Here is a 68,681-nt window from a genome sequence, read left to right as displayed (position 1 = left end):
GGATTCCGCCTTTCCTTTAAGACAGCAAGCTGGGGGCCAGAGGGAGAGGTGCCTCCCCAAAAGGCTGCCTAAGCTGGATCCGGAGCGTCCCCGGGGGGGGCCTGGGGACCCGGGGGGGGGGGGGGGGGGGGGGCGCGGGCGGGAGGCGAGCGCTGCAGCTCCACCTGCGACAGGAGATGTGGCGACGGCGCAACCCGGACCTGCGGACCCTGCAGCTACCTCCGCGCCGCAGCGCCAGCGCCTGGGCTCACACCCGCACCCGCACCCGCACCCGCACCCGCACCCGCACCCGCACCCGCACCCGCTGCGGACGCCGCCGCCCGGGGACTCCGGCAGCTCCCGGGCGGCTGCGAGCAAGGCGGGGCGGGGCGGATCGGGGGTGGGGTGGCGTGGCGTGGCGTGGCGGGGTGAGGGCAGACCCTCTCCCCAGCCCAGGGCACCCCACTAGCACAAATCCTCCCTGCAAACAGCCTGTGCGCGCGCTGCAAGGAAAGCGCGCCACAGGCTGCGGCGGCCCGGGGGTGGGGGTGGGGGTGGGGGTGGGGATGGGGGGATCCGGAACGCCGCCCGGCTGCGGGGCCTCACCCTGCACTTGCGTCCGTCCACAGTCTCCTCCTCGAAGCCTTCTCCGACCTTGAAGTTGATCTCGGTGGTGCGCACCGTGGTGGAAGTCTTGATGTAGAACTGATCCCCGTCCTGGCGGATCTCCACGTGCGGCTTGGACGCGGCCGCCACCGCCACTTTCCGCAGCATGGCGTTCACACCTGCGCGGGACCGGAGGGCCGCGCCGCGGGGCTCAGGTCCCAGGGCCGGCCCGGCACTCTCCAAACCCTCCGACCACAGACAGGGACCTCAGGACGGACCCACTCCTCCCCCGACCCTCGCCCGGATTTCCGAGATGAGACGCTGACGCTCGGGGTGGGGGTTGGGGTGGGGTAAGCGGCTTTTCCCGAGCAGCACGGTGAACTCGAGTCTCCCAGTGTAAAGGCCCTGACCCGTCCCGGACTCCGGCGAGAATCCCCCCTTGAGCGGCTCCAGCACGAGACGAGGCCGAACCGTCGGGGAAGGCGCCCAGCCTCCAGCGCTCGTCCGCGGGGCGCGCGGCTCCCGGGCTGCCCTCGCCGGAGCTCTCACGGGGTGGCCCTGGGACGCTCGCTCCCTTCGCCCTCGCCCTCGCCCTCGCCCTCGCCCCGGGGACTCCCCGCTGCCCGGGCCCGTCCCGGAGCCCACCCCCGCGGGTCCGGGGCGCCTCGGGGCCGCTCGCCCTCGCAGGCGCGCACCGACCGCGGCGGCTTACCCAGCGCCTTGAGGAGCTCGTCGAAATTCTCGCTGCTGCGCATCTTCCAGGTGCCGGCGAAGTTGGGCATGGCGCGGGCTGCGGACGGCTGCGGGCGGCTGCGGGCGGCGACGGCGCGGCGGGCTCGCTGCAGCTGCAGGGCGGAGACTGACGCTCTGCGCCCAGCCCGCGCGCCCGAAGTCCCGGGGAGGGCGCCCCCCGCCCCGCCCCCGCCCCGCCCCCTGCCCCGCCCCCGCCCCCCGCCGCCCTACCCGCTACCGAGCTCCCAGTCCGCGGGGCCTCGCGCCGCGGTCGGCACCCCGGTCTCGGTGCTGCGGCCCCGGAGCCCGCTCTCCTGCAGCCGGGGGTGGGCCCTGGGGGCGCGTCGGACGCTACAGCAGTGGCCCCGGAGCGGACAGTTGCCGCAGCGGGGCGGTGGGGAAGTGGGGGAAGCATTGCATCAGCCTCTGTACTTGTGTGCATGCTTGAGAGTAACTATGATACAAAGTTGAAATAAAGTGCGTGGTGGGGCCGTCTGGGTTGGGAGCCGCGCCCTCCCCACTCCCGGTCGTGCCTTCGGGGTGTGCGCAGCCGGTTTCCCACCGCTCCAGTGCGGGGTCCTATTCCGCAACCCCCCACCCCCACCCCCACCCCCACCCCCACCCCCACCCCACCCCCACACAACCCTGGCGCAGGACCAATGGGAGCGAGTGGCGGGAAAGGCCCAGCCCCGCGCGGCCCAGGCCCTGCGCGGAACCCGGGGTCCCGCGGGGTTGCTGGCCCTCACCGTCGTCGGCGTGCCCAGGGCAGGAGGCGGCTCAGGCCGCAGCGCCACCGGACTGCGGTCGCCAGGGCTGGACACGATGACCCCGGAGCCCTAGGCAGGAGCAGGCTGTTCTGCCCAGAAGTGTGGCTCTGCACAGTACAAAGGAAGTCCCCCTTCTCCCTTTGCTCCCAAATACACACCAACCGCGTCTAAGTCCCCGTGGCGTCTCCAGCCAGGGGCACAGACACTCCACCAGCCCTGTGAGCCTCCACGCCAGACGCCGAGGTTTCCTTCCGGTCTCTGTCCGCTGTTCCTTCGTGCCTGTGCCTCAGCCAGCCTGCACGACTCGGGGTTCTAGAAGCCGCCATGCCTCTGCCCCTGAACCCTGTCCCCGAAATGCCCTTCTCCTCTCCTCTCCTCTCCTCTCCTCTCCTCTCCTCTCCTCTCCTCTCCTCTCCTCTCCAGGTCACTAAAATCCATCCTCGTACTGTCTCTTTTGTGACATTCGCGTTCCCAATCAGATATGATGATTTTTCTCTCAACCCACAGGATCCTCGTTTGGCTTTGCTCTTGTTCGGGTTCGTCCCGCCATAAACTGAGCTCGTGCAGTGTAGTGACCGAGTGTTCGTTCATCAACCTGTCCTCTCTCGCTCAAGCTCAGCCAGGTGGGGCTCCATAAATAAGCATTGGTTGGAAGAGGGTGTAAGTGTTGTATAGCCCTGAGGAAGTGGGGAGGGGGCCCCCGGAGGGCTGCAGGAATCTGTGCTCACTCCCTGCTTGAACAGGCTCTGGACCTCTGGAGGTGTCTGGGGTTGGGCTCCTGCCCTGAGGCCCTGAGGCCCTGAGGCCCTGAGGCCCTGAGGCCCTGAGGAGCTGTCCTAGAAACCCACTGAGGGTAGGACAGGGGAGAGAGACCATCCCCGCTGGCAAGAGGTGTGGGCAGGGCTGGCCTTACCGGTGTGAGGCATGTGCAGTCACACAGGCCCCTGTCCTCAGGGGGGCTTGGTGGTTGGTTCAATGCTCTGCAATTGCCATCTTGAAATCCTTAATCATTTTTGGACAATGTGTCCTGCATTTTTATTTTGCAATGAGATCCGCCAATTACGTAGCTGATCCTGAGTGTGGGAGGCAGAGGATAGGCTTGCTACACACTCAAACTCGCTTCACAGAGTCTCTGCTGTCTCTACAGCGAGGGAGCAAAACGGGGGTGCCATCCAGCTAATGCAAGCCTCCACCCCCATCCGACACTGCTCCCCAGCAAGTTTTTTCAAATATGTTTTTAAAGTTTATTTGTTTTGAGAGAGAACGTGAGCAGTGGAGGGGCAGAGAGAGAAAAGAGAGAGAGAATCCCAAGCAGGCTCCATGCTGTCAACACGGAGCCTGATGTGGGGCTCAAACCCACAAGCTGTGAGATCGTGACCTGAGCCAAGATCAACAGTTGGACGCTCAACCGACTGAGCCACCCAGGTGCCCCTAGGCTTTTGCCATCTTAAGACCAGGGCTGGGGAGGGGCTGGGGAGGAGCTGGAGGGGCTGGAGGGCAGCAGAGTTGGGAGTCAGGACCATAGGGAAAGCCCCTGAGGATGAGCAAGGCTGTGGGTGAAGCGTGCACGTGACTGGCAGGTCTTGAAGCAGAGGCAGTGGGTAGGCAAAGGGGGAGAGGAGAAGAGGAGGGAGGAGGTCGTGGTAATAGAATGGAGGGATGGGGCGAGAGGGACCCCGTGAAGTCGTCCACCCTCCAGCTGGGGCTGCCGTGACGGGAAGACAGTGGTTGGTGCATTGTCCAGGCACCAAGGGTGGGAGCAGTGTCCAGGAATGGGGAGGGCACAGCCAGTTCGGCATTTCTGGGGGAAGTGGGCCTGGGTCCTTGTGAGCCTATGGTGCTTAGTCATGACGTTTGAAGGTGGCCCGGAAACACAAAAGGGGCTAGGGCTTCTTAGGAGCCCGAAATCTCATCAGGGGGCAAAGGGAGGGGAGGACAGCCTCCTGTCACTGGGCCTGGGGGACCCAGAGTGAAGAGGGCAGAGAAAACACTGCCACCGTGGTGCCTCTGTGGACCTAGCCTCAGGATCCATTGCACAGTCCCTGCTGGGTAGGGATCCAGCTCAGGCCTGGGCCTCAAACAGGTTGGCAGAATCGCCCTACCCCTCTGAGCCTTCCTGCCATCCCTCATTCCTTCTCCAATTTGACTCTTCTGTTCACCAACTCCTGCCAACCACCTTTCTGAGCTGGGAACTGGGCTTAGATCTGGGAGCAGTGACCACTGAAGGTCCAGATCCTGTCTCGAGGGTCCAAATGTTTAACCAGGGCGGGGGATCCTAAACCATTGTGATCACTGCTGATCGGGCTGCTGGCGCCCGAGAGGCAGGCAGTTGGCCTGACTTGGGTCAGGATGCAGAGCCCATCCAGAGGGGCGTGATCAGAAAGAACCACGTGTGTTGAGATGGGAGCTGTGAAACAGTGCCTGTATTTGGGGGACCACATGTCTTCCTGCGTGGCTGGAGTGCATAGCCTGAAGGGGGTTAGCAGGGGGTGACAGGAGGTGAGCAGAAGCACACGGGGCCACGAAGCAGTGTTCCCAGAGTGGAGGCCCGTGGAAGGGTTTTGAGCAGAGGTGAGCTGTGGTCCTGTTGTCCGTTTGCGAAGCTGCCCCAGCCTCAGTGTCGGGAACGCATGGGAGGGTAACACTGCCAGGGCGCCGGGGGGAAGTCCATGCCACAGCTCCCGGACCCCAGCACGCAGAGTGGAGGTGGGAGGGCACGATGGCAGATGTGCAAACCAACAGCCGGACGCAGGGAGACAGAGAGGACAACAGACAGTGGGGGCCAGGGTTTGGGGCCTGCGCATCCTGTGAGGTTGGAGAGCGTGTGCCCTGGGGCTGCTGGGGCTGCAGGGAGGCAGGCAGAGATGAAGACTGCCATTTAGGAGAATGAGGGAGCCCTTCAGGTGCTGATACACATCAGGAATCTCAGAGGGGCCCTCAGCGTGCGCATCTGGCTCTGGTGCTTGAAGCCCGCACCCGTGGAGCCTCCTCCAGAAGCCGCTTTGGTCGATTCCACAGCAGGTATTGTAAGAAGTGACTTGGTCAGATTGCGTCTTGCACCCGTCCCTCTGGCGGCCTGTAAGGAGGCTGGCGGAGAGCCCAGGCGCTGGCCTGTGAGGAGCTGGATGTAGGTCCAGGCAGAAGATAAATGGGCTGAGCTCGGGGAGGGCCGGGTCGAGCAGTGCCTAGACGGGAAATTGGGAGATCGGGAAATCGGCAGGGCCCCTCATGGCTCCCACAGGGGCAAGTCCATGAGCCCTCTGCGGACACCTCAGGGTCAGGCACCTTGGGATCCAGGGACCCCAGAGTCCAGGCCAAGGCGGCTGTCTTCAGCTGGCCGCTGTTGCCTCTGGGGTAAGGCCAATTCCTGGAGTTTCCTCCCCTGATGCAGATTTCTCAGAAGCAGGAGCTGGGGCCTGGGCCCTCTCTCCAAGACCCCTTTGTTCTCTGCCTTTGCAGACCCCTTGTTTCCAGCTCCCCCCAGGCCACTGACCTGCCTCCGTCCTGGCCTGTTTGCTGAGCTTTGCTACTTTTGCCTGGAGGCAGGCCAGAGCCCCAGCCTCCCAGGGGCCCGTTGGCCTGGCCCCATGCCCTCAGGCAGGCCGAATTCATGCCGGAAGAATGGGGGTCAGAGTTCAGTCCCTGAAAGCTGGGGACTCTGGAGAGGGTCCCGGTGGGGGTCTTCAGGACAGCTCTCTGTGGCGGGGAGGGGGGGGGGGCTGGGGACACTGCTGGGACAATCTGGGAGTTAGCAGAACAGGACAAAGAAGACCTGGATTGTGGGGCAAGGCCGGGGTAGGCGCCCACCCGCCCTTCTGGGCCAGCTTCTTCCAGGTTAACGGAGTGCAAGGGGCACTGGATGGCGGGCGTCACCAGGCCGGCGGCGGTCCTGGCGACCACGGAGTCCCACAGAGGAGCAAACACAAGTCCTTAACAGTTCTTGGCTTTTACTAAGTATCAGGCATGGGAGCAAGGGCTCCATGAATACTCACACATGCAGGTATGGGTTCATCCCTCCTACACCGCCGTCCCGTGAGTACTCACACGCGTACACGTGCATTCATTCATCCTATCCCGCTGTCCCGTGAGTGGCACTCAGTCATTGGTGAGGAGACTGCAGCACAGGAGGTCATCAGCTGGTTGGGACAGATCTGGGCAGTGAGCCCAGGAGGGCTGGCCCCAGATGTGAGCTCTTACCACCCCACTCTGCTGGCTCATCATGCACATGGAGGGGGCTTCTGGCCCCTGGCCAAGCGATGAAGTGGAGCGGGGCCCTCATCCCTGGCTGCCGGCCCCAGGCATCGGGCTTGTGGAGCTCTTCAGGACCTGGGATTTCTGACCTTTGAACCTACGGAGAACAACTCTGCTTAAAACCCGGAGCCGGAGGAAGGGGTGTGGCAGGTCCAACTCTGTCAACCTGGGCATTAGTCCCAGACTGCCGTGGAGAGCCCATTCCCTGTGGAGCAAGTCAAAGCACGGTGAGCCTCAGTGTCGTCCTCTGTGACGTGGAAACGAAAATCCCAGCCACGTCTGCCCTAAGAGGTAAAAGGAACTCCTGAAAACCAAGGGCGGTGCACCCCTCTCAGTCCTGGCTCGTCCACCAGCCCCCATTGGAGTTCTGGCTTGTCCTTGGAGCGATGGTTTCACTCATCCATCAAATATTTATGAAGCACCTACTTTGTCCAAGGGCCTGCAATTCTCAAACTAACCCAAGGGGGTTGTTATTACACCCACTTTATAGATTTGGAAACTGGGGGTTAGAGGTTAAGTGACTCGCTCAAGGTCAAAGAAGTCAGGGTATGAATCCATGATTGTCTCCATCCAGGGTCTGAGGCTCCTAAAAGCTGAGGGGTGAGGCTGGCCCCCAAATTCCATGAGGTGGAGGGGAAGAGAGAAGTCGAGTAGCAAGCCAGCCCCTAGTAAGAGGGACAGGCCCAGGGACAGAGGGACACGGGAGCGTCCACGTGATGCAGGAGCAGGAAGGAAGGACTGTGCCAGGGTCAGGCCGGGAGCCTTCAGGGAAGGGGACACCTAGGGAAGCTGGAGGGCTCTGAGTTTGCCGGGTGAACGTCTCAGACCGAGGCGGCAGCAAGAGCACAGCCTGGTGGCTTGAAAGGCAGGGAAAGGTAAGGGGATGTCCCGTAGGCTGCAGCAGGAGAGCAGGGGTCTGAGAGCTGGGAGCCAGCCTGAGGGTGTCACGGAGGAGCTGGGAAGGCTGCCTCTCCTGCTGGAGGACACCCTGTCAGGAACACCGCTGGGGACACCACCTGAGAGGGACACTGACTGCCTGTCGGGGACACCACTGAAGGACAAGCACTACACGCAGGTGTCGGGTGTCTACAGCGTGGTGTGGGGCCCACCGCGGTTGCTCACTCCTGTTCCTCCAGCCCTGAAGCGTGTTCGTGACATCAGAGCAGGGACCACGTCCCACTGGCCACTGATGCGACGGCTGATTTCCCCCTTTCTAAGATGTGCTTGGCCTTTGTTTCAGTGGTGTAGGTGTAGGTGTGTGCACGTGTGCATGTGTACGTGTGCGCGTCCCAGCCTTTACGTGCCCGTCCCTGGGTGTGTGTGGGTGTGAGCTTGGTCTCTGTTCTGTGTGCGACTCAGTGTCTCAGGCCACGTGTGTCTGCGTGTCTCCGACTTGGGGTCGCCAGCGGTCCTGGTTTGCCTGGGACCGAGGGGTTCCCGGGACCCGGGAGCTTCGGAGGTGAAGTGAGAAAGTCGTGGACAGACCGGGATGAACGGGTCACTGTGCTGTGGTCTGTCCGGATGCACTTGCTCCGTGACTGTGTTTTCTGCGCTTCGTATGCTGTGTTTCCCCAGCTGCAGACTGTGTGTGTCCACGGCGTGTCCCGATCTGTACTGTGGGCACCTGTGTGCTCTGGGGAGTTCTCTCTGCGTGGGCCATGTCTGCTCGGGTCCCCGAATTCTCCCTCCACCTGTGAGCCTGTGTCTGAGGGGGATGCTGCGCTCTGGGGTGGACGCTGGGCCCTTTCCAGGTGACCCTCCCGGCCATGTGTGTCCCTGCTGTGGGTCTGCTTGCCCCGCCGGCCCCTCCTGTGGCTCAGCTGCCTTCTCTCCAGCCCCAAAGCCCACTGATGCTTCTTCCCAGGCTAGGCCCCAGGCCTGAGCCACCGCCACAGTCAGTTTAGCGTCCCAGCCCCTGGTCCTGCAGGCGGTGGTGGGACCAGCCCTCTGAGCTCCTCGTGGCTGGTACAGTTTCCACCTCTTCTCTCAGCACCCTGCACCCTCCACGAGCCCCTCCTCTGTCTCCTTGCTTTCCAGGTACCCCTGTTTCTCCCCTACACCCCATGCCCTTACAACCCTCTTCCCCAGACCGTATTCTTTTAAAAATTTTTTAAATGTTTTCATTTATTTTTGAGAGACAGAGTGCGAGCAGCCAAGGGGCAGAGAGACAGGGAGACACAGAATCCGAAGCAGGCTCCAGGCTCTGAGCTGTCAGCACAGAGCCCGATGCGGGCTTGAACCCACAAACAGCAAGATCCTGACCTGGGCCAGAGTCAGACGTTCAACTGGCTGAGCCACCCAAGTGCCCCCCTCAGCCCCTATCCTTGAAGTCGTACCCCTCGTCTCCCGCTGGCACTTCCTTCCCTGTCCACCCAGGTGGAGTCCAGCATCCCTCCTCTGCCTCCCACGGTCCAGGGTGGGCTCACCACAGGCAGCGGGGGCAGAGGAGAAAGAGGGAACTTACCATCTACAGGGCCCCCAGGTGCCAGGCACCGGGCTTGGCCCTGTGCTACATGGACACGTAATTCCTACCACCGTCCTGGGAGCTAGGTGTCCTTGTGGCTCCTTTTCAGGTAAAGGAACCAAGACTCAGAGGGGCTGAGCCTCCGGCCCAAATCACACAGGAGGTGATGGAGCTGGGTCCAGAGTCCAGGCTCCTTCCAGCAGGCCCCCTTGGCGCCTGTCATGCGTGCTGGTGTGTCTGTCCGGCCCGCTGGCAGGCTGAGACCACGCCGGTCTTACAGTCAGCACAGGCCCGGGCACCTAGCGGGCACTCCGTGAAGGTTTGCTGAATGAATGAATGCCCTGCTCTTGAAAATGACAGCCTCAGCTTTCACCAGTCTGATTTATACGAGTGCTGGGATCCTCGGGCTGCAGGGCTGGGGGCCGGCGGCTATAATTTATCAGGAAACACGGCAACGGTCCCAGCCTCCCGTTCAGTGCAAAAGGAGAGGGTAAATTGATGGCCAGCAGCCCCGCACCGGCAAGGGCCCCGGCCTTGCTAACAGGGTAGAGCAGGTGACAGAGAGGCCCTCCGACCGTCCGCCACGTGGGCCCATCCACCTGCTGCCTGGAGGTGGCCACAGGGCGGTCAGCTGCCTCTCATCGATCGCCCGCTCAGGATGCCAAATGGTGCCTTTGAAAGTCCATAAAGAAAGCGACACCCATTCGTCCCTGATCAATCACCTCTTGCTGCCCCTCGTGCGGCACGTGCAAGCACAGCACAATGCCTGCCCGTCACGGGGGCTCAATCACCGTCTCGGGATTAATGGTTTTCAGACGAGAGCGACGCCCACCTCCTCCTCCCTCGGCCCCGGCCAGGCGTCTCCGGGACAACGCTGCCGTGGCTGGAGAGCCTCCCCCATTCCGGCGGCCCTCCTTAATCGAGACTGACGGATGTGGGGCGTGTGGGTCCTCAGAAGCCCCCGGGCTCCTGCAGCTGCCTCAGCCTCCCCACACGTCCGGGGGCTTCTGTCCAATCAATGAGGCAGCTGGGTGCGCTCCGCGAGCCCCACCTGAGGGGCCGCGGCCTCCGGCCTCTGCCAGCCTAGGTCTGCAGACCCGGTGGCCCCTCTGGGGAAGGCGGGCGCTGGGACGCTGGCTTCCTTCTCCCCTCCCCCCCCAGCGACAAGGCCCCTCTTCCTCCGAGGCCGCCCCAGCCTGGGCTGTGAGTGATGAAGAGGGCTTTCCTGGCCTGTGATGGTGATTGCATTACTGCTGATAACTCGAAATTAATCACTGTAATAAGACCCGCCAGGCTGCCGAAGGAGCCCCAGGACAGCCTGCATTCCAGCAGCACCACACTTCCTGCCGGGCACAATCATGTCCTCATCCTCAGGGCTCCCTGAGGCCCTGCAGGATGTGAATATTTAATTAACGTCCCTCCCCTGCTCACTGGAGTGTTTGTAAATATGATTCATGGGCTGTATTGTTACCTCAGCTGAGCATTCCCAGCCCCCCTCGGCCTGCCAGCATCTCCTGGGCAGAGCCGGCCGCCAGGCAGCTCGACCCCTCCCAGCGCCGCCCATGCCCCGGTGCCCACGCAGGATGGGGCATCATCCCAGGGGGCCCTGGGCACAGCCCACCTCCCCTTCCCAGGCCAGAAATCACAGGCCACGTTGTTTGGACCCGCAGTCAGTCGAGGGGCCTCTGAGGAGTGGCCCCCCCAGGAGCAGAGGCCTGACCAGGCTGGCTGTTCCAGGGAGTAGGGAAGGACCCCAAGGGAAGGCATGACTCCGCCCCACCCCCCACTTGGAAACAAATACGCACACGAAAACCGGACAACTGCTGGGCACCTTCCCACCAGGGTGAACGAGGCAGATACCGTCACTCTGACAGGGGCAGACGCGGGAACAGGAGACCGGGGTCCTTTTCCAGGCTCTGACATGTGCTCGCTGACCTTGGCCGGGTCATTGGTCAGTTTTAGCGTCCTTCTTGATCACACGGTAATCGCTCACAGGGTGAATGTGGTTGCATGTGCAGGGGGAGGTGTGACGCGGTCAGAGCTGGAACTCTGTCCCTGCGCAGGTGGGGAACCAACACCCCGAGGGAAAGGGACTTGCCCAGCAGCAGTGGAGGCTGGCAGGTACGGTGCACCTGCTGACCCTGAGCTGCGGCCTTTTTCTGCCGCAGGGTTTGGAAACGAACCACTTGACTCACTCAGCTCCGTTCCCTGGTTTGCTTGAGGGGATTATTAGTGTGGGAACAAAGGGAGGGCACTTCTCCGTAGCCCCCCCCGCCCCCCCCTCCCCCCCACTGGCTGCCGGGATGCTGCAGCCACGGCTGGTGGCCACGTGGTGGGGAGCGGGGCCAGCTCTCCGGCACACCCTCAGTCCGGGGGTCTACCTGGAGCACCGTCAGAAGCTGCCCCTGCACCCTCACCAGGGCCCAGGCTGACCTTGTGGGGCACCACCCGACACACAGACACGGGCTCCGGGGAGAGGACGGGCCTTCCTTGCCCTCACGGGACTGGCACCCGTGTCCCCTCAGCTGCTGCCCCGGTGGCCTCATCCTCATTCTCAGCAAGCAGCACCCCCCACCCTGAAACCGCTCCTCAGTGCCCCAGCCTCAGAATCTGCCCTGGCCCTGGCCCCAAGGGCCTTCGTGACCTGGGCCCTGCATCCCGCCTGGCCTCAGGTCCCCCACGGCCGCCCCCTGAAACCACGTGCCCCTTCCACGCTTTGTGCTGATCTCCCTTCTGTCTGCCTGGCAAACCCCTCATGGTTCAGACCCAGCTCACAGGCCCCCAACTCCGGAAGCTTCCCGACACTTGCCTCTGGCCCTCCCCACAGCCCCTGGCAGACCAGAGCGCTCGCCCTATTTATTTATACGTCCATCTTGCCCGCAGTCTGCAAGCAGTCTCGGGGCCCGGAGCCCAGCCGGGCCTGCTACAGAGCGGACCTCAGTGACGGCCAGCGAGGAGACGAGATCCTGCATGCGGTTCTCAGGCTGCAGGTTGCACACGCTCGCTCGCCTCTATAGCAGCTGTTCTGGGGGCTGCGTACTTTCCTCCCTCCCCAGGCCTTTGTCTGCCCTGTTCCTCACCAGGGTGGGGGCGGGGGGGTGGGTAGAGGAGGGAGCAGGGGAGGTGGAGGCCTGGATGCTGTGCGTCTGCAGCCTGGTCCCAATCGACGCAGCTTCTCGGGAGCCCGGGCCCCGTGGGAGGCCTTGGGGTCTGAACAGCCTAGCAGAGGCCTCATCTGTCCCCTTCCTGGGATGGGCAGGTGGTAATGATGGTCAGGGGGCCTTTGTCTGAGGCTTTGGATCAGTCTGTGCGTCCTGCCTTTCCGTGGTGGAGAGAAGCAAAATCATAGTCCCAGGAAGTTCTGCGGGGAAGCGCCTGGCTTTGCAAGGTGAGGGAGGCACTCAGGGTGGGGTTCCTGCCTCCACCCAAAGAGGGGCCCTTGCCTGCCTCCTTCCCCTCTTGAAGTGATTGATTCTGCCTTTGGCTTGTTCCTAATGAGGCTCTGATATTTCTGTTCTCCCCTAGCATGCATGCCTCAGAGACGGGGAGAGTGGACCTTAGAAGATGGGGTGGGTGTCCCTGCCACAGTCATTTTGGGGGCACAGATGAAGGATGGTGTGGTTGGACTGTCCATCTTCAGGGAGGCCGGGCCCAGCGGTCATTAGAGCCACCCGCCCCCCAGCCCATGATGGGGACTCTGACCGGCTCATTAAGGACGACCCATCCATCTTGTCTCTGCCCTGACACATCCATCGCCCCTGAGGGCTGACACAGCGGTCCTGGAGGCTTTACCTTGTGTGTGGGGTGGGGGTTGTGGTGGGAGAACCATGTCCGCCTGGGAAACGTCTTTATTGTTCCAAGCACTTCAAAACTGCAGAACGCCGTGGGGTCGGGGATGAAGCCTGGGGGAGGCCTGGTTGGACACGGACTGCGTGGCTCTCCTGCCACGTGGCTTTGAGCAGGTCACCACCCCCCCTCGAGCTGCCCCAGGGTCCAAGCTCTCTGTGCAGCTTGGCGACCAGCCCCTCCCCCGATCAGGTGTTTGCAGTCTGTGAGACCAGGATGGTCACCAGCACTGTTAACCTGGAAACAGCCACGCAAGGGGCCAGCCTGACCTGGAGGTTCACATCGCAGGCCACGAGGTCTTGTGTGCGATTTGTGAAGGGGTCGGAGGAGGTCAGGAATCCACGAACGACTTCATGTCCCCTGTGGTCTGTCGTCCCCCTCCCTGGACGGGGCTCTGCTCTCAGGGAGCTGTGGCCGTTCTCTGAGTCCACTCGGCCTGGCCCCGTCCCCCAAGGCAAGCCTCGGGGGCAAGTCCCACGGGCTCCGAGTCACACAGGCACAGAGGGGGCTTCTCAGCTCAGTGCTGGAACCTCAGAGCCACAGGGTTCCAGGCTGGACCGGACCCGCCAGGCACGCCCGCTGCCAGCTTCCTTCCTCAGCCTGCTCTCCCTTTGGGGGATATGCCAAGGTTTGTCAGTGTCCCCCTTTTAACAAATATGTCTACATATTTTAAACACTAAAATATTCTATTTTCCCCTCCGTTATAGCGTAAGCAGTTATGCCATGTGGTGTCCTCGTCACTTTGTTGTTGACTTTCAGAACTAATACAACGATGACTCAATACCATAGATTGGTTCTCTCGCAACAATACGCTGTAAATTCGACTGGAGCCCAACCCAAATACTAACGGGATCTTTGGCAGGTTGGCTCTACAACTTATACGGAAGAATAAGATACCAGGATGAGCGAGACGGCTTCGAAAAGGAAGGACAGACAGGAGGGGCTGTCCCACCAGGTGCAAAAGGTGAGCGTAAGGCGGCCTCGTGAGACCACGGAACCTGACGGGGGAAGAGCCAGCAGGTCGGCCTCACCCGTGCAGCTGTACAACCACAGTACAAGCAACCCGGCGCTTCAGGCCCAGTGCAGCCGTAACACCGACCACTCTAGAGCCAACACGTCCCGCCGCTGTCCCCGCCGGCTTGGGGTCCCCCGCGTGAACGCCAGCAGGACGCATATCTGTTTACTTACAGTGAGACCTTCCTTTGGACACTTAGCGCTCGCCCACTGCTAATGGCACGAGGGGCACTGGGTGGCACATCTGTGTCTCAGAGGGTTTTTCCTTCTGCGATTTGGGTTGTTTCCTTAGGAAACTGTCCCAGGACGGAGATCGCTAGGACAGAGGGAAGCACCCCGTGAAGGTCCTCTGCAAGCACGCCAGAAGTGAGTCCCCAAAGTGTTGGGCCCTTGGTGGTTCGATTCCTCCCTCCCTTTGTTCACTGGGCGCCTCCACTGGCGTGGGGACCGGGGAGCCGGTGAGGCGTGGGTGCGTGATCCGGTGGGAGGAGAGACACGGAAGGGGGGCTCTCAGAGTCCGGGGAGTGAGGTCACCAGGGGTCAGCACTGGGAACAGTGTGCGTGAGTCCAGAGGAATGGTCTCCAGCGGCTGGACCAGGTGCCCTCGCAAGGTGGGTGTGGGAGGTAGGCAGAGGACGGTCACAGTGGGCCTCAGGAGCCAAGCCAAGGGGTCGGGACTGTGCCCTGAGACCATGGGGAAGCATGGAAGGTTGGTGACCACCGAGTAGGTCTCCACTCATGTTGTAGCAGCTCCCCGGTTTTAGGCCTCCACGTCCCCTCACTGTTGTGTGGCCGACTCTGCTCAAATCTGTGAAACAAGACAGCTCCCTGCATCCGCAGGCCAGCCCACCTTCAGCCCCTAACACCTCAGCGATGGGCAAGAGCCCCATTCTTGCTCCCAGAACCTACACCTTCTCTTCGAGCCGTCACCCGGTGGAGGAGATGTCTGCATTTCCTGGCCCTGCTGCTGATTCCTGAAGAGATCTCGGGCCTGCCCCTGGCCTTCTTAGGCCTCGGTTTCCCCACCCCACCGTGAGGCATCTACGTCGGCCTGGACTGAGCACAAGACAGAGGGGACCCCCGGCTCCACAGTTTCCATCAGCTTCGGGGGGAATCCCGGCACAGGTGGGCAGAAGCCCCTCCTGACTCGTCCGGCTTTGCTGGCTTCCTCTTCATTCCCGCCCCCTTCAGCTATCTCTGCTCAAACCTGTTTGATCTGGTTCTGTCCACAGAAGTGAGCGCAGGCCACTTTCTACCCGACGCCCAGCCCGAGGTCTGTCCCCGGCCCCTGATGTCCCCCAGGCGGCAGAGGCCTAGACAGGCCTCATTCATCTTCCCCACCACGCCTGAGACAAAGGGCCTCATGTGTGTGCAGATGGGCCGACCCCCATCACCCCCGCATCATCCCTCCCAACCCACACCGATAATGGGCCTCCAATGAGTCCCCTGTGGGCACCCGCTGACTGGGGGGGGGGGGGGCAATGACACACGCAAACACAGGGGCTAATGACAAAGCAAACCTCTCGGGGAGGGACTGGAGAGGGAGGCATGGCCGCAGCCCCATGGAGAATCCCATAACTCATTTCTGACGTGGACATATTATGCCTCTCAAAGACCACTTGCCCCGGACACCGAGCTGCCAAATTAACTGACAAGGGGTCTACTGAGGCGTCCGCTGCCGAGTGGCAACGCGGTCCCCAGAGGCCCAGGGAGCCACGTGAGGGCAGAATGATCTCTGGCCAGGCCAGGGCTCAGTGCCCTCTGGGTCAGAGCAGAGAGTCTGCGGACGTGTGGCCAAGGACACGGGGTCCCAGGGACAGCTGTGACACACACGCAGCAAGGTGGCAGCCCTCCCTTCCCCACCATCCCCCTCCCCCACCCCCCACCCCCCACCAGCCAGCCAGGGCCCTGAATCCCCTCTTGGAGCAGTGAATACCAAGGTGGGGGGGGGGCGGCCAGAGCTGGCCCTGCGACCTGCACTGGAGGGGGCAGAGGGCTGTGCGCGGGGCATCGGGGCCCAGCTCACGCCCGCCTCTGCCGCCCCTGCGGGGTCCTCTGTCAGTCATGCCCTCTCTGTAGACCTCGGTTTGCCTTTCAGCAACATGGAAGATTGAGACAAGAACTGAAGAGTCAGCCGCCAGCAGCTCCTGTTTATAGGGACTCTCGGGGGCCACGACGGTGCCGGGTGTGACACAGCCACCTTACTAACCTTCGTAACAACCTGGGACCCATGAGACAACAGAAGTCTCTGAGAAGTGGCCAAGCCCGGGTTAGGACCCAGCCCTACACTGAGTGTGTGTCCCTACCCTGCGCTGCCTCTGGGCCCTGCTCTGGCTCAGGCACGAGGGTGGAGGGGGCCGGGGAACCAGGAGGGGCAGGAGGGCAGGTCAGGGTGGGCTCCAGAATGGGCAGACCCAGCGGCCACCAGCCCCAGGCCCCTGAGAGAGGCACTGTGCAAAGGAACAGTGTGGCTTCCTGTCCTCAGCTGCCCAGGCCACCCGCCAGCAGGCCTCACTGAACGCCCCTGCACGCGGCTGCTATGTCTCTGCCTGTAGCCCCTCCTGCAATCCTCACCCTCCACCCCACTGTCAGCCTGCTGTCATGGACGTTTCAGAGCGCTGGCCCTGCCCCCACTCTGTCCCTTCTGGCAACAGACCCTGGGCCTAGGTTATGGAGCCCCGGTCCCTTGTTGGGCACGGTCCCTACAGCCCAGGAGCCGCACTGGCTCATCACTGGACACGTCTAACCCTAGCACTGCACCCCCTTCCTCCTTCCCTATGGAACGGCTTTGTCTCTCTACTCCAGGACCTGCAGGAAAGGTGCGAAGGAACCTTCTGGGCCCCGGAGGGCCCCTGTGCTGCACAGGGATTAGCAGACAGTGCTGAAGGGAGATGCGCCTAGTTGTAGGGACTGCCTGCAGGCCAGAGATGCAGGGCCGCACCCAGATGCCGGGCCCTGAATGCACGCTGGAAAGGGGGTGACTTTGCCTGGGTCTTAGGATTCTGCCAGCAAAGTCCCCAGGATCTGTTTGCTGGGGGCTCGGCAACGGGGGCATCGGGACTGGAAGGGAAGGGTGGGGGAGGGAGGGTGGGGGAGGGCCTGGGAGGCAGCACTGCGGTCGGTAGGGGGTGTACTCTGCCCCTGCATCCCGCTGCTTGGCCTTGGCTTGTGCGTCCCCTGGGAGGGGGCTCACCCCACTGAAGCAGCCCCTGTCCTGCAGAACAGTCCTGACTGTGAGACAGACCCCCCCCCCCTCCATATGTCCAGACACCTGTGACCCATCCCCAAGTCAGAGCCCACATCCAGCCCTCAGGCCAGCACTGCTCAGTACCTCCCCAACCCCAGCCCTGACTCCCCCCCCCACCCGACCCCCGCTCAAAGATGCTGTCACCCTTGAGCTGCTCCGTGGGCACAGCCTCCTCACCCTTGTCCTCTGGAGGTCTTTGTTGGGCAGGCCTCACCTCATGACTGAGTGCTCGGGGTGCATAGCTCCCCCTTGACCTGCCCTCCCTGATTCTCTAGTTGGAGGGCCTGGGTGAGTTTCTTTCCACCTACATCTGTGTCCGGAGAAGAACCCAGTTCTGCTGGCACAGGACACCCCCAGTAGCAACCAGCCCCTAACACCCACACGATGAGTGTTCACGGGCACCCCCGCTCACCAAGCACTGCCTCCTTATAGACCCCCAACTCCCGGCAGGCACCCTGGCCCCAGACCTTCTTCCAGCACCCGGTCCCCAGGGCTGAGCAGGGCCCAGCACTGTGGGACCTTCTGTAGAGCCTGGTGATGGGTGTCTCAGGACTGTCCCTCAGGGACAAAAGCCACTTCCCATGGCTCCCATCCTCCCTTGTCCAGCCCCCCCCCCCCCAAACAGGCCCTAATCTGCCACCCTTGGGGGTGAGCGTGCAGTGGCTCCCCAGGAGGGAAGACAGAGGCAGAGATTTGGGGTGGGGGGGGCTGTCACTGGGCCAAGCTGGCTGAAGCCCTGGCTGAATGGAACCCTGGGGCGGGGCTCCACTCAGTGGGGAAGCTGCCAACAGACCGACCTGTCACCTGTCACCTGTCACCTGTAACCACGCAGGAAGTTCTCCATGCGCTTTAACTCTTCTGCTCTCTTCCCTCTCTCTGTCTCTGTCTCTCCTGGTTCAGGGGCAAGTGAGGAGGAAAGCAGACCCTAGCTCAGTCACCAGCGTGCAGTTCAGGCTCACGTCCAGCACGTGGCCTGGACCTCGGCGACCCCACTGATTTCAGGGTGTGGGAGGGATGGGTTTCAGGCCGCCAGGCTGTCCCCACGGTCCTTCGTGCATGCATCCAGGACCGGACTCCCGGCGCCTCTGGCTTGGAGCTAGCACCTGCTTGGCCTGCAAGGGCCTCCCAGACCCACAGGGAAGGGTGTGCGGCATCCCCTGGAAAGCACAAGGCAGTGAGTGCTCCTCTTGGAGTCCCGGGTTTTCCCCACAGCCCAGCCCGCCGTCAGCCCCCTGACTCCCCCAACCTGATGAAGAGCCTGTATCCCCCAGCTCCTTCACAGTCCGTGACACCCTCCCAGCTGTCCCTAGAGGACACCCCTCCCGGCAGAGCCTCCGAGGGGGACACCACAGGGCGCGTTCACCCCAAGCACCGGGGCGGGGGGCGGGGAAGGGCGACAGCCGCGGAGTGTTTCAGAGCTGGGGGCTCTGGACCGGCACGCAGCCAGTCCTCGTGTCCTCGCTCCAACGTGTGGACGTGTGCTCAGCGATACCAGGGCAGGAACTGGAAACCACCCACCACAGGAATCCGCGTCTGCTGTAAACCGGCTTTGGCTCCCCCCCACCACCCCAGACCCTGTTATTAAACACTTAACAGCACGAAGCAAGGACCCTGCTCCCCCTTCCTCCGCTCTTGGAGGCTGCTGGAGGCAGGGCTCTGTCCTCACCCTTGTGCTCGGGTCAGGGAGGCAGGCTGCATGTGTCCTCAGGGGCCTGGGTTCTGGTCCCCACTCCGCCACGGCTTTATTGGGTGCTCTGGATTCACCCTGCGTTTTCTCGGGGCCAACGTCTCTCTTCCACAACATGGGGACAAAATTTCTAGACCTCTGACCAGAAGGCTGAGCCCTGCTGAGGAGGGTCTGGAGCCCTGGCTCCTTGGGGGCAGGGATTCCACGGGACCCTTTGTGAGCCCGAGTGGCGGACGCTGAGGCAGGAGGTGACAGCAAACTGTGGCCAGCAGCTGAGGAATCACGTCAAGGAACCACCGGGAACCGCCGTGAATAGCTAAGTTCAGGAAAGCCAGACGGCCGGGCCGCGCCGCTCGCAGGCCACCGACCTTTGGCCAGGTGTGCGGAGGGGATGGGAGGGCCTCAGCCGCCCCCCACCCCGACCCAGCTCTTGGGGGATCTCCCTGCCCGCACTTGCAGGGCTCACAGTTGGGAGTCCCACAGCTGGGTCTCGGGGGGCCCCACTGATGTGGGGTCTGCACGCTCCGCACCCCGGGCTTTGTGGGAACTGCCGCGCCACTCCAGGGTGCTGGCGCCTGGCTTTCCTTCCGTGTCCTCTCACTCGGTGGAGAGCAGTGGCTCTCGCCCGCTGGCCTGCATCACAGTCACCCTGCAGGGCTGGTTGAAACACCCCAGGTCTGGGGTGGAGCCCGAGAAGTTTTCCGTCTGAACGAGTTTCCAGGTGATGCTGGGAAACCAGAAGTCATGGTATTTTGACCCCCACCCCCACCCCGTTGTTAGGGGGCGTACAAACGTGAGGCCATGTTTGTGTTCTGAGGAATGTTAGCCCTGAGAGGCCCCCCTGCCCCCCCCCCCCCCCCCCCCCCCCCCCCACCCCCCCCCCCCCCCCCCCCTCCGGGGTCTGGAGGAGCGGAGGAGGGCAGGGACGCCAAGCGGCCGTGGGTGGACAGCGACTGCCACCCTCTGGTCAGCAGCAGCAGCAGCAGCAGCAGCAGGAAAGCCTCGGGCTGCTGGCTCAGCCGCCTGGGCCCGCATCCCCCAGACTGGGGCCTGCCCAAGAACCTGGCTGCAGGTAGGAAGCCAGTCCCAGAGGGTCTCCTGGCTCAGCCTCCAGGGACCAGCTGGAGAAGGAGCGACCGGGGCCCCTGTGAGTTTGGATATGAACCCAGACTCCTGCCATTGGTGCCATAATAGTCCTGCTCCTCCCCGGTCATGTCCCCCCTTCCTGTGACCTCCTGTTACCCTCTTTCGCCTCTCCAAACACTGTGGGGTTGGGAGCGAACCAGGAAGGAGCCATCCCCAGTGGCCTGGGTTTCAGCCTCACTGTGCTGGCCGCATGACCCTGGGCCTCGGTCTGTCTCCTCCTCTGCCCATCCCTGTAGGGATTAATCCCTGTGGTTTCAGGCTTAGGGTTAATCATCACGAGTACTCTGCACAGTATTGCTTCTCAGCACTGGGCTCACTCAGTCCATATCACCGCCACTATAGCTCTCCGAATGTTTAAAACCAAAACAAAATTTTGGAGGTGCTGGCATCTCCAAAGTAGGATTCGTATACCCCAATGGTCAGCAAGACCATCCACCGTGGTCGGGAAGAAAATACTAGACCTTCAGATAACTTTTACTTTTATCTCATCCTTTTTAAATCCTATTTTTGTATTTGTTTTATAACACACATGAGTATATTAGCAGAATAGTACCTACACATCATTCATAAATGATATACACATATCAGGGCGCATGGTAAAGAATTTTTAATGATAGGTACATGGGGCTAAGTACTTTAAAGGAGAGAGAGTCTCTATGACTTTCTAGAAGTTTCCTTGTGAGGAAATGCCCAGAGTAGGTCATTTCCAGGTAATGCTCCGGAGTCTCCCTGGTTATTAGCTTCCGATGCAAATACCTGTAGGTGTTGAGGGAGCCAGTGAAAGAGGGGAACCCTGGGCTTTCAGGGCCTTCCCCAAAGGTAGGCTGTGTGTTTAGTAAGAAAAACAAGAACAGACATTTATTTCCCCACATCGGCAGGTACTATGTGACATTATCCCCATTTTAGGGCTGAGGAAATGAGGCCCAGTGAGGTTAGGCTGCAGAGTGCGGCAGCCAGGACTGAACCCAGGAGCCCTGGCACTGGAGCCCAGGTTGTTTAACCCCTATGCGCCCACCCCGAGAACCAGAAGGGCCTGGTGCCTGTCCGTGGGGGCCAGGAGGACAGAAGGAAGCACAGGCCCATCCAAGAGTGGGAGTCCTCGGGCAGAGTGAGGAAGGAGGAGCCCCAGAGAGATCCTGCAGCCCGGGGAGGGGAGGGCAGGAGATCAGCTGTGGGCCAGGGGGATCCTGGGACGAACATTTGAAAGGGAGGTGGGGTTCCTGACATCAGACTTTGCCAGATAGGGCTCTGGGGAGGACCGCAGAGAGCCCGTCTGGAGTCCCTGAGAGCCCCAGGAAGGGCAGACACACAGCCCATGGAGCCCCTCTCCCTCTGCCTGTTCGAAGCAGAAAGTAGGACCTTCACCTGTGCCGCACTCTACACCCACTGATGCACTTGTTTTCTAGGAAGTCAACTAAGGCTTTTTGGAACTGGAACAGAGACAGCTCTTCCTCCTAATGAGGTGGTGAGCTTCCTGTCTTTGGAGGTATGCAAGCAAAAGCTGGATGATCCTGTGATGGTGTTGTGCAGAGGGAGATAGACGCGGGATAGATCTATAAGTCTCTTCCTTCCCCTTCCGAAATGCTCAGACGTGTGGCTCTGAGTGGAGAGGAGAGGTATAGAGCATAAGTGCTGGGACACTGTGGCCTTGTATCATTCTTCCTGCCTCAGCCTCTCTCTGGGTCCAGGGCTGGGTAGGGAGGCAGGCAGCCACTCTCTGGGGACGGCAGTATTCCAGCCGCAGCCCTACAGGACTGGCCTCCCAACCTTGGCCTCCATATGATCTGCAGAGCTTTTCAGGGTAGGCCATACACCTGAGTTATTTCCCAAGTAGCTTGGAGTTTTCGCTTGATTTTATGCTGAAATCCCTTCATTCCCTCCAGACTGCAAGACCACAACTTGTAATAGGTATTTAAATGGCATGCAGTCACACTGGCAATTCTCTCCAGATTTGCTCTGCAACGGGCATCAGGGGATCTGTGAAAATTGGTGGAAAATAATTACATCTTTATTTTCCTTAACCTCTAACTAGAATTTAATACTTCCTTTAATTATGAATGTAAAAGCAATAAACCCCAGCAGTATTAGCAGTACCAGTGACTTTGTCACCAATATAAATCACAGATGTTTTCCTATCACGTTGTAGCTGTTGTAGATAATTTGAAATATTACTTATGTTCATTGCTACTCTGAAATTACAGAAGTTCTCAGACCTGCTGCCTTAATAAAGCAGCACCTACATTACTATTTCACAATTTTTTTTAAATTTTTTAAATTTTTATTTATTTTTGAGGGAGATAGAGACAGTGCGAGTAGGGGAGGGGCAGAGAGAGAGAGGGAGACACAGAATCCGAAGCAGGCTCCAGGCTCCGAGCTGTCAGCACAGAGCCCGATGCGGGGCCCGAACCCATGGACTGCGAGATCGTGACCTGAGCCGAAGTTGGACGCTCAACCGACTGAGCCACCCAGGCGACCCTACAAATTTTTGAGAACTCTTTTTTTATATAATTGATTTCTTTTGTAAACCAATGCATTTCACGTAAAAAAAATTTTTTATTAATGTTTATTTTTGAGAGAGAGACAGAGCGCAAGTAGAGGAGGGACAGAGAGACAGAGAGGGAGACACAAAATCTGAAGCAGGCTCCAGGCTCTGAGCTGTCAGCACAGAGCCTGACATGGGGCTCGAACCCACGAACCATGAGATCATGACCTGAGCCGAAGTCAGATGCTCAACCGACTGAGCCACTCAGGCGTCCCTTATGTACTTAAATACATCATAGTAAGACAGGATTCTTGGACTTCATGAGATGCCAAAGGTATCCCTGGTGCCATAAAGGCCAGTTATCCCTGTCTGACCATCCCAATGCTAAGGCCATGCCAATGACCCATGGAGGTGCTCTGGGGTCACAGGGGTGAAAGCTGGTACACGATGTATCTTTTTTTTTAAATGAATGATTTGGAATTCCAACACAATTATAGAATTATAGAGCTGGAAGGTCTTTAGAAAGCCTTTACTGCAATCGTTTTCAAGCTTCTTGGCACAACTCACAGCAAGAAGTATTTTCCTTTGCATTTCCTTTGCATATTTCCTTTCCATTATCTGAATATATGAAACACGTTTTGGTTCTTTTTTACATGACGTAACTTTACTATGCATGATGCACTCTTATATCTTCTATGTTATTTCTTTTTAATCTATTCTATTTCATTTTTAGAAGATGATTAATTGAATTTTTATTTAGAACAACTATAATGCCTGACAAAATTTGAGTTGATACCCAATTTACTTCAATTGGAACTGAAGACTGGCAGATTTGGAAGCAAGCAAATAGATGAGTGAAAGCCTTAGGAATCTGACAACAGATAAAATTAAGAGGCACAAAAGTGATCAGTGTACTTTTAGGATAATCTTGAAGTGGGGGATTTATAGTCAATGGGCAGAAAAAGAAGAAATATCCACCTAAGCCCAAATCATACAGATTAAAGTTCACTTACTTATATAGTTAGAGGCACTTTTGATAGCCACAATTTTACCATTCTTAAAGTGGAAGTCTTCAAAGATACTTCTTTATATTTAAAAGCTAAAAGTCAAAGTAAAGGTGATCCCATTATCCTGGTTTGGGAGTGGTCCCATAATAATCAGTCTATTTTCAAAAACCAGAGAAACCCACAAATTTTGCCGACAAAAACAAACGCGCAGATTGGCCAAAACTAAGGCAACTGGTTGTCCAGAAGGCCAGAGGATTATTCATTTCACTGCTAACCACCAGTGCTTTGGGGGACTGATGTTAGGTCCTCTCTGCACTTTCAGAGCCTGGGTCCCAGCCATTGCAGGGCCAGTTTCTGTGTATTTGGCTTTGTGGGATGTGTCTGAACAGGGTCCACTCAGCATTTGGTCGAGGTCATGGGAATTGCCTCCAATTCAAAGACACACTCCGCTGGCCTGAAGATGTAATTTGTACATTCTCTCTTAGCCTTAGGGGCAAATGTCCTGTGATCAAACATATCCAGAATGGTTACAGGAATAGCTTGGTTTTTAAGAGGCACCGAACAAGAATTTTAACAATCCAGGATGTCTGGAAGCCTGCTGGCTTTGACCCAAGATTTCCAAACCAGTGACATGCAGGGGATCCACTGGGGCTGGATGGTTTCCATGGTGGAGGTGTCACTGAAGGAATTACTGAGGATCAGACAATGGGCCCTGGGAGACTTGTGTGTCTATTAAGCAATTTCAGGGCAACACAGCCTCCTCCAAAAGTCCCCAAAGATGAACTTCATGCCATTGTAAGAATAAACAATTGTGCAGTCTAACAGTTTTCTGAAATCAATCATAGAATTGCAGTCCTGATAAACTAGATCCTGTGAAGCTCTAACTTCCAGGGAGACTTCAGGGGCATGCATTCACTGTGACCGCACTTCACTATCATCACCTACTAGAATCTTTTTTGGCTACAACCCCAGTTTTAATCGGGAGAGACTGCATCTGTCTCAGGGCTGGGCTTTCAGGGGCCGCCCCCAGACACACACTGCTTTCGCACCTTCCTCCATCCGGAGGGGGCACTCCTGTGGGACGGGCGACCCCCGCCTCTTCTCCATCGGAATGGGGGGGAGGGACTCCAGCCTCCACCTGGGTAGGGGGGCTCCCGCGGGAGTCCAACACTGAGAAGCGGAAGCCCACCACCCCCACCCGCAGGTGGCAAAAACCTTCAGGGGCGGGGCCGGGAGCGTGAAGCCGCGTCGGTAGGCCGTGCCGCGTCGCGCGCCTGCGCCCTGGGGCGGGGGCGGGGCGACATGCTGCCACGCCCCCCTAGGCTCATCGGTGCGCGACGCCGTCGCTCCGAGCTCGCGTCACAAGTGCGGCGGGCAGCGCAGCCGGTGGGGCGGCGGTGAGTTGACGTGCTCGCCGGTTGGGGATGGCAGTGGCGGGGGCCGTGGGCCGGAGGAGCGAGGGGGGGCCGGAGGCAGCCTCCGATCTGGTTTGCTCCGGGGTACTCCAGGCCGCGGGGCCCGAAGGTGGCTTCTGTGACTGTTTGCGTCCTGGCTGCCTCTCGGCGTGCGGGGCCCGAGAGGAGGGCCGTAGGTGGCCTCTTCTTGCATCCTGAGACTGTTCCGTGCAGCCTCGAGGTTAGGGCTGGTTTCTCGGGAGAAGTCTCTGTGACCGTAAACGGAAGTTTTCCAGGCTTTGGGCCACGCTGTCCTCTTGGGGAGCGGATAGGTGCGATCACAGGCTGGGTCCCTGGGTTCTCGTCCCTTCGCGTGCCACCTAGCTTCGTGGGTTACGAACCTGCCTGTACAAGCTGCACAAATTGGCAGGCAGACTGTACAAACTGCACGTGCAGTGTGCTTTGGAAACAGCAACGAATTCCGCCTGGGAAATGGGGGGGAAGTTCCCTAAACAGAGGAGGTGGCAAAAGAGGTTCTGGGGGCCTCTCCGCTCTCAAATGACCTGTTAGGAGAGCATGAAGGAGGAGGTGATGTAGCTTGTGTCCCCCGTTTGACCTCAGAACAATCTTCCGAGGCTTCCTTAAGCTCTGCAAGGTTACCAGGAAGGCGCAGGTGGGACCACGAATACCTACTCACTGGGGTGCGAGGGTTCAGTGGGCCAGTCCCCGAGTGGAACCTGAAGCAGGGCCTGACTCATGGCCAGCCCTCAAATGTCACTCCTCCACAGAAGCTCCCCTTTGTCCTGGGGCAGGAGGGGGGCTCCTTGGAAGTTGGCGTCCTGCAGGTGTTCCTAATCCTTCTTGTTCCCCTGTTGCCAAGCATGAGATCCGGGTGGGAAGGAAGGAGGGCAGGCCTGGGCTTCATGGGGCAGCAGCCCCGGCTTGAGCTTCGTACCGTCATTCCTACCCTGGGCAGGACCCCGTTCTTGGGCCACAGATGAGTGAAGCACTACCAACCTGGTAGTCTTCATAGACAAGGGTTATTTAGAAGTTGTTTGTTTTTCCTCTTATCCTTGGAAAACCTTCACGGTGGCCTTTTGGGATTTGCACATTTAAAGCGAGTAACCTGAATGCCTTCGTTGTGTGGTTTCTGCTGTCCCTGGGTAGAATTGAGGGGGGCATGAAAGTGGATAAGAAAAGCCACATTTTTATGTTCTCTAACTGAAATTTAGCCTTTCCTCCAGTTATGAATGTAGGCAGCAAACCACAGTATTAACAGGGTGACTTTGTCACCAATAGAAATCACAGATGTTTCCATATCTTACGATATGTTCGTCACATATCCCCTGGATATGTTTGTCACATATCCCCTGGACGTAAGTTTGTCACAACTTCAGAATTGTAGTAGTTATTAGACTTGATGCTAACTCATGCTCTGTGTTAATAGTCACGTATGGTATGCTATCAACAATTTAATGTTTGTATTTTGATAACATTTTATTTCGGTTGATCCATGCTTGTTATTCCAGATTCTGTACCTGCAAATTTGTCTACACACTGAAATTATTTGTGGCCCCAAAGTCAGTACTTGCAGTGCTTTCGTGGTCTGTCACAGACAAGTGCACGGTGGCAAAAAGTTTGGGTCGCCTGACACATTCTCAGCTACAGCCGACTGAGGCGACACTGCCTTCTTGTCTCAGCCCTCCTGTGTTAACAAGGGTTCTCGTTTCCAGGCTGTTTAGTGTCATGGCTTTTGCATTTTTATGCCTTTTGCCGGTGACATCACTGTTTAAAATGGCCCCCGAGCACTATGCTAAAGTGGCATGTTAGTGTTCTCAGCGCAAGAAGGCCGCGAGGTGCCTTACGGAGAAAACTTTGCGTGTGTTGGATACGTTTCAGTTGGGCTTGAGTGATGCTGCCGTCGGCAGTGAGTTCAAAACTAAGGAATTAGCAATACGTATCACGTAAGCGGCCTTTAACCAGAATCACACATAGCACGAGTTATGTGTTGGTCGGTTGACAAAAATGTTACAGGCGGCTTGCAGGGCCCTTGCCCATTTCTCCTGGGAGCAGTGGGGTCAGTCTTCGCTAATTGGGTGTTCCTGGTGACTTCATACAACATGACAGCCTTGAATACCAAGAATTGACAGCGCTCGGTTTCCTTTCTAGTCCCGTGTATTTAAAAAGTCCTGAGAAGGGGTTTATAGGTTTTGCAGGGCTGCTGGAGGGGTCTGTGGCACACACACGTAATAACAAGGACAACTGGAGCCTGAGAAATCCAATTTGTTCTTAAAGTAAGTTTGTGTTAGCTGAGCCAAGTCCTTGAAGACTCTGCTGCCTTTTGGGAGACGCGTGTCTGCAGCTGCTGACCTCATTCATGTGCTCGTGACCCCTTCAGAGGCTGTAACAGCTTTGTTCCCACATATTTGCTTGTGGGTTTTGAATAAATAATATTTAAACATAAAAGGGCCTGTGGTTTTGTCTCCCTGAAGAGCAACAAGGGAGGGAGGCTGGTCCCTGTCTGTAGTCAGACTTGGGGAGAGGAACACCTGGCATGGGGTGGGTGTTACTGGGGTCCCTGGGCTCCAGGGGAGCTCACACCACCCGGCAGGGCTGGTGAAGGGGCCCCTGGGGCCAATCCATAGAAAAGGTCAGGGCAGCGCTGTGGCAGAGGGTTGCCTTTTTTTCTTGATAAGGGCAACCTCGTGTATCCCCCTCTGTCCTGATGACACCCCCTTACTGAAGCCCTGATGTTTCCACAGAACTGTCTGGCCGTTAGCCCTTCATCCTTGGTCGAGGAGATGACCAACCAGGTAAGGCCTATGGTGGGGAGTAGAATCAGCTGGTCTCTGGCAGGTTGGGGCCCAGAATGTTGTCTGGGTGTGTGGTCAGGAAACTAGCCTCTGATTCTTGCTCTGCTCCTGAAGTGCGTGACCCAAAATGCACTAAGCCCGTACCTTAGTTTACGGACACGTTGAAAGAATTTGTACTCAGTGGGTGCCCGGCTGGCTCAGTGTGTACAGCATGTGACTCTTGCTCTCACGGTTGTGAGTTCAAGCTCCACGTTGGGCATAGAGTTTACTTAATAAAAAAATGAAAATTAAAAGAATTGGTACTTAAAAACCAGAAAGAAAAAAGTATTGGAAAGGGACAGCAGTAACAGGTTAAGCGGGCTGTGTGGTTTTATACAACTGCAGAAGTTAGTCTGGAAACTGGACCCAGAGCCTCCTGGTGACCAGAGCAGGGAATGCATGGAATTTATCAGTGTCCTAGGGGTTGGGGGAGGAGAGACCCCAGCTTCTGTAAGAGCTGACTTTTTCTGGTGTAGTCGGCTGTGCAAATCTTACGTGAGCAGGAATCAGGGAGCCTGCAGGATGGTCAGGGTGGGGGCAGGGGACGTAGCTCACACGGGGAACCACATCTACCGGGGGGGATGGCTGGTGACTTGGGCGCCGGGGCGTTTTAGGGGAGGGGACGGGATACATCTGAAGTCTGACCGTTGGTCTAACGTGGCGTCTGTTCTTTTTCAGTACAGTATTCTCTTCAAACAGGAGCAAGGTAAGGGGCCTGCCTGTTCAGGGACACTCACCTGTGAGAACTGTGTCGTCCCCGAGTCTCTGGGCTGACCAGACGTGCGGTCCCCAGACGTGCTCTCTGCAGAAGAACTGGCAGAAGCAGCTGAAAACAAACACACTTAAAAACAGACTGCAGCAAAAGCCGCCAGACAACTAACTGAAAAGAAAAGGCAAAGCAGGGGTCACATGATAGACTGAGAGAAACTTTCCCACCTGAGGAAGGTGCAGCTCTGAGCTTCCCAGCTCCCAGGGTGAAAGAGGAAACATTTGAGCCTCAGAACTTGCCTTGGGAGTCTTTACTCTGGTTCTTCCATTTCAGACAAGCGCGGGGACTCGTGCAGAGGCTTTGACCCTAATGAAAGTTGGGGGGGGGGCCTGGGGTGGGGTGGAGGCCAGAGTCCAATCCGGGAGTGCAGCTTGCCAGGGATATTGGGCTTTGCGCACCTGTTAAGCACACCTGGACGGGTCAGGTGGCGCCTGGAGGAGTTTGTGGGAATGCCTAATAAAAGCTCTTCCGCTCTAAGTAGGGACGTTTAGGGAGTCTGAAGTTTAAGACCAAAGCATCCTTCCAAGTTAGCTCGGATGAATAACCAGCTAATGAGGCATGCCAGTCGGCTACCTGGTGTGCAGCTCCTGCCGTCCGGGCAGCAGGCTGGCTTCGGGTGGGCAAGTCGTTGGAGCCACGGGGCTGTACATGAGTCACAGCTGTTCGGGGCCCTTACCTTCACGTCTTGGGAAGGTGTTCCTTGACCACCGCTCCCGGGACGAATAAAGGCTCGGTCTGCAGACTTGACAGGCAGGCCCCCCCGGATATGCAGCTGGCGGACTTCAGATTCAAGCTGCACTTGAGTTGTTAGTTACTAGATGGGGTTGGAGTCCCAGTTTCACTCCTTCTTGGCTTTTGACTTTGGGTGACTTCTTGGCTTCTCTCAGCCTCCGATTCCTTGTCTGTAAAATGAGCAGCTACTTGATAGGGCTGTTGTGATTGAGGTAATACTTATAAAAAGATTAATGTGGTAACTGACTCGTTAAGCATAATAGACATTTGATGGCAAGAGGCAACTCAAGTACGGAGGTATTTATTTCCAGACCTGTACTGTTTGCAGTTGAACTGCCTACTGGTTTCTAAAGATCTCTAAGAGATAAGGCTTAATCAAGTGTAGGTCTTTGGTTGGGGGTGAAGGTTTCCCACCGGTTTCGCTAGTTTTAACCAAGTGATAGCCACTCCGGGCTGATGCACATGGGCCGCCCGGATCATTCCAGTGCTCCCTCCCGCCCGGTGAACCTGTGATTAGGGGTAAGCGGCTTCTTCAGAACCTCGGCTGCTCATGTGTGCCTTTGCGGTTCTGATGGGAGCTGGTGGGAGGGCACTTTGCCTGTAGGGGCAGGTGGATGGACCTCAGAATCGTTGGAGCGGTATTTCCGCTTCAGAACAGTTTAGAAGTTGCATGAAGACTTTGAAACGAACTGCTTTCCATTGTAGCCCATGATGATGCCATTTGGTCAGTCGCCTGGGGGACAAACAAGAAAGAAAACTCTGAGACCGTGGTCACGGGATCCCTGGATGACCTGGTGAAGGTCTGGAAATGGTGAGCGCTCTTTCCCCTGACAGCCTCGGAAAGTGAGGTTTAGGGTTTTGCTTCTGGACTCCCCCAAGTTGCCATCAGGAAAGTATTAACTGTTTTCTGAGCTACAAAGCGGTCGCAGTTGGTGGTATAAAAAGGCAGCTGATTTTTTCCTCACTTGTTTTCCTCTTCTTCAACGTTAAGGCCCTATAGTTTAAAAAAAAAAAAAAAAGTCCCACAGTTAAAACTTGGCCGCATTTGGTGTCCCGTGGCTCTTCAGGTCCCCTCTGATTCTGCATTTCACAGACCGCTGGTAGTGCACAGTCACGGGGGCCAGAATTTCCGATGCCAGGTACAGCGTGTTGTGTGTGAAGAAACCCATTTCTCTGTCCCCCGCTGAAGGTGTGATGAGAGGCTGGACCTACAGTGGAGTCTGGAGGGCCATCAACTGGGTGTGGTGTCCGTGGACATCAGCCACACGCTGCCCATTGCTGCATCCAGTTCTCTTGATGCTCACATTCGTCTCTGGGACTTGGAAAACGGCAAACAGATAAAGTCCATAGATGCAGGACCTGGTAAGAGCTGTGCTTTTAGGGAAGATAATAGACATTCACACTTCCTTCTCAAAACCTCTAGGGATAGGTATGTTTTACAGTTCAGCATTTTTAAATTTGTCTTTTTTTTCTTAAGTTTATTTATTTTGAGAGAGGGGGTGTGGGAGGAGCAGAGAGAGAGAGAGAGAGAGAGAGAGAAGATCACAAGCAGGGTCTGAGCTGTCAGCATAGACCCTGACGCAGGGCTTGAACTTACAGACCGTGAGATCATGAGCTGAGCCGAAATCAAGAATTAACCGACTGAGCCACCCAGGTTCAGAATTTTTTGGCTTGGAGAGGATAATGCGGGTGTGTGGGCTGTGGGTTATGTGATACCTTTTGTGGAGTTGGAGGGAGCATTAATATCTTAGCAACGAAACATGAGTGTGTGTGTCTGTGCAGGTGAGATTTCACTGCCAACTAAATTTTGGTATTAATCCTGTTTCAAAAACAGTTTTTTAGAAGCTTTAGATTTGGGGGTGTGGACCTGTATCCGGATGGTCCAGGGTTCTGTTTGCCGTGCTCTAATTTGACATGTGCCCTGCCTGATAGGAGTCTCTTGTGCACAGTCGTGTGTCCTCTTAGGTCTGTATCATGGCAGTCTCTCCTATGATCTGTATTTGAGGGACAGGAAACTTCTGGAATAGCATTCATTTTATCTAAAGCATCGTAGGACAGCATAGTCTTGTCCATCAGCCTTGATTAATGATTTCGGTGGGCCGGGTCATGTGGCACAAGCAGCGCTCAACTTATAAATGTCTGCATGGCATTCGTGGCCAGGGGCTGTTCGCCAGAATGGCTGATGGCCGCTAGAGAGCACAGAGAGCCGCCTGCCTTGATCCCAGAGAAGCCGCTGAGCTGCTTCCCCTGGCACACCTCCCTTGGTTGGAGCCCCGGGGCGGTTTGCCCCCCTACTGGCTGTGCTCGGTAACCACGACCGGCTGTCTTTATATTGGAAAGAATAGTAGTCCCAGGGTTTGTAAGGGGGCTAGGTTGTCTGGAAACTGCGTGTATTTTCCCTCAGAAGCAAGGCTCCCCGGTCTGTGAGGCTCACCCCTGGAGCTTTTTGAAGGATACCCGTGCCCAGACCCTATTTTGTTTCCACTGAAGCACAGTTATCAGGGTGTGTGGGCTGGATATGCATTTGGAAAAGGCTACGTATGGGGGACACTGTGATCGCCCCAGGTGGTTGTCTTGCCCCTGTCCTTACCTGCCGACGTCACTCACGGAGGACTTGGGGTCCCAGACCGGCCCCCGAATCTACGAAGACTGTTACAGAGCCAGGGAGAGGAGAAGGAGGCAGATCTCTTGCTGCCTTTTCACCTTGGGCACCCAGGCCTTCCCCAGACCTAGGACGCTGAGGTTACTGCATGGCTGTCGGGGTCACGGGCACGCTGCAGTTTTAGAAACGAGTGCTGGATTGGTTCCAGGGAAGAGGGTGGGTCTGCACGCAGCCGGCCTTGCCTGAGCAGCAGTGCCATCGACAGCCGGGCGCCTCGTCCGTGTGTGAGGCACGTGCCCGTTGGAAGGTTACCGTTAGGAAAGAAACGGTGCAGAGACTCGTCAAGGGGCTGGATTTCTCTTGGGTCAGGAATCGGCACAGAACCGGACCCGGCCACCAAATGGCAGTTCCTTGGGTGGCAGAGGAGCAGCTGAGTCGTCCGGACAATGAATACGGGGACGTGGGCCCCGAAGCTGTACCTGTCTGGGAAATATGCCCGGGGGATGTGGACCGACCACCACAGAAAAAGAAAGAAAGAAAATCACTGATCCGATCCTGAGGAAGGAAGTGAGGCTGAAGACGCAGACGCTGCCCCCAGCACACTGGCGCTTGGGAAGACCAGTGGGAGCAGCCAGGGCCTCACCGCACCCCCCCCCCACGGCAGGGGGCTGCCCTCCCACTGGGGAGGTGGGGCTTATGAGAGTAAATGTCTGTTATGCAGATATAAATCTTAGGGTGCAGGAATAAGGAATAAGAATTCGTTCAGTTCTGAGCATAAGGATATTTCGTACTAAAAATTCCATATTGTAAACCAGTTAATAGGGAATTGTAAAAATAATTCAGAAATGTTACTCTATTAAACTGCAAGGAATAAAAATCAGATTCTCTAAAAACTGTTATTCCAGTAAACAGCTAACTATAATAGGAACAAGAAAGCATAATCTTATTAGAGTAAATGCTAGTCATTTACAGATTAAAAAGTAGCTGTTGATTACAAAAGCTTTTTCAGATCTTGATTGAGCATTCTTTTTTAAAAAAATTTTTTAATTTTTTTTTTTTCTTTTTTTTTTTTTTCAACGTTTATTTATTTTTGGGACAGAGAGAGACAGAGCATGAACGGGGGAGGGGCAGAGAGAGAGGGAGACACAGAATCGGAAACAGGCTCCAGGCTCCGAGCCATCAGCCCAGAGCCCGACGCGGGGCTCGAACTCCCGGACCGCGAGATCGTGACCTGGCTGAAGTCGGACGCTTAACCGACTGCGCCACCCAGGCACCCCTTAATGTTTATTTTTGAGTGAGAAAGAGAGAGAGTGTGAGTGGGTGGGTGGGGCAGAGAGAGAGGGAGACACAGAATCTGAAGCAGGTTCCAGGCTCTGACCTGTCAGCACGCAGCCTGACACGGGGCCGAAGCCACAGACCGTGAGACCATGACCTGAGCCGAAGTCGGACTCTTAACTGACTGAGCCACCCAGGTGCCCTGAAGTTAATTTCCTTTTTAAAACATTTCATAAGAAAAGTGATAGAGCTAAATTATTGATCACTCCTTTGAATATGTTAAAATTTGCAAGGGATTTTTGTTTTAAAACCCCTTGGAAGACACTGTTGACCCATCTGTGCTGGGACCCCTGTCTGCCAGGAGTCCAGCTCAGCGGCCTCTCCTCCGTCCCGTGGGCTGGGAAGGGCCTGCCCTCTCGAGCCCAGCCCAGGCGTGAGGAGAGCGACTTGGGAGGGAGTCTGTCTGTGCTTTTAACAAGCTGTGTCCTGTCGGGGGAGGGTGGCCAGACTTAGGGCACGTTCCTATACAAGAGTGCACGTGGGCCAGGGGACAGACAGGAGCCGGGCAACTAGATGACTCCCTGGCCTCCAGGCCCGGACCCCGAGGCCCCTCGAGCTCTGTGGGATTGCCTCGGAAGAGGTTCCCAGAGAGCCCAGAAAGGAAATGCTGAAATGCCACCAATGGTGTGTCCCCAGAGAGAGATGTGAAGTAAGTTGTTCACCCCGACTGCGTGTGAGTCTGCAGACCCTTGTGTCTGGCGGGAGGAGCACCGTGACGCGTCACATTTGAACGGAGCTCTTGAAATTAACTCCGTTGTCTGGTGTGACTGAAAACACAGGCGATCTTTAAAAAACACAGTGTATCTTTCCAGTCCTTATTCCTTGTTAATTTTGGCAAACACTTTGTCCTATCATGGCACAACAGAAGAGTATTCACGGCAGTACGTGTTCCTTTATTCACAGCTTTCTTGAGGCAAGCTTTCACTGCTGTGATTGCAGCATCAGGTTAACCCACGGTGAGCGTGCGGTTCACCGAGTTTTTGTAAATCTCTGGGGCCGGTCAGCCAGCTCTGCAGTTCAGTTTTAAAACACTCGCGCGCCTCAGAACGTCCCCTCAGGTCCACGTGCAGTCCGTGTGCGCCTCAGCCTCAGGCAGCCTCAGACCCACTGTGTCTGCAGTTTTGCCTTTGGAGAATTTCCATGTAGGTGGGGGGGGGGGGGGGGGGGGCGGGGCGGTGTTGTCTTCTACATCGTCTTTCTGCGGCGTAAGGTTTTCAGGGCCCATTCGTGTTGTAGGGTGTGCCGGCAGCTCCTTTTTGTTTCTGGACAGTGTTCCCTTACCACGTTGCAGAATATTTTGTTCTCCCACCCAGCACTTGATGGACATTTGGATTCTCCCCAGGTTTTTACCGTTATGGGCGGTGCTGTGAACACCACTGCCCAAGTCTGTGTGGACACGTGTTTTCATTTCTCTCGGGTGGATATCCAGGAGCGGAACTGCCAGGTGTTGTGGTACTTGTTTGCATTTAAGAAATTGTCAAACTGGGGCACCTTAGTGGCTCAGTCGGTTAAGCGGCCGACTTCAGCTCAGATCGTAATCTCACGGCTCGTGAGTTCGAGCCCCAGGTCGGGCTCTGCTGACAGCTCAGAGCCTGGAGCCTGCTTCAAATTCTGTGTCTCCGTCTCTCTCTGCCCCTTCCCTGCTTGTGCTCTCTCGCTCTCAAAAATAAACATTTTTAAAAAATAAAAATAATTGTCAGACTGTTAAGAGAACAATCCCATTTACAACTGCACTAAAAACAATAAGATACCTGTGAGTAAACCCACCCAAAAAGGTGAAAGGCCTGTACTTTGAAAACTATAAAACACTGATGAAAGAAATTGAAGAGGAAGCAAAGAAATGGAGAAACATTCCATGCTCCTTGACTGAGAGAACAAACATTGTTAAGATGTCTATGCTACCCAAAGCAGTCTACACATTTAATGCACTCTCTATCAAAATACCACCAGCATTCTTCACAGAGCTAGAACAATCCTAAAATGTGTGTGGTACCACCGAAGACCCCAAATAGCCAAAGTAATCTTGAAAAAGCAAAGCAAAGCTAGAGGCATCACGATTCCAGATTTCAAGCTATACTACAAAGCTGTGATCACCAAGACAGTATGGTTCTGGCACAAAAATAGGCACATAGACCAGTAGAACACAATAGAAAACCCAGAAATGGACACAACTGTATGGTCAACTAATCTTCAACAAAGCAGGAGAGAATGTCCAATGGGAAACAATCTCTTCCACAAATGGTGTTGGGAAAATTGGGCCACTCTCTTAACGCCATACACAAGAATAAATTGAAAATGGATTAAAGACCTAAATGTGAGGCCTGAAACCATAGTAATCCTAGAGGAGAATACAGGCAGTAACCTCTTTGCCATTGGCTGCAGCAGCTTCCTTCTAGATACGTCTCCTGAGGCAAGGGGAACAAAAGCAAAAACAGACTACTGGGACTTTCTCAAGATAAAGCTTCTGCACAGTGAAGGAAACAACAAAACTAAAAGGCCGCCACCGGAATGGGAGAACAAATTTGCGAATGACGTATCAGATAAAGGGTTAGTATCCAAAATATATGAAGAACTTATACAACCCAACGCTCCCCAAAAATAATCCAGTTTAAAAATGAGCAGAAGACATGGGGGCGCCTGGGTGGCTCAGTCGGTTGGGCATCCAACTTCAGCTCAGGTCAGGATCTCACGGCTTGTGAGTTCGAGCCCCGTGTCGGGCTCTGTACTGACAGCTCAGAGCCTGGAGCCTGTCTCCAGATTCTGTGTCTTTCTCTCTGTCTCTGCCCCTCCCTCGCTCACACTGTGTCTCTCTCTGTCTCTCAGAAATAAATAAAGATTTTTTTTTAATTTAAAAATAAAAATGAGAAGACATGAACACTTTTCCAAAGAAGACATCCAGATGCCAACAGACACATGAAAGAGCCTCAGTGTCACTCGTCATCAGGCAAACGCAAATCAGAACCACAATGGATACTACCGCACACCTGTCAGAACGGCTAAAATCAACAACACAAGAAGTAACAAGTGTTGGCGAGGATACGGAGAAAGGGGAACCTCTTGCATTGTTGGTGGGGATGCTGGTGCAGCCACTGTGGAGAAGAGTGTGGCGGTTCCTCAGAAAGTTAAAAATAGAACTATCCTGTGATCCAGCAGTTGCACTACTAAGTGTTTACCTGAAGGATACAAAGCACTGATTCAGAGGCATAGATGTACCCATATGGTTACAGCAGCGTTATGTACAATAGCCAAGATCTGGAAGCAGCCCCAGTGGCCACTGGCTGATGAATAGATACAGATGATGCAATACATGTACAGTGGAATATTAGTCATAAGAATGAGATCTTGCCATTTGCAATGACATGGATGGATCTAGGAAGAGTATTATGTTCAGTGAAATGAGTCAGAGGAGGATAAATACCATGTGATCTCACTTGTATGTGGAATTTAAGAAACAAATGAGCAGATCGGGGTGGGGGAGGGAACAGACAAGCCAAGAAACAGACTCTTAACTATAGAGAACACACTGCTGGTCACCAGAGGGGAGGGAGGTGGAGGGTGGGTTAAATAGGTGATGGGATGAAGGGGTGCACTTATGATGAGCCCCCAGCGATTAAAATTAAAAACAAAAACTCGAAATGTTTTTCAGAGTGGTCACACCAGTGTATGAGGATTTTGGTTTCTCGATATCCTTGTTAACACTTGTCCGTCCTGTTTTTATTAAAATTTAAGTAGATCTGTACTAAGTTGGTAAAGAATTAACACCTTTACACATAGGTTTTTGAATCAGGACATGATTTCTAATCTTTTAAAAATGTATCTTTTGGTAAAACTTTAAAAGTTTTTAAAATTGGGGCGCCTGGGTGGCTCAGTCGCTTGAGCGTCCGACTTCAGCTCAGGTCACGATCTCACAGTCCATGAGTTCGAGCCCCACGTCGGGCTCTGTGCTGACAGCTCAGAGCCTGGAGCCCGTTTCAGATTCTGTGTGTCCCCCTCTCTGCCCCTGCCCTGCTCATGCTCTGTCTCTCTCGGTCTCAGAAATAACATTTTTTAAAAAAAAGTTTTTAAAATTAAGGTCACATCTTTTCTCATTGTGTTTTTTTTTTTTTTTTCTTTCTTTCTGTTCAGTGGATGCCTGGACTTTGGCCTTTTCCCCTGATTCCCAGTATCTGGCCACAGGGACTCATGTGGGAAAAGTGAACATTTTTGGTGTGGAAAGTGGGAAAAAGGAATATTCTTTGGACACCAGAGGAAAATTCATTCTTAGCATTGCATATGTAAGGAAACCTTGCTCTCTTCTCTGTCTCCCACTGTTTGCAGTCCGTGCCTCCGGCCTGTGGCTGTGCTGGGGGCGGACAGCTGTCTGGCGGGCGTGGGGTGTCGCGAGCAGGGGATTTGCTGACGTTTGCTGGGCATGGCCTAACAACACGGAGTCTCAGGTGCTCTCTGCGTGTTCTCCACAGAGTCCTGATGGGAAGTACCTGGCCAGTGGAGCCATAGACGGAATCATCAATATTTTTGATATTGCAACTGGAAAACTCCTGCACACGCTGGAAGGTATGGCTCATTTTCTTTTGTGCAGACTGGGTTATCTGACCACAGAGGAAGAATTGTTCTTTCATTAAAATGCTACTAAATGACAAATGAGCTTTATACTATCTCAGTTGGAAGTCTGAGACGCCTCCAAGTCTTAGTGCGTGGTCGGAGTTGTACCCCTGTTGAGTGCTTGTTTTGGTGAACAGGCTTACTCCATTTTTGTGTTAGTAGATCTCAGCTGTATGAGAATTTCGTCTCTGTCTTGTTTGGTTCTACAGAAAGTCGTGATTAAAAACCAGTTTTGTCAAGAATCTGACGGTGGATGAAAGCGCCCTGCCTGCGCTCTGCTCTGCTGGCCTCAGGGTGTGGGTGCGAGCCCCGTCAAGCATGGTGGATGGGACAGAGGCTTCTAGCCTGTGCTGTTTTACATGTTTGTTTATTTTGAGAGAGAGAGGATCCCAAACAGGCTCCATGCTGTCGGCACAGAGCCCGACACGGGGCTCAAACCCACCAACTGTGAAATCGTGGCCTGAGCTGAAACCAGGAGTTGGACGCTGAACGCGCCCCTGCCCCGTGCTCTTTTGTACTAGTTTGAATTCTGAATTCTCTCCTGTGCCTCCTCACCCGCACACTACTTAGCTGCCAGAAGAAATTTAAAGTCAGAGAGCCCCACAAGAGGCAGGACGGCTGAGAAAAGGCAAGAAGGACCCCATCCTGGCAGGCACATGCATACGTTACCTCCTCAGTTTATTGCTTACTCTACAACACAGGATTTGGTAGGGAAACCGCGTCCTGTTTGTTCATACAGATCAGAAGCAATGTGTGTTTCCTTATTTGTCCATATTTGTAGTAGAGGAGTTTTTCCCAAGCCATGTGTGCTGAGGTCCAGCTGGTGAGGAAGGGAACTGAGGAGAGGTGGCTCCAGGAGGATGGGGCCTGGATTGCTTGGATGTTTCCAGAACATTAGGAGGAGGGGTGCATCCAGTCATTCCCCTCCCTCTCTGGCGAAAAGCTCCTGGGCAGTGCGGCTCAAATACTTGTGGTCGTTAAAAGGGACGCTGTCGGTGGGGAGCCCGTGGCGGGGAGACTAACGGGGCCTCTGTGAATTTCAGGCCATGCTATGCCCATCCGCTCCTTGACCTTCTCCCCGGATTCTCAGCTGCTCGTCACTGCCTCAGATGACGGCTACATCAAGATCTATGATGTGTAAGTTGCCACGGAGACTCGGGCTTCTCGCCCAGTACCAGTGTCCGTCTTGTCTCCCACTGCTTGGAGGAGTCCTGTCGAGTATGCAGCCCTTCTCCCGGGTCCCTCGGGGGCTTGTGTGCAGAGCCTCAGGCCTTCCTCCCCCATCACACCCCCGTCCTCAAACTGGGAATGTCCGGGAGGGAGATGTGCACCATCTGCCTGCCAGGGTGGGGTCTTTCTTGCCTTTTCTCAGCTGTCCTGGCTCTTGTGGGGCTCTCTGACTTTAAATTTCTTCTGGCAGGTGAGTAATGTGCGGGTGGGGAGGCATAAGAGAGAGTGATCGCTCTCTTCAGGTCGTGGCCGTCTGTCACCGTCAGCTTGTGCAAGGCCCCTTTCTCCTGGGCTTTTCCCCATCCTGTTCCCCCCACAAGTCTCCCCTGAGAGGTGTTTGTGTGCTTGACACTTTGACTCAGTACTGAGACCTGTGTGCCTCTGGTTCACGGCTTCCGAATGTGGTGTCCTGATCCCCTGGGGGCACACGTCACACTTCTCCGTGCCCCAGCGATGAATGGGTGCTAAGATTGCTGCCATCTGTCTGTTCCACAATCCCGACCGTCTGTGTGCGAGCCCACACCTGGGCCTGTGAGGGTTTTTCGGGAGCTGCTGGGCAGTAGGAGTACTTCTAGCAGCTTTTGGAAGACCAAAAGTTGTCAGCAAGGCTGATCTTGGGGCTGTGGCTTCTGACGAGCTGACTGGGGGTGTTAGGACACGGGGCGTGCCTCTGTCCAGTGTGCTGGCTTGTTAGACTCGGGGGGCACCTCTATCCAGTATGCTGGCTTGTTAGATTCACGGGGCGCCTCTATCCAGTATGCTGGCTTGTTAGATTCACGGGGCGCCTCTATCCAGTGTGCTGGCTTGTTAGATTCACGGGGCGCCTCTATCCAGTGTGCTGGCTTGTTAGATTCACGGGGCGCCTCTATCCAGTGTGCTGGCTTGTTAGGACTCGGGGCTGGCGCTTTCAGTGTGGCGTCTGCTTGGGATTCTCTCTCTTTCTCTCTGCTCCTCCTCCTCTGCTTGCCCATGGGCTTTTCTGTCAAAAATAAACTTTACAAGAGAATGGCGTATGCAGGCCACGTCTGTTGTGGAGTGGATGTGGACACCTCCCTTGGATATGGTGGAAACGGTGCGGTCGGGGTCAGAGCCTGCTGCTGTCCGAGGTGGCCTGCCTGCCCCTGCCGGCCCTCAGGTCCTGTCTCCGGAGTCATCTTGCTGAGCTGCTAGAATGTGGTTCCTTTATTTTGAGCTTTTAAGCTCTCAGCTTAAATAGTACTCTTTGCTGTTGGGGGAAATTCACACATTTTGTGCTAATGCCGCCATACAGACTTGTTCCCTCTCCATTTTGATTGAAACTTCCCCATTTCAGACAACACGCCAACTTGGCTGGAACACTGAGTGGCCACGCGTCGTGGGTGCTGAATGTCGCCTTTTGTCCTGACGACACTCACTTTGTTTCCAGGTACTTTCGATTCTTGGCACTTCCTTAAATGCTGGGAAGATGTAGATGGTCTTTTAGGAATCACCTTAAAATTTGAAGATGGTCTGACCCTTTTTTGTAGACGGGTTTCCTCGCTGGTTTTGGGTTTTGTTTGAAGCTGTGAAGGCAGTTGTCCTTGGCAGGATCGAAGGTGGACTGTTTTCAGTCTAGGCTTCCGCACGTAGTTACTTTAGGAGTGGATGCCTGTATTCCGATAGTAACTTAAAATACGTAGGTCTGTTTGCAGAATGTTGTGCTTTGAGAGCCCAGTGTTATTCCAGCCCGGGACGGCCAGGACAGGTGACAGATTTGAGACAGACAGTTCAATAACAGTGCTCAGAGGCTACAGAAGCCTCTTCCTGCAGGAGCGAGCCTCCATTTGGAGGCTGTGACAGGCCCCCTCAATCCGGAAACAGGCACAGGTGTCTGAGACTCCTGCTGAGGGCACTTGCACGAGGGCGGGGCAGACGAGAACTTCAGGGAAATGGCTGCTCCGTGCGTGGGGGAAGCCACGGAGATGCCGGCACCGGGACCCCACCCCCCGCCCCCAGGGCCCAGGCTGGCCACTAAGTACAGGTAGGCAGAGCGTAGGTGACAGGAGGGTGGGATTTCCGGTCACATTCCTTCCAACTTTAAAACCGGGATGAAAACTGTTCTGATACTGATGTTCCCTTTTTTAAAACAGTTCATCTGACAAAAGTGTGAAGGTTTGGGATGTTGGAACGAGGACTTGCGTTCACACCTTCTTTGATCACCAGGATCAGGTATGGCCCAGTTCCTTCGTGTCCGCTGGCGTTGTCTGAGCACTGCACCCGCCCTCCCCCTTCCCCGACCCGCTGCCGGGGCCTTGGGGCTCCCTGCTCAGTGTCCGGCCAGCCAGCATCCTGTGTCCTGTCTGGGCTGCGGGTGCTGCGGATGTGCTGGCAGCCTAGCGAGCCGAGAGGCGTGAGCACGTGGCAGTAGCCACACTGCCGTTCAGGGGCCCGCCGGGAGCGCTGTTCCGGGTGCGGCCTGCCGTGCAGCTCGGGAAAGGCCTTCCCCACAAGTCGGCACTTGTCGTTTTTGGAGCTGCCCACGGAAGTGATGTGATCTTTTTCTTTTCTTGTTCTTTCCTTCTTCTTCTTTTTTTTTTTAACATACTCGAAGCCACGATTTCTCATGGGTTGTTTGGCTTTATCGATACAACTTTTGCATCAGTGTTTAAATGAGGAAAAGGAGGCTCTGTTTTCCTGGGGGCCTTGTTGTCTCTGCCAGTGTGGAGGTGAGTGGAGGCTCCGGTGGAAGGCAGAGGCCCACTCAGTAGGTCTGGCGTGGGGCCTGGGGCTCTGCATTCTACCTGGCTTCCCATGAGGCCAGTGCTGCCGGCCCCAGCCATTTAGACTAGCAAGTCTTGGGAAACTGGTTAGTGTAAAAAATAAAATGCCCAAGGCAGTAAAAAAGTTGACTTTCAATACATAGTTGTTTTTATGATGATGCTTTCTTTTTTTAAATTTTTTATTTGTTTAAATAATCTGTATATAGGCCCAACATTGGGGCTTGAACTCACAACCCCAAGATCAAGAGTTACAGGCTCCACCAGCTGAGCCAGCCAGGTGCCCTGCGTCCCCTTTGGAATGCAGCTTAAAGTTAGCATAATTGTTCATGCTTTTTTCCGTTTGATCTTAAATCAGTGCTAACAGAGTTGAGGGAATTTAGTCTTGATACTTCACTTCTGGATTTAAACATTCTGCTGTGGGAGTAACCCCCCCTGGCTGGCCGCGTTTCCCCGTGCGAGAGGCTGAGTGTGGTGGTCTCAGAGGTGGTGTTTGGGTGGCACTGAGGCCATCAGCCCACCCGGTGGCAACGCTGAGATCGCGGCTGGACCCCCCCCCCCCCCCCCCCCCGCCCCACTTGGGGTCAGAGGGACAGGCTGACCTGAGGGAACTCCGGCCGCGTGTTTTGTCAGGAAGGCAGTGTGACTGTGCACTTGAACGCGCAGCAAGTAAAGTCAGTGCCCCGTGACGTCTAGTTATCCAGCTTGAGGCCTCTAGTCACAGGGGAGAATCGTTGGCTGGGGGGCGGGGGGCACGGCGTTAGGTGAGGGGCCCCTGAGGTCATGCCCTGGGGATGGTCCTGGGGCCTTTTTCTTTCAAACGCAAGCCCATGCCCGTCCCCTGTGGGTTCCGTCTTCACGGCATTAGGTCCTTCCTCGGGTTCTGAATCTTGAAAGGTTTGTAGGTACACAGATTTGTGTTTAGAAATGAGATCTGACGGAGTATGGGAGGTGAGGGAATGATGACAGGAGCAATGCCAGATAATCCCGTTAAAGAAAAGGCCCCATTCTTGCTGGTTCAGAAAACACGGAACACTGTCCTTTTGGTGTTTTTCATCGTTTTGGTACGATGAGAATAGAGGAGGATGTTTGTTCATAAAGAATAAAGACATGACAACTTTGTTTTTTCTTTTTATTGGATTTACAGGTCTGGGGAGTAAAATACAATGGAAATGGCTCAAAAATTGTGTCTGTCGGCGACGACCAGGAAATTCACATCTATGACTGCCCAGTGTGAACACCGGTCTCCCAGACTAATGCTGCAAAGAGAATGTATACATTGATCGTGACATTCCTTACCTTCCTAGCTTAACACAACAGAGCATTTATTGTAGCAGAAACTTAAATTTTGTAGATACAATATAAATCTTTTCATGTTTTATTGGAAATGCTGTTCATACTTTAACAGTGTTCGTGACCCAGACACCGTTGTTCTAGAACATACTTCTTCCGTGCACCCTGCGGCCGGCAGGAGAGCGGGGGGAAGTCAGCATCGTGCGAAAGCAGGTAACTGCCCCAGAGTTGAAGGGACCCAGGCACTTAATGAACTTGCAGTTTAGAGGCACAGGCTCCCTCCTCCAGGGTGCCGAGTCACACAGAAGCGGTTTGATAAAGCTGATCGGTTTCAGAACGGCGTCCTGAAGGGTTAGGATATTTGGCCGGGTGAGAATGTTCAGAGTCCTACCTTCCTGGGCATCTACTTGGTGTTTTGAAAACGTCCGCTGCTGCACTGTGCACTCTGTTAACTTTAGAGAGGCTGCCTTGACAGCGTCTATGGGCTCCAGCCCTGCCTCGGCTTCCCCGGAGGACCAGTACTTTGGTTCTCTCAGCAGCCACTTGAACTTGGTTGGCATGGAAATGGCTAGCACTCTGAAGCTTGCCGCTGTTTATCAAGAACCTCGTGTGCCTGTAAGTCCGGTCGTGGCTTTTCCCCAAACCCCCATCACCTCCCTCTCCTGCCTCTCGACCTTGGTCGCCCTCCTGGAACCACAGAGCCCTTGACGTTTCCTCTGCCTGTAGCGCCCCCGCCCCCCACACCCACAGGGGGGGCTTTGATGGCTGCCCCCTCCTTTCCACAGCCGTCGCCCGTAGCTGACGCTTGCCCTTCTCACTCCAATTACAAGCTCCAGGACAGTGGAGGCCGACCCATCAGATCTCCATGTGAGGCACTTAACACCCCTCGTTTGAGCTCGAGATCGTTTAAAAAACCAGAAGCATCTCTCATACCAGCTCAGTTTTAATTGCAAAGTGACAAGCGTACAGGTGGAGTACGTTTTAAGCAACACCTTCCAGATCCCACTGACGCGCCAAGGAAGGGGCTGGACGTAGTTGTGCCCCATCAACAGCAGTTCTCAATGGCAGGGGGAGTCACAGCACAGAAACAACACCCTGGAACCGTGGTCCGTTGTGAATGATTTCCACACAGGCTGAGTTGGAAAAGGAGGCTTTAGGTCTGCCCTGACCAGTGGTCAAAGCAGGCCTGGGGTGAGGGGGGCTTGCTCTCTCTCCTTATTTTGAGCAAGTTACGCCCCCCCCCCCCCCCCCCCCCCCCCAGCCAGCCATGCCTGGTCCCCCCAGCCGCCCGCCCTGACTGCCACAGGCCTCCTGTGCCCTTCAACCCTGCTGGGGGCGGCCCCGGGTCTGCGGCGAACTCCGTTTCTGCCGAACCAAGGAGGGTGGAACATACAAGCGGCCTCGGCTTTAGCCTGCCCAGCGGCTTAGGGGGCAGTTTCTCCTGACCGCCATGGAAGGACTGGGCCAGGAACAGCTAGAGCCTGAGGCAACCCTAAACATGAGCTGCGGTCGGCCTGCTGGGAGTGAAGCGATAGCTGTCGTCCCTCGGAGCAGGCCAGCACTTACGGCGGTGGCCCACGCCGCAGGCACGGCAGAGCCCGTCCGCGCGCTTCTCACCAAAGCAGCATCACGGGAGCAGGAAGCCCTCCGCCACGCAGCCGACAAGAGCAGGGAGCCGGGTCTGGGAAGAGGCGACCGGGCCGTGGCGCCCAGGCCGGCCCACCAGGCTTCCCCCACCGTTGCTGCCGGAGGATGTGGGGCCCTCGGGAGGGCTTCCTTCTCTTTACAGAAAGCACTTTGGTGGGAGCATAGCAAAGATGGTCAACAAAAAATCATTAAAACCACAGAGAACAAGGTGTGGGGTCACATGCAAACAGCTATGGTGGTGCTTCATTTGGAACACGGACCCCACAAGGCCAGGAAGCTTCCAGGAGATGGCCATATTCGCACCCCATTCCAGCCAACAGGACAGCAGCCACCACGCTGGCCCCACAGCCCACGCGGCGTGAGCCTGGCCCGAGAGCCCAGTCCAGCCCGCGGACGTGCCTTTGTTCTTGAGGGCCCTCAAGAATCTAGATCTGGGGATGTCACAGGGGCAGCCCCAGACGAGGCCCCTGGTCCCTGCCCTGCGACCAGAAGCACAAAGTGTCAGTGAGGCCAACCGTCATCTCAAAAGTCTCCTGAAAATGGAAATGAACAGATCCCGTATGCAGACCAGAGGTAATTCACACTCAGAACATTTAAATATAAATTAAGCTATAACTTAAGTTACAACCAAAAGCACAACAGAACCAAGACGACCCTCGGCAGCTGAGGATGCTGGACACACACACGGACACGCCACGCACGGGGCCGGGAGGTGATGCCGTTTTCATTGTGCCAACTTTACACTCAGGGCGCCGCTCACGCCGTCTGGCACTGCACCCCGGCCCGCGGCCCGTCGTCGTCGTCCTCGTAGGCCTCCCTGTGCTGGCGCCAGCCCTGCTCGCTGGGGTCGAACTCCTTCAGCTCCACCTGGTCCATGTCGTCCGTGACCCTCACCTTGTGTCGAGGGGGCAGGAGGGCCTCCAGCTGGGGGAGCTTGTCGGGAGGCAGCCAGTGTTTCTCGGGGAAGGTGACCTGTAGAGGGGAGGCCGGAGGGAGCGGCGCTGGTTCCCGCCCAGCTCCCCCCCCCCCCCACCCCCCAACACCTCCAGGACAGGCCCGGAGGACAGGCGGGAACTTACCAAGAACTGGATGATCAGAGTCCCCTTCTCCAGGGGCGCTTTGTAGATCGGCATCCCCTCGTCGTGCACACACTTCAGGTCCCCGTGCTTTATCACCTCCCCTGCCACACAAAAGGCTCCATTAGGAAGCAGGAAGACGGGGGTGGCCTGGGGGGGGCGGGGGGGGGGCTAGCACCCTGGCGGCACTACAGCCTCGCGGCACCCCCCCCCCCCCCCCCCCCCCGTCTTAAGGGGCCGGTTTAAAAGTGAAGCGGGAGCCAGAACACCCGAGTCTGAGGGGGCGCCTGTGTCCGCAGCCCAACCCGCCCGCCTGCCTCTGGGGTCTCGTGGCTACTTTTCCAGAAGGCACCACGGGCATTGAGGCCCCCCAAGCCTCGCATGCCATCTCCCGCCTGACGCGAAGGAAGGAAGGAGCCGGGTCCCCACAGAAGCGAGCTCCTCGGCTCAGTAACGCAAATGCACAAACAAGGGAGTAACAGGGCGGAGGAGACACCAAACGCTGTCAGCAGCCCGAGGAGGCCGCGCGCAGCGTGTCGCGGACCCCTCTGGGCCCTCCCGCCCGGGGCCTCCCGTGGGCTTGTCTGGTGGCAAGTTCTTCTGTCTCCACTCCTCCCCTCTGGCTTCCGCCTCTAACTGGGGGCCGGGAAGCCACACGCGGGAGGAGGCAGACAGAGGACAAGTGGGCTGTTCCCGGGGCACCTTCCTCGCGGATCCTAGCGTCCGCACTCCGGCAACAGGAGGAGGAGAAAGCAGCGAAGCCACAAGAGATAAGCCCGAGCAAGGAGAGACGGTAAACGAATAAAGGACAGGACGCAGAAAAGAAGAAACATGCAGAAAGAAATAAGAGAAGTCTCCGGCAGATGGCTCTCTGGAGCCCCGGCCCTTCCTTGTAACTAAGGGAGGTGGCGGGGGTGGGGGGTGGGGGTAGTCTTCCCTGGGCCTGGTCCCATGTCACCCACCCCCGACCCTGTGGCCCAGGACGAGCTTTCCTGGAGCTGACACAGCCACCAGCCCAGCAGCACCGCCATCAGCTGGGGCCCTGTGAGCAGGTCATGAACCCGCACCTGCTCACCGCTGCTAGCCGGGGGCCCTGGGAGCCTCAGCCTTTCCCGCCAAGCCAAGCCAGGGGGAACGGGACCTGGGGAGGAGTCGCAAGTGTCACCTTACGCCGTGGGGCTTGATTATGTGCAGACGCTCACACAACAAACGATCAAACGGTCAAATGTTAACAGTGGGCAAATCACGTAGGGGATCCTTGTACTGTTTTTACTTTTACGACTTCTGGTTGGTTTGAAATTGTTTCCGAACACAAAGTTCAGAAAGAAAAAACTCTGATAAAGGCTTGGCTATCTAATTCCATACGCTTCTGTGACAGAAGAGGGACGCAGAGCAGGGGGAGGAAAGCGACAGAAACAGAACAAGGCCGCAGAGGGAAGCGAGCGAGAGCCGGCAGAGGGGAGACCGGCAGGGAGCTCTGGGGTCCCCTCTCTACGCCGCACCTTGGGGTCTCAGTGCCGGCTGCCACCGCCCTTGGACAGGCGGGTCCCAGCCCAGCCCCAGCCTGCCCCTGCAGCCCTAAACCCCAGATGCCGCTCTGCTCACGGCCCGACGGGGGGTGGAGGGAGCCCGGGTGTGGTGGCCACACCTGTGCACACGTGCTCTGACACGGATGGTCCCTGGCCCAGCCCCTCCCCTGCCGTCCTCCCACAGCCCTTCCTGCGAGGCGCCCTGCCGCCCACACGAGCCTGCTGTCCGTATGCGAGCTGGGCGCCCGGGCCCCGCAGGACCCTCGTGGTCCCGTGGTCCTGGGAGGGCCCCCCATGTGTGCAGACGGGCAGGTCTGTGGGAGCGTCCGTGGCTAAGCTGACAGGCAACGTCTTTTTCTCGGGAAATTTCTACTTTAAAACGTCTCCCACGTGTAGTCGACAGTGCAGCGGCTGCGGGGACACGTGATGAGCCAGCCACAGCCTGTTACCAGCTGTTTTCTTACCAAACTAATTTTTAAAAGCTTAAGTTGGCAGGTCCCAGTTACAGTGCTGGACCTCAAGATTCCTGTTGGAGGCTCCTCCCCCGCCGACTCTTTCCTTCTAGGGGAGTATTTTAAAAATTCACAAAATTCCCAAGTCGTTGGCGAGGACTTTGACCTTAGGGAAAGAGAAGTCACGCTAACTTGCGTGACGGAAGTCCCCCACCCCCAGCGTGAAGCCAGGCTAGCGGCCAGCAATGTCACACGCAGTCAGCACAGCAGGGACGGACACGCCTCCGAAACATTACCTGCCTTGGACGTAATAACGAGCACGCGATCGTCCAGCGTTTTTATCATCTTCTTGAAGCCACAGAGGGCTTCAGAAAGCTGAATTTTCATTTTCATGATCAAGTCGTGGCCTCGCCTCTGAAAGACACTATGATCCTTCTGATCAAGCACAATTATGACATCGCCAGGCTCCAGCTCAGGCTCCTGATCTCCTTCTCCGTGAAACAGTATCTTTTGACCGTCTTTCATACCTGTGAGACATCACCCTTTCTGATTAGCACTCCTCTTAAAAACCACGCTTCCTACAGAGCTGTGAAGGTGGCACAGAGTCCTCTGGGGGTTTTACTCATCAAACCTCCCAACTGGGAGGGAACCAGAGCGGTGGCTGGGATCACGCCCCCCGCCCCACCACTGGCACAGCGGGGATGCCCTCCACCACCGCGCACACGCGGTCTTCTCGCTGCACGCGTGGGGCGCGGCTCTGGGGCTGCGTGCACACGGACATTTAGAGAACAGAAGTCCTTTAAGAACACCTGTCAGTCTGGGTATTGAGTTGTGCACTTTGGTCTCATCTCTCAGGCAGCATATATCCACCAGATCAGGAATCCACAGGATAATCCACGGAGAACCGCTAACCATGAAAAAGGCCTTCTAACGATGGCGCAGGCACAACAGACGGCAGGGGAAGGCGGGGGCGGGGAGGATCCAAGGCAGCAGAGGGACGTGTGCAGAAGGAGCACGCGGCCCCACGCGCACGAGCTCTGCGGCCCACGTTCGCCAGGATCCTCCCAGTGACTCTAACGGAATCGCTAGAGGACGGCGGGAGGACAACTGACCAAAATCAAGGTCCAGTGACTCTCAGAGCGCTGGAAAGCCCTAGAGAGGGGGTCGTTTTGGTCTCGAGGGAGCAGACCTCAGCAAGCAAACAGACAGGTGAAGGGGACGGCGGGGGGACGTGGGGGGGACGAGAGGAGGCAAGAGGGCTCCGGGCACACCCGGGGCCCCTCGAGTATCTACAGCGTCACAGACCTCCCTTCCCGACGCCAGCAGGCGCCCGCGGTCGGCACCGAGAAGCGCCTCCAGCCGGCGAGCGGCGCTGGGCGGCCTCACCTTTTTCAACGTGTACCTCGATGATCTTCTTCTCACGGGTCACCTTGGCGCCACCGCAGATCTCACAGCGGTCCCTGGGGCTGATGCGCTCACCCTGGCCCTTGCACTCGACGCACACGGTCTGGATCTGCTGCACCACGCCCGGCCCGACCTGCTGGATGTGCACCTGCATCCCGCGGCCCTTGCACAGGGGACACTTCTCCACAGAGCCCTTCTTCCCGCCAACACCTGGGGGGCAGGAAGCAGAGCTGGGCACCAGGGCACGGGGGACACGGGGGGACTGGACTGTTTACAGTCATGGAGAGCAACGCGGGAGAGTCTGGGCGATTCTAACGGAGCGGGTAGCATCCAGACGTAAACGTGGGGTCGCAAAGGTTCGCGGTCCCGGCCACACCAAGCCAATTCATCCCTCGGGCTTCCTCAGCCATGTCTTCTTCTGCCCCTGCCCACAGGTGGCCGAGTGGGCCCGGCTGCGAGAACTGGAGGGGTGGCTCCGCAGCTCGGCCGACTCAGGACAGCGTGCGTCCGAGGTCACCAGATACTATTTTTCTTGAAAAATCCTGTTTTTAAAACTTGTGTTCGTGGGGCGCCTGGGTGGCTCAGTGGGTTGAGTGTCCGACTTCAGCTCAGGTCATGGTCTCACAGTTCGTGAGTTCGAGCCCCGTGTTGGGCTCTGTGCTGACAGCCGGGAGCCTGGAGCCTGCTTCGGACTCTCTGTCTCCTCCTCTCTCTGCCCCTCCCCTGCTCCCGCTCTCTCGCCCTCAAAAATAAACATTAAAAAAAAAAAAAAAAAAGCAACTCAAGATGCGGTGAACTATGCCCAGCTGCTTGGTTTTACAAAGCTTCACTGGAACACGGGCACGTCTGCTCATTTATGCCAATGGCACTGAGAGTTGAATGGTCCCCAGAGACCACGCGGCCCACCAGCCTGAAACACTGTTTAGCCCTTTACAGAAAAAGTTTGCTGACCCCTAAGTTGGGTGAATCATCTTGACTTTTTTTTTTTTTTAATTAGGCTCCACACTCAGCATGGAGCCCAGCTCAGGGCTTGGACTCAACCCCGAGATCAAGACCCAGGCTGACGTCAAGCTTCGAATGCTTAGCCGACTGAACTACCCAGGCACCCGACTTTTAAACTTTTTAAATTAACGTGCTAAAAAAAAAAGTCACTCCATATAAAAATGTACAGGACAGAGTGACACAGATTTGGCCCTTAGGCTACCAGTGGGCAATCTGTTTGACCCTTATGTTCGAAAAAACCAAGTATTTTCCTCTGAACTGTAAACCAGAACCGTTTCGTCCTCTAAGGGATCAGACCTATGTGACTCATTCAAACGTTAATTTTTACCTTCACATTTTTCACAAATTACGTTTTTCTGGAGGGCCAGCTTCTTTGTGACTCCGTTATATAAATCTTCGAGAGTTACAGACAGCTGATGTACAACATTCTTGCCTTAGGAGAGGGAGAAAGAACACCTGGGAATATGGTATTAAATGTGCCCACGGGACCCCCAGATGCGGGCACCTCCAGAGCCCAGAGCCACACCCATCACTCATTGTCCCGGTGCTCCCATCTCACCCGCCCACCCTCCGGGCCTCTGCCAGCCAGAACCAATTCTGTCCAGTCATTGATAGATGTGGACAAAACGACTTCCCGTCTTTGCTTCCTCAGCACCCCCCGAGGACGGAGCGATCACTGGGGGACCCGGCCTGGGGCCGCTGCTGTTCCCCATGACAGGGCCTCTCCCGCACAGGGGAGGCAGGACCAGCCGTCTAGGCACTTTAACTGGGATTCTGCTCTCCCCCGAGCGTAATGCTCTCCACTCTTTGAGCCCTTCTGTCGTCTGTGGCCAAGTGGGAACTCTCCCCTGCATCTTTGGGGTGGGAGTCTATGGTGACCCACAGGGTCGGAACCCCCCCCCCGTGGGACCCTCACGCTCCCCAAGACAAGACCCCCCTACCCCTGCTGCCCGTGGGACCCTCACGACCCCCAAGACAAGCGGCCGTTTCCTGGCCATCAACTTTGAGACACAACTTGATTCAGGGCGTGAAGTGGTTCATCTCAGGGCAGTGAGGGCACCCACGGTTTTAATCGTGTCCATAACGTCACTGACAGGAGCGGCTACACACCCAGACCACGGGGGGAGACTTTCCTAACCTCCGCGTGATTTTCGGCTCCCTGTGTTCAAGACTTGACAGCCAAGCCTCTGAAGCTCAGTGTCTGTCATAATGTAAAAACAAAACCCCCTTATTCCCCCAGGGCCTCTTGCCGACCCAAACCAGCCCTCTTAAACCCCAATGCAGAGCTTGCTTCTTCTGATTTTACCCAGGATTTTAACAAGCTTGGCTGTCTATCTGGTTTCAAGGTCCAAAGCAGATCATCGACAGGGAACCAGAAGGGGGAAGGGGCAATTCGAGACCACGGCTAACAGAGGCGGCAGAGGACACAGCCTGGTGGGAGGGACGAGGTGGAAAAGCAAATCCCAGAATCAGAAACGGCAGCCTGGGGCCACTCGGCCAAGGCCGGTCCCTCCTGCAGCCCCCGGGGATGAAGCCGCTAACCCACAACACGTTCCAGAGAGAAGGGGGTGAATCGTGTCACCTGGAAAATTGGAGCGGGCTGAGAAAACAAGGCCACACTGCAGAGTGCCAGCCACACAGAGCGCAAGGCCCCTGGCCAGCCAGGGGGCAGAGACAGCAGGTGCCGTTATGTCCCTCAGGGCACTCAGGGGCCTGACCCCAAGGACAGAGAAGCAGAGGGCAAGATGAACCTCCTTCCTGGCCGCCAGTGCACTTGCTCCCTTTCAGGTCGTGTCTGGAGGGTGTCAGGTCAGTGGCACGCGTGCTGAGACATTCCAGGTGCCTGGATACCCGCTAAGGGGTGAACCATTTAAAGCTAGAGACCCCCAAACGTGATGTGTGTGCCCTGTTAAGGCATAACCCGTCTTGATTCCAATAACACGTATGATGATCTGAAAACTATAAAATCTGCCAAACGTCTTCAACAAGTATTTACCTCTTCTCTCTCTTGCCATCCGTCCCCCGCCACCAAAGAACATGTCAAATATGTCCATGGGTGACGAGAAGCTGGGGCTGCCCGAACCTCCTTCCTTAATCGCCTGTTCACCACCCTGGTCATAAATGTCCCTTTTCTTTGGATCCGAAAGCACTTCATATGCCTGGGATATGAGCTTAAACTTTAAGATGAAACGAGAGAGAGAGAGAGAGATTACAATGAGAGAGAGGAGGTTTGAGGACTTTGTGAGGCACACCCACCACCACAGATGCCACGGCAGACACATTCTGCACCTACTCCCCCGACGCCAGCAGCCTGCGCCCTCTGGAACCTGGCTTCTCCGGGAAACAGGGCCAACCAAGTGAGGGGCTGGTGGCAGGGCCTCTCGGGAGAGCAAGGGAGCTCCTCCAGCCTCGGCCACCCGGGGCTCCACCTACCACCCGATAGCACCCCGGCCCCCGACCCCCCCCCCCCCCCCCGGCCCCCGGGTGCAGCTGCCTCCCAGCTCAGGAGCAGCTTCCCTGCTTCCCTAGCACGAAACTCAGTTACAGACGTCCGTGCATGCACCCGTTCCCACGCGCAGCTGTCCCCACATGTACCTGTCCCCGCGCATCTGTCCTCCTGACCTTGCCCTCGGGCTCCCCGTCTCGCCTCCCGCCAGCACCAAAACCTCTCTCCTCACATCTCATCTGCCTCCCAATGTTTACATCCAAGGCCCCAAAGTGGACGAAACACCCCATGCGTCGCCCTCCTGCCGAAACTGTGTCACTGGCAACCAGTTATTAAAAAAAAATGTCAGAAAACCCCAATTGAAAGACATTCTAGAAAACTAAATGCAATGTGACCCTGGACTGGGGAACAATGGCTAGAGAAGACACTGGGACAAGTGGAAACATGTGAGTTTGCTCCTTGGGGGAGAGGCGTACGGCTGATCCGTGCGGGGATGTGGGTTTTCCTCGGCAAGACCTGCCAACTTTCCAGGCCGAGAGCTCATGCTGGGTGCAGCTTCGGGTAACCGTGAAGAGACAGGTAGAGCAGACACAGTGACACGTTGACAGTGCGAGAAGCTGGTGAACGCAACGCGCGCGTTCACACTCCTACCTCCATCTTTCCGTGCGTGTGTGCAAGCTTTCAACATAAAATCAGGACAATATAAAGTACTCCAGCGCATCCGTGCTCGCCACACCCCAGGCCGGCTCCGCAGAGGCGACCGCCGCGACCTCGCCCGTGTCCCGCCTCTCGTGCTCATGCCAGCTGCCGGTGCCACGGTGAGTCGGCCCGGGCCACGGGGCGCCAAGGCCAGACCGCACGTATCCTCAGACTGAACCCCCACTGCAGCTGGGACAGCTTCGTCCCCTGCTGGGACCCAGAGGGACGCGTGGCGTGTGGAAGGCACTTGGTACTCGTTAGATGAACGGCTTGATTCTGAACGGCTTCAGAAACGCACACAGGACGCGGGGTCCCGGCCCCCCAGAGGCACTCCCCGGTCTGAGACAAGGCTCTATGTGAATATCCCGTAAGGCAGCTGCCTCCGTAAAACACACAGAAAAGAAAACGTGCTATGAAGCCACAAACACGGGGGCGCCCAGGGGGCTCGGCCGGTCGAGTGTCGGACTCGATTTCGGCTCAGGTCACGATCTCACAGTCCGTGGGTTCGACCCCGAGTCGGGCTCTGTGCTGACAGCACGCAGCCCGCCTGGGACTCTCGCTGTCTCTGCCCCCGCCCTGCTTGCACATGAGTGTGTGTGCACCTTCTCTCTCTAGATAAAATACACACGTCTGCAAACCTGACAGAAGTACTACATTTCCTCTTGTGTTACAGATGCCGGGTAGAGATCTAACATGTACCTAATCAACAAATGACAGCTAGTAACTAGGTAATTTTAAAAATTAAGTCTTCAAGGGACATCAGATCCTGCTCCAGGCAGCCAGACCTTCTGCTAAGTTAATTCTCCGCATTTCCGCAAAGCAGCAGGCACCAGTCACGACCACCGCTCTGCACAGCAGAGTGTGGGGAGTGCCCGGGACGTTAGCTCTGACAGCAGGGAGACCAGGCTCCCCCCCGACCCGAGTTCCTGGGCCTGTGTGTCAGGGACGAGGTATGCTCCCTGAGAATTTCCACCAAATATCCTGGATGCCTGAAAGGCACCTGGACTTAACTGACCCCATGATTAGTCTGAGGAAGCAGAAGCGACGGCCTGTCCGGGAGGCCGTGTCCCACGTGGGAGGGGGCTCCCACTTCTACCAGCCCGTCGCCCCCCCCTCCTGAGCTGCAGCACTCTAGACCCCAGTTCAGGTTCGCCTCACTGCTGGACACTCGGGCTCCGACCGGCTCACCTTTCAGTCTGCGATCATTCGCCACCCACCTTAACGAGATTACTGTGCAGCGAGGAAAAAACAGCTCTGGAATGATGTCTCAACTTGGAGAAGTACTTTTGATAAAATACCACGTAGCGAGAAAAAAATGTGCCAGGATGACCACGTCTGATCCCCCCGGAAAGAGCTGCCTGCAAAGAGGCACCGTCACGGCAGTTAGGGTGACGTGTACTAGGCGGTTTTTCTCTACATTCTGGTATTTCCTGTACTGTTATGCTCTCTTTTATGATTTTTCAACTTGAAAATCTACGATCCAAACTAAAACTTACGATGCAATGGGCCAAAAGACGGGATGCATCTCAAGCTGATCAGGGTAGCAGTCCAGATGCCCCCAGCCCTGCCCGAGAGGGACTGGCTTACTGGTCCCGCCAGAAGGGCCCATGGAAAGCTGGCGGGACGAGGGGACTGCGGACACCACAGGGCACCTGACGACAAACACAGCCGCCCGGTGCTTAGCAACACAGGACAACAGGGCCCAAAACAAAGGCCAACGGCCATCTTAGCGGTCTCCCTGCAGGGCGGAAAGACCGGCTTCATCTATTTTTGAAGAGACATTAATAATACAGTGACAAACCTGGGAAGAAAATACTCTACCTGTGACACATCAAGTGGGTGAGAACTGCACACAGACTTGAGCAGACAACACAAGGTCTACACAGTGTGCCCAGCACACAAGAGGCCCAGGAAGGAGGCATCTGGTGAAGAATGAGTGAGTCTAGGGAACCCTATGGCACAGAGTTTCTATGAATTGTGGCCAGTCTCCTCGCTCCCCATGATCTCTGACCCAATTTTCACAGAGCGCCCGATGCCCCCTCCACTGCAAAACCTGCCCTCCGGAACCGTCCCCTACAGGGCATGCACCCCCCCCCTCCCCCATCCACCCACAGCCAGACACCAGGCCCGTGACCGTGCAATGGCGAGCATAGGTGCAGGAGACCAGCCCGGTGACTCGGGAGTTTGGCTCAGAGGCAGCCCGCCAGAGCTTCAGCCAACAACCAAACTGAAGGGTTGTATCCCCGTATCCCCCTCATGGAAGGCGGGGACGGGGGACATCACGGAACCCCTGCTCCAGGCAGAGAGGAACATACCAGACTTCACCATCAAGAGACTCATTTACGGGACACCCATTTGGTGCCCGAAAATGAGCTGTGGGACGGGTTTCTACAGGACAGTGCCTATGGGAACGTGGGACAGCCCGGGCCCAGTTTAAAACAGCTTCGGGACAGCAGTGGCACAGTCGGTCCAGCTGTGCGCACACGGTCATGAACTCACTCCTGGAAAGTGCCAGGAGACCTGACCTGAAACTGGGGTCGGGAGGCTTTCCCCCAGGCTGCCTCTGGCCAGCCTCTGAAACACTGAGTGAGAAGCCCGGCTACGCTCTCATTAAGGGAGAGTCTCAGAAACGGGCCACGGCGAATTTGGGAGCACGTCTACGAGACACCAACGCCGTGCAGAAAGCCGGTGACTTTCAAAGCTACAGTAAGCCATCTAAATATAGAGGAAAGAATTCGACTGAGTGACAAGACAAAACGGTCTCGCAGGAAAGCATGTTAAGCTTGTGACAGCCACATTCGGCACATGTGGCTAAATATAAATATTCTATCACTGTTGCCACCGGCCAACCTTCCTGAAGGAGCCTCCTCAGCACGGGGCAGCGAACACAGGCGGGCACTCACGCTAGCCCCGTTGCCACAGGTCCAAGTGCTGGATGGGTGCCTGCGGCCTCAAGGGTGACAGCCCGTGCTGCCAGCGACTACAAAAGTCCACCTCCCCAACGTCATCGGACACCAAGTTTTATAAGAAAGTGGCAGAAAGTGGAGGGAGGAGTGGACAGGCCAACAGACTGTCCCAAGGATCCACACGGGGTCCTTCCAGTCCCCGGTCAGGTGCATGGTGAGCCCAAGGAGGCCGGCTCTGTTCCCAGGAACAGCAAACAGTTGAATTCAGGTGCCTATTACAGAATTCTCCAGCCTATTATTGATACTTGGAATCAACTGTGGGTCATTTGTCACAGAAAACCTGGAATATTCCCGCAAAATGATGTATCTGGGCAGAGATCTCTCCGTTCCTGCTTAATAGATGTGATTATTCAATGCCTGACAGGAGACAGACACACAGACCAAATCTGGCCAGCAGTTCAGCTGACTGACACCGGGTTTGTCTCAGGTCCTAGCGAGAAACTCACCCCTGGGGTTTGTGCGTCAAGGGATGAGCACGGAACAGTTCAACCCAGTTGCTCCTGGCGAGTGCACAAACTTCTGGTGCCGTGTGCCTCAGTTCACTGGGTTGCTGACTGCCCTTCTGCAGAACTTCCCTCCAGCGGTGTGCCCACCAGGCTTCCCGGCCACCAACCCGGACCCCAGCCCAGCCACAGCCTGGGCCCCGCCCCCTAAGCGCCGCAGGACCCCAGCTCCAGCCCCTGAGCCCCAACCCCGACTCCAGCCTCCACAGCAGCCCGCAGCCCGTGGCCAGGCGCCTGTCCCCAACCCCAGCCCAGGGCCCTAGCAACCTGTCCCGGACCCCAGCCCCCATGGCCTGTCGCCGAGCCCGCTCCCACCCCCGCCGCACCCCGGGCCCCAGCCACCTATGCCCGCCCCGACCCTAGCCCCTGGGCCCCAACCCCAGTCCGGGACCCCACCGCCTGTCCCCGACCCGACCCGACCCGACCCCGACGGAAGCCCAGGCCCGCCGCAGCTCGGACCCCCGCCGCCTATGCCCGGCCCCGACCGCGGCCCCAGCCCCCGGCCCCCGACCCGGCCCCCAGCCCCCGGCCCCCCAGCCCCAGCCCCCGGCCCCCGACCCCAGCTCCCGGCCCCCGACCCCGCCCCGCCGACGACCGCCGCCAGTGCCCGGCCCCAGCCCGCCGCACCTTCTCGCCCTCATCCGGGTTCTTGTCCGGGTGGTACTTGAGCGCCAGCTTCCGGTAGGCCTTCTTGATCTCCTCCGGGGACGCGCTGGGCTTCACCCCCAGGATGTCGTAGTACTGGGTCTCCTTCACCATCTTGGCTCTGCGGGCGGGGCGGGGCGGGCGAGGCCGGTCAGCGCCCCCCGGACGACCCGCCGCCCGCCCGCGCGTCCCGCTCCGGCTCCCGCTCCCGCTCCCGCTCCCGCCGCCGCCGCCCTGGGCTCCCGCCGCCCGCCGCCCGGGGCCGCCGCACTCGGCCTCCGGCGCCTCCGCCGCGGGTTTTATTCGGCGCCGGCGGAAGGTTCCGCGAGGAGACGGTGACGCCACAAAGGCCCAGAACCTTCGCGGAGGTTCCGGCGGCGCCCGGGCGGGCGGGGCAGCGGGTGCGCGGCCGGGACCCCGACCCCGACCCCGACCCCGACCGCGCCCCCCGACGGCCGACTCACTGGGGCTCGGCCACCGCGCCCGGCTCGCCCCGCCCCCGAAGCCCTCGGCTCGCCCGGAGCTGGACGCCGGATCCCCGACGTCCGACTCACCCGGTGCTCAGCGCCCGCGCCCGGCTCGTTCGGCCCCTGACCCCCGACGTCTGTGTCACCCAGCCTCCGGCCGCGGATCCCCCGCTCACCAGGAGCTGGACTGGACACCTGACTCCCGACGCCCCCCGCCCCGGGCTCGCTCCACCCCACCCCACCCCCGCGAGACCCCGCCGGCCCACCTGCTGTTCTGGGCGGTCCGCTCCTCCGGCTGCCCGTCCGACTCCCCGGGACGCCAGCTCTGATCGCCGCCCCGGGCCATGTCTGGGGGCTGGGAAGGGGGCTTGGGCGTCCGGGGCCGCCGCCTTGCCCTGCGGAAGACCAGACAGCCCGAGGGGTCGCGCCGGCGGGAACCGTGCCCCGAGGGGTGGGACTGAGCCAGCTTCGTCCCGGGCTCCGCGCCCTGCCGCGCCCAGGGGTGTGGCCGCCCTCTGTGCGGTAATGGCAGGGGGGCGCGCAGCGGCCAGAGGTGGGCTGCGGCGTCTTTGAGGGGATTAGCGCGGACCGGGGTCCGCCGCCGTGGGTGGGGGGGGGTGCAGTTCCTGAGACCCTACGGCTGCCGGCACCCCCCCCCCCCACCGCCGTGGGGCATTTGCAAGGCAGGGGCGAGAGTGAGGCCTTAGGGATATGTGTGGTGCTGCTTTGCTGGCCCCAGCTGTGCACCGGGCCTCCCCACTGCGCACACCTGGGAACTCCTGAAGTCCTCCAAGGGCGAGCAGTGACACCCCACAGATGTGGGCAGTGCCGCCCTTCAGGTGTGAGTAACCACGTTTCCAGGTCTCCCAAGAGAGGGCAGTAGTCTCACATCCACTAAGGCCGGACTGCTCAGGGACCCAGTGTTGTGCACGTTGGGGGTGGGGGTGGCGCTGGAGCCTGTGTCCGGACCCTCAGGGGGCTCGGTGGCCCAGGGCCCTGTGTGGAAGGGTACAATAACAAGTCTCTGTCTGACCTGCCCAGGCTGTGCCCAGCTCTCTGTAGGCGCCTGGTAGCCAGATCGCTACCCTCGGGCAGAAACAGGCCCAGAAGGAGGGCTATCCGAGAACTGCAGGCCTGCTCCAGCCGCCTTGGCTCCCACTGTGGAACACTCTGTCAGGGCAGGGAGGGCTCTCCTCTCTGGGGTCCCCTGGTCTTGTGTGGGGTCCTGTGGCTGAGGCAGGCCCTCTGCCCTCCTCCACGTGTTTGGTGGGGGAGTGGAATGACTTTTAACATCCAAGCAAAATTAAACTGTCGTCTCTGGTTTGGGAGACATTGCCTTTTCCTCTCAATTAGTCCCCTTTAGAGCAGTAACCTTCAGACGGAGAATGCAGAGCTGGAGGTCAGGGGGCCTGGACCCCCAGCAGATATTATTTGCGATGTGAAGCTTAGCCTCTCTCTGAGCTGGTTTGCTCATCCGCAGGCCACGGTCATTGCCACCTGGTCGCCTGCCTTCCTCGCGGGGCTCTCCAGGGGTCAGATGGGTTGATAACTGTGAAGGCTTCAAGCACAGTGGGTCTCACTCCCAGCAGCTCTCACAGGGATCACGTGGGAGCTTCTGAAAATCCCTGCATCCAGGCTGCACTGCGGACCAGTTCCATCAGAACTTTTAAGGCTCCCCAGGTGACTCCAGTGTGCCAGCAGAGCTGAGAGCCAGTGCCCAGTGCCACATGCCTCCCAGACACGTACCCTGGACCAGCCAGCGTCACGTCATGATGGCCATATGTGGGAGGCCAGAGCCGCTGGAAATCGTGAGGCCTAAGTTCAGATCCCAGCTTTGTTACTTCTGGCTGCGTGATCTTGGGCAGGGGCGTCAACCTTTCCGAGCCTTAAATTCCTTGATTTTTTTGGTGGGGATCATTTTAAAAGTATCCGCCTCATAATTTTGTAAAGCACCTGGTACGTAGTTTCAACACGTTGATGCGTTTTGTTTTCCTTTTTCCTTTTGTCTACACAAAATCGGCCGACAAAGATTCTTTCCTTTACAGACTCTACCCAAGCTCTCTGAGCCCTCTTCGCAGCTGGGCCTCAACCTTGGCCTATAAAGACTTGAGTAAACACTAAGGCCGTATCCCTGAGATGACACTGACCCTCAAAGCACCTGCGTGAGAGAGCTCAAGGCTGCCCAAACTTGTTACTGTCCCCCCCCCCCCCAACACCTGAGGGCAGGGCCTGTGTTTCCCAGTCTCTGAGGCGAGTAGGGTCCTCACTTCAGGAACTGCCAGCCGGCAGATGTGGCCGGCCTGAGTGCGTCCACACTGGCCCTTTGTAAGGGCCTGCCCCTGCCCCTGCCCCTGCCCCTGCCCCCTCCCTCCCTCTGGAGCACCAGTTACTTCTGCCTATGGCCGCGCCGTTAAAATCTGTACTCCTTTGAACAGGGTCTTTGTTTACCTTTGACAAAGCCTCTGTGAGATAGCAGGTTGTTTCCCGTAGTTAGTCACGGGAGTATTTGAGGCTTTACGTGTTTATTTATTGGTTACGCTTTTATTTTCACGGTTACTTTTATCACAGCATCTGTTGTGAGTGACATTGGTTTTCCAGTCGCAGTAAGCAACTTAAAGTTTCCTTTACATTTAGATTAAAAAAAAGAAAAAGTAAGGACTTCTTGTAGGTCTATGAGATTACAGGTGGCGTTTGAATGACTGAAATTTGGGAAACGCGGATCCAATTCCACACCTCATCTTACAGCCAAGGAGACTTTTAGGTGGAGAGGCGACAGTGAGAGGCACAGAACGGGCCTTGTCCCCGACTCACAGTGCCGGGTTCCCCTCGTGGCCCAGGTGGGAGAAGAGTCCAAGCGGGCACAGAAACTGCTCTTCCAAAGTCAACCGGGAACGGGTTCTTCACGGGGTCTACTGAAGAGGGACAGCCACCTGTTCCCCGGGGAGGGAGGTCAGGAGGGAATTTGTGGAGGGGGACGAGCACCACACACCGGAAATGAGCAGACGGGTGGGGGAGCCACGCCGAGGGGGGCAGCAGAATAGAGGCAGAGAGCACGGTGCCACCGGTGCAGGGAGGCTCTGAACTGGGCGGGAAGCGGGGACAGGGGAGCCGGAGCCTGCCCGTGGGGAGGAGTCTTCTCGTCCTCCGATGGCCCTGGGAGCCATTGAAAGTCTTAGAGCGGGAGCTGCGTTCTGGGGGGACGACCAGCAGTACACAGCAGCGGCTGGGAGGGCTCTGACAGCACCGATTTGAGAGGCCAGGGGGTTGGCGGGCTGGCCCAGAGAAAGGGTGTGGAGGGAGGGAAGGGTGCAGAAACCTCTCGAGGAGGTGGGGGGAGGAAGAGCAACTGTCGGAGAGCGAGAGCGGGAAGAGAAGCAGGAGTGTGGACAGGAGCCAAGACCACGCAAGGCCAGAGGGGCCAGGCGGCAGGGGCCCAGGGGTTGCAGGGCCAGGGCCCCGAGGGGCGGCCACAGCGTCTCTCCAACGGCAGGATGTTAATTTGTTGGCTCCAGAATAGCAGGTGTTCTCCAGGCCCCTGTTTCAGTATCTGCTTCCCTACCGCTCTCTGGCTGTGTGACTTTGGGCAGATCCCCTCTCTCCAAGCCTCGGTTTCCCCTTCTGCACGGGGGGCAAGAACGCCAACCTCGTGGGGTTCTTGTAAAGATTGATGGGGGGGGGCACACGTCAAGCGCTGAGTGTGTGCCCAGCAGACGGCCGGGCTCGTGGGATGGAATTTATTGATTTCCATCAATAAATGGGTGGGCGGCGTGCACCTCCGTGTGCCAGGGCCGCGTGGGGCAGCAGCAGCACCCGGCTGCATGAAGGGAGTGCCTGCCCCGGAGGAGCCCACGGACCGGCCACGCCTGAGCACCCGGGTCTAACCCTCTGGGTAACCCCCGGCGTGGGCCATTTTGCCAGCGTGCCAGCCCCGGGCATTCGTATCAAAATAACCCCCACTGCCTTGCTTTAACGGACCAAACCCGAGCTTCTGACGTTTCTGTGGGTTACAGTTTCCAAGAGCCCACGTACTCCCGGGACTCCGGCCTCACCCACAGCTGCCGCCCCCAGTAACGGGGTGGGGGTGGGGGGGGGTCTGTTTCGGGAGAAAAAACTAAGAAAGTAAGGGAACGGTCTCCCTGGCGCATTGTTGTGCTTTGCAGATGATGTCCTGAGGTCCTCTCATCAGACCGGCGTCCCGTGAGGCCGCACGGCTGCAGAGAAGGCGGCCACCGACCATCTCTGCCTGTCTGTCCGGCACCAAGGGAGGCCCACGGGGAGCAGCCCAACTCTAGCCTGCGTGGGGCTCACATCAGCCAGCAGGGAGACCAGCCCCTAGCCACACGGTGTGGTGACAGCCACGAAGGAGACGTGCGGGCACACCCTGCACCCGCCCTGCTGCGCCCTGCAGATACCGCCTTCTTCCACACCGAAGGTCTGGGGTGACCCCGCGCTGAGCGCGTCTCCACTGCTCCAACCGCACCTCCCTCGGTGTCTCTGTGCCACAGTCTGGTAATTCTCCCAGTATTTCAGACATTTCCATTACTATTCCATTTGTCACGGTGAGGTGTGACCGGTGATCTCTGATGTTAGTATTTTGATCGTCTTAGGGGCACAGGAACGGGGCCCGTGCGAGACGGCAAACTTAGCGATAAATGTTGGCTGTGCTCTGAATGCGCCCACCGCCGGCTGCCCGGCCCTCTCCCCCCTCCGCAGACCTCTCTCTTCCCTGAGACGCAACAGTGTTGAAATCGGGCCAGTTAGCAACCCTACAATGGCCTCTAAGTGTCCAAATAAAGGGCAAGCATCACACGTCCCTCACTTTAAATCTAGAAAAGGTTAAGTTTAGCGAGGAAGGGCCTTTCGTGCCAGCGAACCACGTTGTGACAGCAAAGGCAAAGTTCTCGACGGAAACGAAAGGGCTCCACCGGTGGCTATGGATGGTAAGAAAGGGAAACGGCCTTATTGCCGATGCAGAGAGAGTTCGAGTGGTCTGGACAGAAGGTCCAGCCGGCCACGATGTTCCCTTCAGCTGAAGCCTCATCCGGAGCAAGGCCTGAGGCTCTTCGACTCTGCGAAGGCCGAAAGAGGGCGGGAGCTACGGGAGGACCAGTCTGAAGCTGGCAGAGGCTGGTTCCTGAGGTGCAAGGGCGGACACCGTCCCCATGACAGGTGAAGCAGTGATCCGGGGGATCCAGCCAAGATCGTGACCGAAGGTGGCTCCTCTGTCACATTTCCAGCGTAGATGAAACAGCCTTCTGTCAGAAGAAGATGCCGTCTAGCTGTCGTAGCTGGAGACGAGAAGCCAGTGCCCGGCTCCAGAGCCTCAAAGGACAGGCTGGCTCTCTCGTTAGGGGCTGACGCAGCTGGTGGCTTGAAATGGAGGCCAGCGCCCACTGGCTCCCCGGGGCCCGGGAGACGATGCTTCGCCCGCCCGGCCTGAGCTCTGTAACGGAACAACGAAAGCTGGGTGACCGCACGCCCGTTTACAACATGGTCTACTGAATGTCTTAATCCCACCGCTGAGACCTCCTGCTCAGAAGAAAAGGAGCCCTTTCCGAATGTGGCTGCTCACTGCTGACGTGGGGCGCCCAGGGGCTCTGCCGGAGGCGAGCGATGAGACCGATGGGGTTGTCGTGCTGCTAACACGACATCCAGCCCGCAGCCCGTGGCTGAAGCAGTCGCTTCCACTTTCCAGTCCTGTTACTCGAGAAAGGCACTTCGCAAGGCTGTAGCCGCCCGGGACAGTGATTCCTCTGAGGACGTGGGCACACCAAGCGGAAAACTTCTGGAAAGGGTTCACCTCCTAGATGCCATTGCTGGTGCACGGGAGGAAGACAAAATAACACAAACGAGTTTGGCAGAAGCTGATCGCAGCCCTCACGGAGGGCTCTGAGGGGTTCAGCACTTTGGGGAGGAAGTCAGTGCGGATGTGCTGGAAGCAGCCAGGGAACCAGGGGCAGAAGTGGGGCCCGAGGACGCGCCTGACTTGCTGCACCTCAGGATGAAACTCGGACAGGCACATAGCTGCTTTTTATATTTTTTATTTTTAAAAAAATTTTTTTAGCGTTTATTTGTTTTGAGAGACAGAGAGAGAGAGCATGAGCAGGGGAGGGGCAGAGAGAGAGGGAGACACAGAGTCTGAAGCAGGTTCCAGGCTCCGAGCTGCCAGCACAGAGCCCCACACGGGGCTTGAACCCACCAACCGCGAGATCGTGACCTGAGTGGAAGTCGGATGCTTAACCGACTGAGCCACTCAGGCGCCCCCAGACACGTAGCTTCTTACGGATGAGCATGGAACGTGGTTTCTTGAGCTGGAATCCAGTCCCGGTGAGGTTGCCTTGAGGACCGTTGTTGAAATGACAGCGAAGAAAGGAGAATATCACAGGAACAGAGTTGAGAAAGCGGCCTCAGAGGACTAACTCGTTTCCAGAGAAGTTTGGGGGGTAAAATTCTGTCAGCATCTCCTGCTACAGAGAAACGGTTCACGCAGCAAACCTCAGTGGTGGTACTTTAAGCCAACAGGCTCCAGGCTCCGAGCTGTCAGCACAGAGCCCGACGCGGGGCTCGAACTCATGGACCATGAGATCATGACCTGAGCCGAAGTCGGACGCTCAACTGACTGAGCCACCTGGGCGCCCCTGACTAGCATTTCTCTTAGCAACAAAGCGTTTTTAGATGAAGGTATGTACATTCTGGGTTTTTTTTTTTAGCGTTTCTTTATTTTGAGAGAGAGAGAGAACGATCTGGGGAGGGGCAGAGAGAGAAAGAGAGGGAGAGAGGGAGAATCCCAGGCAGGCTCCTTGCTGTCAGCGCAGAGCCTGAAGCGGGGCTCGAACTCACAAACCGTGAGATCATGACCTGAGCCGAAATCGAGAGTCAGAGACGCTCAACTGACCGAGCCACCAGGCGCCCCAAGGGGTGTACGTTGCTCTTTATACGCAATGCCCTTGCACACTTCATAGGCTATAGTGTAGTGCAAACCAAACACTCTGACGCGCATCATTGCGAAACCCGCGTCGCTGCGGTGGCGTGGAACTAGACGCAAGCCGTCTCCCGGGCTTGCCTGCGTCCTGTTGAGCTCTGGGTGGGAGGGCAGGCCAAACAGGCTCTACGCAGTGCGCTTTAAAAAAAATTGGTACACGTTTACATAGACGTTTGTTTTCTGCTTTATTTCAGAAGAACCACTATCTTGCTATAAACAGCGCTTTTGCATACTTTTCTATTTTCAGGAATGCCAGATTATAAAATGTGTCTTGAGCCACTGCAGCTCTTAGCTTTAATCTGGAGGCACTCTGCTCTTGTGAGGCAACAGCCAAGTTCTCGAAGCAGTGCTAAGATTCAGAAATGAATCATGAATTTTATGTAGCACGCTCAAACATTGTAATGGGGTCACATAAGGTAAATACGAGTTACTGTAGAAATATTACAAAGATTTAAATCTAAGTACTATCAGTTTTTTTAAACAGCTTTATGGATATATCATTGACATACGGCACAGTGCCCATGTTTAAAGCGTGTCTTTTGGGGGCACCAGGGGGGCTCCGTAGGTTAAGCGTCTGACTTCAGCTCAGGTCATAATCTCGCAGTCCATGAGTTTGAGCCCCACGCCGGGCTCCGTGCTGACAGCTCAGAGTCTGGAGCCTGCTTTGGATTCTGTGTCTCCCTGTCTCTCTCTCTCAAAAACAAATAAACATTAAAAATTCAAAATAAATAAGTAGACATTAAAAAAATGAAAGTGTGCCATTTGGTAAGACTTGACCCACGTACAAACATGGGAAACCATCACCTCGAGCAAGGTAGTGCGCAAACCCATGGCTCCCCAGAGTGTCCCGTGAGGGGTGTGCATTTAAAAGATGACCTAGACAAGCTCCTCAGGGTCAGCAGTGGGGCTGGGGCCAGAGGGCTATCCCACTGTGTCCTCTTTTCGTTCTTTCCAGGAAGTAGACCCCTCAGTCCCACCGGGTATGCTGCTGGTTCTGCCCCTTCCCAGCTGTGCGACCTTGGGCGAGCTACTTTGCTTCTCTGCCTCAGTCTCTCTGTAAAAGTACCCACCTCACGGGGCTGTGGGGAGTACATAAGAGCATATGTGTGATCACACACACACACGTGCATGTACATGAATATGTAAGTTATACGATAGAAAATCCTCAGGACCGGACTTCCCACAACATGCAGTAAATGCTGACCGTCGTCACTCGATGCAAAAAACCCCATGAATGTGTTTGCTGCGAGTACCACGTCCGGAAATACAAAAAGCCCGTGCCCCTCCCTTCTCCAGCGGTCCTGAGCGAGACCCCGGCCCGGCTGGGAGCCCTGCTGGAGGGTAGCCTGTGTGTCTGCTTAATGCTATGCTGGTTTCAAGTTTCCTCGGACCTTCCCGTGGCCTTGGCCGGCCCCATCTCAGCAGTAATGGCCTGTGTCAAGTATGGTCCCAAGCAAATGACAGACTGTTCCGGACCAGGAGAGAGGAGTTGGCTTCCCCCTAGACAGCCTGGCTGTCATCCCCTCCCCTGTCAGTCCTCCCCATCACCGACGGCTGTCCCTCAGATATGTCGCCCGGACCCTAGAGTCCCTCTCCTGCCAGCTGCCTGTGCAACAGCCAGACGACAAGATTTCCAGAAGATTCCTGGTTCTGTCCAAATCACAGCCCTGCTCTGAAAGCTTTGGGGGGCCCCAGAACAGAATAATCAAATCCATACCCTCCCTTGGCATTGAAGCTGCCCCACGGTCTGGACCCGGCTCGCCCCGCTTGGCTCCGGGTCCAGCCAGGACCCTTGTGTGCTCTGTCCGAACAGCGCAGTGTGGCTGGCCAGCCCGGGAGGGCCAGGGAACGAGTCTGGAGTTGGTTCAGGAGCAGAGACACCGCACTTCGTTAGGGTGCTGGCAAAGGAGCGTCTAAAATGTGCGGTAGCTAGCTTTGAGTTGTTCTCACGGTCGGAAAAACACATCGATCAGCAGTTTAGAGAGGAGTTTGTGACCCTAAGGACAGGGTTCTTTGCAGACGACACCTATGTGGCCTGGCAGGCCCCAGAGGAGAAAGGAGAGTGGAGGCCAAGGGAAGGGGAGAGCAGACACACGAGAGCCGGGCGAGGCGACTGGCAGCTGTCCGTCTCCTCACCTCCACCTGCCAGCCTTCGTCGGCTGAACACAGGGACACGGGTGTGGGTGAGTGTGTACAGGCACAGGTGTGTGCAGGGCAGGGTAGGGTGTGGGTGAGTGTGTGCACTCGTGGGTGTGTGCAGGGCAGGGTGGGTCCGGAAGGGGACCCTGAGAGCACTCAGAGGAAGCCACGGGATGCCCTGCCTCTGGAAAGGCGTAGAAGCCGTGGGGGAGCTTGGATTTGAGGCTGTCGGATTTGAGGGATTTGACCCGATTTTACCTACTCTGACGATCATCTGATTCCGTTGTCACCGTCGTTACAAAAGAACACCCGCAGAAGGGACCCCTCCCAGGAGAAGCACAGAAGAGAGGAGCACAGTCTCGCAGGGAAAAGTAAAATCCCTTCGGAAACCCTTGCTTGGCAGACGTTTGTCTTTCCTTTCTGGGTAGCGGACAAGCGGTTTGCGGACCGGGCCCTAGAAGACGTCAGGCCCTGAACAGAGAAATGAAAATGGTCAGCGATCACGCTTTAGAAGTTCCCCGTCACTACGGACCAGAGCAATGCAGGTTAAAACAGCAGCGCCCTGTTACTCTTTGCCAGTGAGGATGGGGGTGGGAGGGTGGGGGGGTGGGCATGGCGAGGCCACCAGGGAGGCCACAGGTCACCATGCAGCAGAGACCGCCCCGTGCTCACCTGCCGAGGGCTCGAGGAGGAGGCAGGACCAGTGAGACCGGGTGACCTGCATCCTGAGCTTGGGTCCGAGGTCCCCCTCCACCCGCCTCCGGGCCCGTGGGTCCCCGACCCGCCCAGCAGCCGAGGTGGGACCACAGTTAGAAAGGCCCAGCATTCACCAGAAAGGGATCACAGATTTTCACGGTACTTTATTAGAATATAAATCACATGCGGTCAAAGGCACAGCACAAGCGGACGGCTCGATGACCCCTGGCACATGTACCCAGGTGACCACCACCCACGTCAAGACGGAGAGCATTTCCATCGCCCACGAGTTTGCTCCTCCTGAGCTCCGACCCCACGGGGAGGGTCTGCCTGCCTTGAACCCACGTCTGGTGGACCCCCGCGAATGCGTCCCTTCGGCCCGGCTGCTTTTGCTCACCGTGTTTCTGAGGTCTGTCCGTGGCTGTGTGGGGGGCAGTGGTTCCTTTGCGTTGACGAGAGGTGTTCTGTCGTGCGAGCAGACGGCAGTTTGTTCGTCCCTGATCCTGATGAGGGACGTGCCATCGCTCCCGGCTCCCCCCTGTCAGAACAAAGCCGCGTGCAATCTTCGTGTGAACACAGGGCTTCTCTGCTCATCAGCAAATGCCTGCGAGGGCGCCGCAGGGTCACAGAAGAGCTCACACCAGCCACTCACGGAATAATTGTTCAGCGGCCATCGCACAGCCCCGCCATGAGCGTGCAGGAGTTCCAGCGGCTCTGCGGCCTCCCCGACACCAGCTGTCACCCGTCTTGTCCACTGGAGTCACGTCTCGTGAAGGGAGTCACGGCTCAAGGCTTCAGTTGGCATTTCCCTGAGGACCAACCGTGTCGAGCATCTCGTTATGTACTTATTTTTTCAAATGCCAACTGGGGTATGTCAGGGACCCAGGAACTCACAGAGGGAGGTCCCCCAAAGACAACTCACCTCCAGACTGGGAACGAGAGGTGAATTCTGCCTTTGTGGCCCTCCTTCCCTTCCCCTCCCGCTGCTTTCTGTGGGCTGGTCACCCTTGTGGCAACGGGAGGACTGGGGACGTCTTCTTTTTTACGTGGGGGCGTAACACAGAAACTTTGGTGACACGTGGCCCAAGCTGAGTCACCTTGGACTCCATGTGGCTGCTTTCCATGAGGCCTCTGGGCAGTTCCACTGACCAGATTGGCCTTGATGTCCCTCCATCCTGTAGAAACCCTGGGGCGGCTGTGGCCTCTGGGATGGTGGGGGGAGGCCCAGGGAGTGGGACCGGCCAAAGGACAGGGTC

General features: G+C 56.9%; 3 protein-coding genes across 5 annotated transcripts in view; 1 reads left to right on the top strand and 2 right to left on the bottom strand.

The window, feature by feature from the left end:
* CRABP1 (cellular retinoic acid binding protein 1) overlaps positions 1-1,661 on the bottom strand; it is a 6,566-nt gene extending 4,905 nt beyond the window's left edge. Inside the window, exons 1-3 of the mRNA XM_047846707.1 lie at positions 1,549-1,661; positions 1,298-1,430; positions 586-764 (exon numbers count right to left, since the gene is read on the bottom strand). Coding sequence (XP_047702663.1) covers positions 586-764; positions 1,298-1,367 — 249 coding nt within the window. The 5' untranslated portion in view covers positions 1,368-1,430; positions 1,549-1,661. The remainder of the gene's footprint in view (positions 1-585; positions 765-1,297; positions 1,431-1,548) is intronic.
* Positions 1,662-24,553: 22,892 nt separating this feature from the next.
* On the top strand, positions 24,554-42,867 carry SKIC8 (SKI8 subunit of superkiller complex). The gene is made up of 11 exons (XM_047846655.1): positions 24,554-24,625; positions 27,385-27,435; positions 28,153-28,180; positions 29,681-29,786; positions 30,165-30,337; positions 37,038-37,186; positions 37,373-37,466; positions 38,558-38,651; positions 40,057-40,149; positions 40,853-40,931; positions 42,627-42,867. The coding sequence occupies exons 2-11, from the start codon at positions 27,424-27,426 to the stop codon at positions 42,714-42,716; spliced, it is 918 nt and encodes a 305-aa protein (XP_047702611.1). The 5' UTR covers positions 24,554-24,625; positions 27,385-27,423; the 3' UTR covers positions 42,717-42,867.
* A 2,126-nt stretch (positions 42,868-44,993) lies between these two features.
* Positions 44,994-58,101, bottom strand: DNAJA4 (DnaJ heat shock protein family (Hsp40) member A4). 3 transcript variants are annotated; one of them, XM_047846651.1, is made up of 8 exons: positions 57,875-58,101; positions 57,124-57,262; positions 51,879-52,059; positions 50,211-50,315; positions 48,863-49,090; positions 47,773-48,003; positions 45,499-45,599; positions 44,994-45,391 (listed from the first exon to the last, which is right to left on the bottom strand). In XM_047846651.1, exons 1-8 carry the CDS (start codon positions 57,952-57,954, stop codon positions 45,176-45,178), a joined length of 1,281 nt encoding a protein of 426 aa, XP_047702607.1. In that variant the 5' UTR covers positions 57,955-58,101; the 3' UTR covers positions 44,994-45,175. The 3 variants fall into 3 exon arrangements, with proteins under 3 accessions (XP_047702607.1, XP_047702608.1, XP_047702609.1); XM_047846652.1 differs by lacking the exon at positions 57,875-58,101 and adding an exon at positions 57,696-57,790; XM_047846653.1 differs by lacking the exons at positions 57,124-57,262; positions 57,875-58,101 and adding an exon at positions 56,440-56,608.
* Positions 58,102-68,681: the final 10,580 nt, after the last annotated feature.

The sequence above is a fragment of the Prionailurus viverrinus genome, unplaced genomic scaffold, assembly GCF_022837055.1.
Source record: "Prionailurus viverrinus isolate Anna unplaced genomic scaffold, UM_Priviv_1.0 scaffold_40, whole genome shotgun sequence".
Taxonomy (NCBI): Eukaryota; Metazoa; Chordata; class Mammalia; order Carnivora; family Felidae; genus Prionailurus; species Prionailurus viverrinus.
The sequence above is the reverse complement of the archived record's forward strand: the minus strand, read 5'-3'. Positions and strand labels throughout refer to the sequence as shown.

Coding starts and splice junctions, on each gene's coding strand:
- SKIC8 (XM_047846655.1), top strand. Junction 28,181..29,680: donor TCTCTTCAAACAGGAGCAAG/GTAAGGGGCCTG, acceptor TTTCCATTGTAG/CCCATGATGATGCCATTTGG. Junction 37,187..37,372: donor TCATTCTTAGCATTGCATAT/GTAAGGAAACCT, acceptor TGTTCTCCACAG/AGTCCTGATGGGAAGTACCT.
- DNAJA4 (XM_047846651.1), bottom strand. CDS start 57,954: ATGGCCCGGGGCGGCGATCAGAGCTGGCGTCCCGGGGAGTCGGACGGG. Junction 57,263..57,874: donor CGGACCGCCCAGAACAGCAG/GTGGGCCGGCGG, acceptor CCCCGCCCGCAG/AGCCAAGATGGTGAAGGAGA. Junction 45,600..47,772: donor CGTTATTACGTCCAAGGCAG/GTAATGTTTCGG, acceptor TTTGTGTGGCAG/GGGAGGTGATAAAGCACGGG.